The sequence below is a fragment of the Bactrocera oleae genome, chromosome 3, assembly GCF_042242935.1.
Source record: "Bactrocera oleae isolate idBacOlea1 chromosome 3, idBacOlea1, whole genome shotgun sequence".
Lineage (NCBI taxonomy): Eukaryota > Metazoa > Arthropoda > Insecta > Diptera > Tephritidae > Bactrocera > Bactrocera oleae.
In genome coordinates this window covers 79,186,356-79,247,303 of record NC_091537.1, presented here as the reverse complement: position 1 = coordinate 79,247,303, position 60,948 = coordinate 79,186,356, and the positions used below count along the sequence as shown (strand labels likewise).

The window sequence follows — 60,948 nt, the reverse complement described above, 5'->3', positions numbered from 1 at the left end:
AAATTCAAGTCAACCTTCAGAATGTGCTTCAATGTGTTTCCACTAATGCCGAAATGCTAACCACAGGAGTCTTATGGATTCTGGGCAAAAATAATAAATAAATAATAATAAATAAAGTAATTAAAGTAACGAATAACTGACAAAAATATAAGACCTGCTCAAAAAAGGGGATTTTCTTGCCAATTAAATTTCTGTAAGCCGCAAAACGTGTAACAGAGTGAATTTAGTACTTTAAAACCAGACATAAATAGATGTTTATATTTGACCTATTAGCATTTGTAAAAGAAGTATGAACAGTTGAGAATTGGAGCTGTCTTTAGAGGAACCAATTTAGACCAATAAAACAAGGTTTCCTTGAGAAATTATCTAAACCACACCCTGAAGTACCCAAAGCAATTCGTCAACGAGCATTATAGAAAGGCCTATAAATTTTTGGATTACCAACTTGCAGGAACAAACCAGAGAAAAAATATGTTTCTGAACATGAGAATTATTAGAATTAGGAAATGTATAAAAATGCTTTTATTGTTGATTTATAAAACAGACCTGTTTTAATAAACTGATGCCGCAGCAATGAAGATATTTGAGTATATATTTATATCTTAAAGGACTGTCCCAAATAGTTAGATAAATCTCAGTTTTGCATTAACAATCATACGATAACGATGTTAGCTTAAAATAACAATTAATAATCAGTTGAAATTAGCTGTTAGAGAAAGAGCGACGAGTCTAGTAGCATTTGTAAAAAGAAATATAAGGATTGGAGTGTGGGTGAATTTAAAGTCTCTTGTTCTAAATACTTTTGTTTCTGTATTAGTCGTTTGAGAGTACCGCCTAAAGTGTGCATTAGTATATTTCTTTAACAAACATTTAAGAATTTTACAGTTGTCTAAATATTTGTTTATTCTCTTACTAACTTCTCGCTAATAATATATAAAAGTGCAAACTATTTCAAGCGAAGAAACCCTCAAAATGAAATAGTCTATACAGCCAGATTTATTAAAAAAAATTAATATGGAAGCTTGCCTATCTAATTGCAACCATAAAAGGAAAATTGAAATATATCACTGCTGCTAGATAATAAATTTAACTCAATTAATAAAAATATATTAAGTAAATTACTTAAAATGGAAGTAATTTGAGAACTTAAAAAATTTTGTACAACAAAAACAAAAGCATAAATTTATATATATATATGTATGCAAACTTGTAAGGTAGAAAAGACTTAAGCGGCAAACCTGAAGTAATTGACCTGCCAGCCTGCCAATTGAAAGTCAATCTATGCAAGTTTACTAGTGTATCGTTTAGCATAATTTTTTGTTAGTATATACATATATATGTATGTATATATAACGGTTCGACACATAAATCTTTATCCATAACCCAGTTTACAGCCTCACCTTAAACTTTGATTTCTCAACCGAATATAAGACGACAAGGCAAAAAACTAAAAAAAATCGAAAGGTAAGTTCAACAACTGCAACAACAAAACTAAGCAAAGTAATTAATTAAACACTAATTTGGTTAAGTAATAAATTACACTAATAATACAAACAATAGATAAGCAAATTGAAGTGTATAACATTTGCATTCAAGCAACGATTCATTCATATGTATATTCATTCATCCATCTTGACTACATAGCAATTTTCTGCCGCTTACTGACTTCAAAGAAATTCAAATTTAATTTAAAATGTAAAAACTCTTTTTGCGCATAGCATTAAATTCGAACCAATATGTTCGTTGTAGGTACGAATGTCAAATACATATGTTTATAGATAGCATAATAAATGAGTAATGAAATTTTAAAGAAAAGATAACATAACATATGTTTTGCGAACTACAAAAGCACATGAATATGCAAATACATACTGAGTATTTGCTGAACTCTACAGCGCATACATTAATACATAGGTATATACTAGGCAGTAGTCGTATTTATGTAAGACATACATATCTACGAGCATATAGTTGAGAGTACAGCAAGTGATTGTTGCGCACAACAGGCGTCACATAACAAACACCCCAGGTGGGCAATTGTGTCATACTCAAACGTACTAGAGGTGGTGGCAGTAAACGGTAAATATATAGTAGTGGGTAATACATAAAAGGGAACACAAGTGGTGCGGTTAAATATGAGTAGTTAACACGTTTATGATTTATTACAATAAAAACAAAAACACCGACAATAATAACAACAAATAATGGCAATATTGTACTATTTGCGGTCAAAAGAGGTCAATGCTATAGAAATTGAAAGTTGGCGCAGCAATGCAATGTAATGAACTGAAAACAGTTAAAACATATTGAAATTAGAACTACATAAATCAATTAAAATTAAATTAAGCGGGAAATAAATGAAAGAAAATTTAATTTTATAAAGCAACACAAATTGAATTAAATAAAAATTATAAGTAAAGTTAAATTTAAAATTCGAATTCAAATTCAAATATAAATTAAAACTCAAAATAAAATTAAAATTAAACTTGAAATTAAGTTTAAACTTGAAATTAAAATTAAAGTAAAGTTAACATAAAATTAAACTTAAACTTAAAATTAAAATTAAAATAAAGTTAAAATGAAATTAAAAATTAGATTAGATTAAATTATTATTAATTTAATTATAAATTTAATTTTAATTGTAGTATTAATTAGTTTAAATTATAATTTTAATTTTAATTATTATTAATTTTAATTTTAATTAAAACAAGTTTTAAATAAAATTTTTAATTTTATTTAGATTTATTTTATTTTAAAATTAAAATTTATAATAAGTTTACATTTAAATTATAACTAAAATTAATTAAGACTAAAATAAAGTTAAAATCAAATAAAGTTAAATAAAATTAAAAATTAAATTAAAATTATTGATAATTATAAATATAATAATACTAATTAACATTAAAGTTTAAATAAAAATGTATTGTTATTAATTTTAATTTAATTTTTAATTAGATTTTAACTATATTTTAATTTTAATTTAAAATTTATAATAAGTTTACATTAAAATTATAACTAAAGTTAGTTAAGAATAAAATTAAAATTAAATTTATTATTCAAATTCAAATTTAAATAAAAACTAAAATTAATTAAAAATAATATTAAAATAATATTAAAATTGAAATTAAAATGAAAATGAAAATTAAAATTAAAATTAAAATTAAAATTAAAATTAAAATTAAAATTAAAATTAAAATTAAAATTAAAATTAAAATTAAAATTAAAATTAAAATTAAAATTAAAATTAAAATTAATATTAAAATTAAAATTAATATTAAAATTAAATTAAAATTATATTAAAATTATTCAAATTAACACTAAAAATAAAATTTAAATCAAATAGTAATTAATTAATTAAGAGATGTAAAGTTTGCTTTATAATATCAAAAGTTTAATAATCCAATACTTACATGTCTCTGATTTTAGATTAAAAACATATTAATATCTCGATGGTTTCCTAAGCCCTTATTCGGTTTTGTATTGAGATCACTCGTTTGTGGAAAATTTCTGCTTAATTAAATATTCCATAAATAAATAAAAATCAAGCGTATAACTGTTCACAATAGGATTGTGTTTAAGAATTAGTTTAACAGTTTAAAATTTGTTGATTTTTTCAAATTTATTTACTGGCTTATTATTATTCAGTTAGCTAATAGAAAAGAGGGGATTAACAGTTCAAAATCGTTTTATGGTTTAAAATTAATTTAAAGCTCAAAATTGGGGTTGGGAATGGGTTATGTGGTTCAAAACTAAATAAGTATTCATTAAACTAATAAAAAAAGGTATGATAAACTTTTAAAAATCGGTTAACGGATCAAAATTATTTTATGGTTTGTAATCGGTTAACTATCAAAATCTGTTTATCGGTTCAAAATCGGTGTACTATTACACATTTGTTTACAGGGTCAATATATTTCGATAACTTAGTAAACTAGTAGAAATGGGCGGTTTAAGGTTCAAAAATAATCAATTACTTAGTATTTAACAGTTCAGAATCTTTTTTTTTTGTTCAAAACTAATTAAATATTCATTAAACTAGTAAAAAAAACTACATAAGCTTTTAAAAATCGGTTAACTGTCAAAACTTGTTTATCGGTTCAAAATGGTAAATATTATTACAAATTAATCCGCCGCAAATCTCTTCAACTCATTACTTACTCTACTTTTCTTAAAGGTTTTCATTTCTATTTATTTGTGTTTTGCTTTCTTAATGAAGCTGTTTGATGTAATCATTGTACACTTAAAGTCTTGCAAAATATATATCACACACCCAATTAGCTTTAAATAGTACAATAACATTATATAACTACCAGTAACAGTCAGCAATTGACCATAATAGACTTTATAACAGTTGAAACAAAAAAACAATAATTAAGTTGCCACACCCGTCTGACACTCGAAATGAACTGGAGACCCCGCACATATACATCTAACATACATATATTCAACGATATATATGTATATGTATACGTTAACATATGTGGATCACCAAAAAGATGCCGAAATTTTAAACATTGACAGCTTGCTTCGATTTTAATGAGCCGCACATGTCTAGTTTCACGTAAAAAAATCAAATTAATTTCCATGTTTGAAATTTCAAAGCAATTGCATTGCCAGAAACCAAAATTGTGCGGGCGAAAGTGCTGTTTTGGTTTAAAAACCCAAGTGCAAAAAAAAAGTATTTTTGTAGAGAAATTGTTCAAGTACTAGGCATACAGTTTGTATATGCCACACCAAAAATAAAGGCAAAAGAAGATGCTTGTGTGGGTTTTACCGATTTTTATACTCTCGCAACCTGTTGCTACAGAGTATAATAGTTTTGTTCACCTAACGGTTGTTTGTATCACCTAAAACTAATCGAGTTAGATATAGGGTTATATATATATAAATGATCAGGATGAAGAGACGAGTTGAAATCCGGGTGACTGTCTGTCCGTCCGTCCGTCTGTCCGTCCGTCCGTGCAAGCTCTAACTTGAGTAAAAATTGAGATATCTTTATGAAACTTGGTAGACATGTTTCTTGGTACCGTGAGACGGTTGGTATTGCAGATGGGCGTAATCGGCCACTGCCACGCCCACAAAACGCCATTAATCAAAAACAAATAACTTGCCATAACTAAGCTCCGCAATAAGATACAAGACTGTTATTTGGTACACAGGATCACATTAGGGAGGGGCATCTGCAGTTAGAACTTTTTTTTAAAAAGTGGGCGTGGTCCCGCCTCTAATAGGTTTAATGTGCATATCTCCTAAACCGCTAATGCTATAACAACAAAATTCACTGGAAGCAAATGCTTTTAGCACTTCTATTGACGGTGTGAAAATAGTTGAAATCGGGTTGCAACTCCGCCCACTCCCCATATAACGGTACTGTTAAAAACTACTAAAAGCGCGATAAATCAAGCACTAAACACGCCAGAGACATTAAATTTTATCTCTGAGATGGTATAAATTGACTTTATAGGAACCGCGTTCCAAATTAGACAGTGGGCGTGGCACAGCCCACTTTTAGGTGAAAACCCATATCTTGAGATCTGCTCAACCGATTTCAACCAAATTCGGTGCATAACGTTCCTTTCGTGTTTCTATGTCATAGTGCGAAAATGGGCGAAATCGGACTACAACCACGCTTACTTCCCATGTAACACCATTTTCAATTCCATCTGATTCTTTCACTTTCCACTATGCAAATCAGGTAACAATGATTATATCGAGATAAAACTTTGCGTAAATAATGCAATTAAAGTATGCCACCTTGCGGCCAAAAATTGTCTAAATCGAACCAAAACTGTTCAAACCCCTAAGTACTAAATATGTGGACCCCAGTGCCTATAGTTGACCTTCTACCGAAAATATCAGTCAATCCACAAAGAAATCTCAAACGAGTATACCATTTGACTTTGCGAGAGTATAAAATGTTCGGTTACATCCGAACTTAGCCCTTCCTTACTTGTTTTACTTATTTTTTGACAAAAAAAATTTTGCTAACATTATTTTTTCAACCCGTTTTAAAGTTTTCTATGTAAGTGTTATTGTGGTTTTAGGAGTTGTGTGTGTGGTTTTACAGCTTAGACGTTTACGGTTGTGGTAAATAATTAATCATAAATATTTCAGCGAAGATCTTAAATTTCAACTTTTACACGCGCAAGGGAGTTGAGCCAAACGGTGGGTATACATGACACTTTTATAATTTCAATACTTAATTGTCGGCTTTTTATGATTGCCTTTAGTATTGTTTTTATGCTTAAATGTTACCTTTAGAACAGTTTTGACCAGTTTTTAATTGATTAAAGTTTTTTTTTTCATACATATGCCATCAAGCACTAAAATTTTATTATAACGCAGTTAAGTTTTCTGAGAATAAGAGCAAAACCTTATTTAAGTTTACGCGTGGTTTTCTTTATTTAGAATATTTAATTATCGCCAAAACTTCAACAAACATAAAAACAATTTTAAAAAATGCATTCTATTTAAGAAGTTAGACAAAATAAAAATATATTATTAAAGAAATGAATAAAAAAAAAGTTATTAAAAAATAAATATTAAAACAAAAAACTTAAAAATTAATTTAATTCATTAAAAAATAAAAACCGAGAAAGGAATAATTAAGTTTGGACGAAACACAAATCCTTAGCCCCCGCCAGAGGCAGCGGAAAAGTGAAAGAGTGGACTTCTACCTAGAAAGCAGCTGGAAGGAAGACGAAGACTGTACTATAGGCCGGAAACGAGTTGTCCACCGTGCAACCACCTGTAGAAACGTAAAACGGTCCGAAGCCCTGTGACCTATGTCGAATTATTAACATTTCAGAAAAACGGTTACATTTACGAAGAATAAAGCGCTCTTCCATGACAATGCACTGGCTCACAACTCACCTTGTCAACTTAATTTAGTCACTCACCGGGAAGAGAGTATCGATAAAAATAATTGAAATCGTCGAATCTGATCGTCATGAAGCTCGTCATACTGCTTCGATTGTCAGAAGCAAATGATTGCATAAAACCATTTATAACCATTAAAATAAGGTTGAATACAAAACGAAGCTCGATGTATGGTTCCTACACGAGTCAACGCAAAAAATACGCATTGATCGAATTTCCATCTGAATCGCAACAAAATAGTCACTTGCGATAACATTAAGCAAAAAAGGTGGTGGTAGAAACGTAGTGAGCTGGCGCAAACGATGACTAAGATGGAACTGACGGTCAGGAAAGTTTTCAATGTAATTGGTGAAATTAGTAGGGAATCAGCTATTATGCGCTGATCCTTTTCGACCAAACTACTAATACGGACTAATGCTCACAGATGGACAGTGACTCGCCAAAAGCTCCGGGAGTATGATTGAGAGGTTCTTATACATCCACCTTATATGCAAAACCTGCTACCAAGTGATTACTACCTTCTCATGTCTATGGTAAACGATTTTGTTAGTAAAAAAAATCCCCTCAAGTGAAGCTTATGAAAATCGACTGTCCCAGTTTTTTGCCAATAGAGACGAGGATGGAGAGAGAGTGACAAGTTATTCAACACAACGGTTCATATTTGACCAATTTCGGATCATTCTAACTATGGTAAATCTATCTTTATATCTTTAATTTAATTCAAAAATAATAGATGTATTTTAACTAGACTTTATATATGTACATATATGTAAGATAACATACAACTAACTCGATAACAAAAAATGCATTCGAGGGGCCGGATATTATTAGATACGTTATCTATTAGTTTGGAAGAATATTGCCCTATTTTAGTGATACGTATCGGCTAAGCCTTATTTGTCTGTCACCTATTGTAAAGTGAAATCAACTAATTGAAATCAAAATGACATTATATGAGAAGAAGGACTGGTAGTGAATCGATTTTGAAATATATACTACTCCTTATTTCTTTTTGATTATGAGTAAGACACAAAAAATGGGTTAGGAGCTCGAAATTATATTATATATTGCATTTAGCGCAATACATATACAGATATCTTTTATTGATTTGTACTTGACAGCAAATAAATTCCCGGCCGAACACCTAACAAAGATATACCATATTTCAGAACTATTGGTAAAATAGAAAAACAAACTTAAGGAATTATATTACTATTCGATTACAAAAAATTTATTTAAAATAGTAAAAATTATTGCTTGCCCATGAATGTCAATCAATTAATTGTCAATTAAAGCAACCAACCGTGCCCCCATGAGTTACTTACTTACATTTAGTGCCACACTCACGCTTGTGGCACTTGAAAAACTTTACGCTCCAACTTCAAAAACACGCCGCGCCATTGAATTTGTGTACGAATATATACTTGAAATGTCACTAAATCAATACCGTAAATGCAATATTTCAATATTTTGACAAAACGTTCAATACAACTTGCATTTTGGCATGCATGAAATCGCTTATAAATTAACCAAAGCACTGTGTAACAGTGGAAAAGTATAAAACCATTTAATAACTGGTATGATATTTCATGGATTATGTCAATGTAAGGGTATATGACAACACAGCCGTAATTAATATGTCCAAATGGCGCCTTAGAGAACTATTTATTTATATTTTTAAAATGCATGTATCATAATTGTATATTAAATAATGTTATTTTTACGACATAAATGCCCATGAAACGGAAATAGATATGCATATAATTAATTGCAGGCTATTTTTTATGAAATGAGCGACAATTCGAGGCACTTAATCAGGTTTTGGAAGTTATTTAGTAGTAAAATGTTGGAAATTCGTTATGGAGCACTAGGAAAAACATTTGCACGTAGTTTTTTGTTTATAAATTGACAATTAGAAGGAAATTTGTCAACTGTTACAAATTTAGCTTCCGTTAAACCGAAAATATTCAGTTAATATATGTGGGTGCATATAGTTTAGTTTTAATAGTGTTTGCCGCGTACGTAATAATCGTAATTATAAACCGCTATATAATTATCTGAAAATTTTATTGATAATGCGAAAAATTTAAGATCTAGTCAAAAGATGTTCATATGTTACTAATAGATGACTTTTGTAAACTGTACTTCGCGTTGTATAAGTGCCATCAAGCTACGAGGCCAATTGGCGTTAGAAAGTTAAAATTTCGTACCAAATTAACTCTCCAGATAGTTTTGTAAATATTAAACTCACTTTTGTTAGAGCAGGCGTCATTGTGAAAATACGTTATATTTCCTTAGACACACTTCTCCATTATATTTCAATCTTTTAAATTAGATCAAACTGGACACAATATGCTAAATTTTATTAAAATGGATTCAATAGTTTAGTAGTTTACACTGGACAAAGAATCTGCCACGTAATTTTTATGTATAGACTACTTGTACTATGTATTTTAGATTTAGCCATTAGTTTTTGAATTGATTTTTCGATTACATACCTGACATTCTTACTTATTTAGTAAATTACGTCATACCAGCATGATATGGAAAAATAAACATTATAAAACGTAAATATTTTTTTGCTAAATTAAATATTAATGACAACTATCAGCGCTAATTCCACCACTTTTCGCTATCGCCACCTTTAAAATAAATTTAGTGCAAAAAAAGTAGAACATTGTCAACACATTACGGAACTTTAATACTTTAATTGAGTTCATTTTGAGCATTTCAACAACTGTCACACCCGTCATTTAATACCGAATGAAACGAAATTGGTGACACTCAGCCTCCATACGGACGCACTGTCATGTGTACGAGCATGTGTGGCATAATTACCGACGCAGGCAACGTAACGCGGCACGGCCGAGCGACCAAATAATCACCAACACACGCCTGGAGATAAGCCAGCTGTGAATGGACTAGGCTGTTGTAGAGATTGAACAGCGGGCGGACAGCGAAAATAAATGAAGCTTTTGTACACACACATAGTATGTATGTATGTATGTATGTACAAAACTGAAGGAAGCTTAGTGGTGTTTTAATAAGTCAAATACCAAGTGGAGCCGCAAAGCATCTGGTGGCGAAACAGTGAATTAACGCGAGCGCTAATGTCAAACAGGAGTTGCGCGTATATCTAATGCTAATGTCTGCCTTTCTATGTACATATTTGGCAGCTAGTACGTACCTACAATCAGCGGCTGGCGCTTAGACGCCGCTGTCATGCTGCTTGTTCCTTCTCTTGTTGTTGTCATTGCTTTAGATTTGCTGCTTGCTTGCTAAGGTGCTTTACCTGTGTACTTTTATATGCTTGCTTTTTCTGCTCTTCGGTTTTCCTGCTATTATTTTGTTCTTATTCTCTTGCTTCGGTTGCTGCTTAATAGCGTCTTATATAATAACAATATCAAATTACGCCATCTGAAGACATAAGTATTTATGTACATACATCCATGTGAATAACTACATTGAACCAGCGTGTTATTAACAGCAGTGATTGCAACAATAACAACGACGGCAATACTGCTGTTTGTGGTTGGTGTGTTATCTGGTGAAGTCAAAATGCTGCTGACCTTCACGCTTTTGCCAAAGAACATTTATTACGGCGACGAATGTGTTCTAAAAAAAAATGTATAAAAACAAAATTATAAAAAAAATTATAAAGTAAAAGTTTATGAAATAACGGGTGATCCGAGTATAGGTACTTTTTTCAATAACCTTTTTTGGAAAGATCACGCATGAGTCGTGTCAAGCTGTCATATTATTTTTGTCCAGTAATGTTCGGCATTTCATCATGAAAAGACTTATGCCTGAACAATCGTTCAACTTTCACGTTCTGTAAAGAATGTGTTTTGCGCGCTTCGCTCAACTTAAGGGCAACATAATCGGCTTACTGAGCATACTAATCGCAACACCATTACCCATTTTGAGACCCAGCATTCATTATTGGATAATATTCGACCGAATAGACCACGTCCAACACGCAGTGAAGAAAATATAGCCGGCGTAGCTGAGAGTATACACGAAGAGTCGATTCGGCGTGCAGAGTCAATTCGGCGCCGTTCGCAGCAAGTCGGACTAACGTATGGAACGACTTGGCGTATTTTACGTCGAGATCTTAAATTTAAAGCGTACAAAATACAACTTGTGCAAGAACTGAAGCCACTCAACCTTCCCTAACGACATCGCTTTGTTCTATGGGCTCTTAAAAAATTTCAAGAAGATCCGATTCAATATTAGGCTTTTGGGGACAACTGTGTTCGCAAAAAATCTATAGTAAAAACAAGAAAAGCGTTAACTTTCACTGAAGCAGTGGGTTTCAACTAAAAGTGGGCGGGACCACGCCAATTGACCAGTTTTTACCCTATCGAATAAAATATGCAATGACAATCTCATGACACTAGACCTCAGAAAGGCCGAAAAACTTCGGAGTGCAGGTTGTCGTCATTCGACCCATGGTAGAACATATTTTGGGGCTGTGTGATAATATTAACCCACGACTTCGAGATCCTTTTGTACTAAAGAAGAACGAAGGATATCTACTAAACTATTTGCTCTTAGCAAAGTTCATTTTGTCGCAATCGTAGGAATTCTTACTGGACATTTTACAATAGGCATTCAAGCAGTAAGACTAAAAATCTTGTCGGACGCAAGTTGTCAAAGTGGTATGGAGGAAGGTGAGGTGTAAACATCCAAGCATTTTCCCCTCCATTGAGGTTGAAACATCTTGGTAATCTTACCTTCGGCGAACCATGAGACATAGCCGAAACTGACATTAGCCGCTTTAGCAAATTTGTGATATGCTCAAAGCGCTTTGTCTGTGATTTGTGCGGATCTTACGGTCAATTATATAGGAGTTTAAGGTACCACAACGGACCGGCATTCTAAGCTGTCCAAGTGAGATCCCAGTTAGGATCGAACTCTTAAACTAACCTAACCTAACCTAGTATTCTTGTGCAACTCTGATTCAAAAATTGTTGTAATCGGTATTTTCCTTAGCCTCCGTAGGATGAGTATTAGGATCTTGCTCCTTTGGCTTGACTTCAAACTGTATATTATCGGTTATATTATATATTGACCAAACTCTGGAAATTTTTGAACGGACTTGGCAGCACTCACTGATTCTAATTCCTTAGTTAAGCGGCTGTTGGACCTTGTGGTACGTTGAGAACACGTTAATTTTAAATGGTTAATTCAAGAAGAACTAGTTAGCCCTGACTTTGTCTCAGCTTTGCAGAAATTCTTGATTGTAAGAATTGTTTTTAGTAATTTTTTATTGTGTACGCTTTTCAATGTTAACTTTTGTTGTAGCTCAAGTTAGTTACTTATTGCGCATGGTAATTAAATTCAAGTAATTAAAAATAAGGAATGACAAGCATAATAATAATGGAAGTAGAAGAAGCAGAAGACGACACCAAGTCACACCATAAGATGTCAATAGTCATATAATGTTGCCAATTTTTTATTTATTTCTTGCAGAATTAAATAAAATAACAAAAAAACCGAAACATAATTTTGAAAAAATCCAAACAAAAGTACAAAGAAGGAACAACCGAAGCTTATCGGAAAGCAACATTCTAAGCGCACACAACGCAGGTGTTTTGCACAGTGTTCCTCAAGAATTTTGTATGCTCGTATATACTTGCAAAGTAAAATTTCATTTTCTTTTATTTATGTTTTTTTGTTGTATTCAAAAATATTTTTTGTTGTACTCGTACTGATACAATACAATCTAATACTCTTTTTTTGCGCTTATAAAATTATCCGTTCTCAGCCACAGCTGGCATATTTTTTCATTGCTTCGCGCTTGCGCTTAAAATCTGTCTGTTACGCATTTGCGCATGCGCTCACAACTGCCTTTATTTTTCCAACGCTTGTTGTTCTTATGCTGATGAGACAAGTGCGTAGTGGTGATGCGGCTGATCTGTTGTCGGTTATGCTGTGATTGCTTTCCGTGTTGTTGTAATTTTCAGTTGATTACTTTGTTACCGAGCAAAAGAAGGAAGTAAGTAACTACAACAAGAAATTTTAATGTTAAGTTTTTTTTGTGTGAGGTTTTTGTATGTAAGTCTGAACAAGATGCCATTGATCTTTTATAATTTAAGGAAATTATATCTTGAATTTAAAGGGCATACAATTTGTCAGACAACCAATTAGATGGGTGAGTCAGTATTCATTGTAGATGAAATTATTGAAAAAGAAATCAATGATGTAAGCTAAGGTTGTGGTATTAGGAGGAATTAGTTTTATGACCACTGGATTTGATGGGATTAGATATAGTGGGACTAATCATTCAATCCGCATCGAAATCAAATTCGATACGGAAAGAATTTACGATCGAAAATGTTCAAGTTTTAGTGTCGTGGTAACTGAAACGTTTTGAACTGTGGAGGAGGAAACTTAAAGCGCTTTTTTCTCGAAACTACTTTTTTTGGATGCGTTCGCCGAGTTCCAATCAGCCGATTTACTAGAAATATAGCATGAATATTCTAAAATATTTAAGTTTGCAATATTTTTCAAAAATTGGCCAATTTCGCCCTTTTTTTAAGAGTCCACCATTTTAATATCAAGAATCCATCATAGTTTTATTTTTCAAATGACCACAAGGGTAGAAATCTTGTCGGCGAGGACACGACCTTCTATACTTCAAGAACACATAACTCAATATAAAATTTTAGAATTATTTTTGTACTCTGCAAATATAAATAAACAAATGATAAAAATATGTAGTACAGTAAAAATATCAAATTATTTTTTTTTAACAATTGCTAAAAAACACACGAAATTCGGGCCTCTAGACAAAAATACCCCCTGAAGACAATAACATATAGATTTTATAAAACGGCTCTGGGGACTTTCTCCCCAACTATAATAGTATACAAAACGCTATTTTGCAGTTGTCACTCTAGTTTCTCAAGGTAAGTCGATGTCCTCATCTGCAATAAGTGGAGAGATTTGCCTACTAAAGCATAATCATCTGAAGATAACTGGAGGAAAGTGTCAATTGATATTCTGTGAATGGCGTTTAATATTTTCTTAAATAACTTCAACGATGGTTTCTTTTTAATTTATTTTAACACTTCCTTCCATTCGTCAATCTGAAACTCCGTTTTCACGAACAACTTAATCGGAACGGAAACGAGAATGATAGGGGCAAGATTGCGAAGAGCAACGTTTTAAACGACACAAATGGGTGATTCACATAGAACTTCTCAGACTTTTGCTTCGATAGAAAAGTTCGATATACGTTCACATCGAACGCAATAAAGCGAAGCAAAATGTTGGGCACCACTCATTTTATTACGCTTAGCCAAGCAACAATTGCCATTCTTACTAACGAGTAGAACGGAAAGCAAAGCCTTCATTCTGACATACCATTTCCTTTCATAACTTAGTTGTTAAAGTATAAATTGTCAAGAAATGTAAGAAAAGTTGTATGTACATAAATTGGTCAGAGATGTCAAACTTATAATAAATGTAAAAAAAATTGTTCCTTCTTTCGTTCATAACATAAACCAACGTCGTAAACGAAACGAAGTGTCAAACGCTGAATACAAAAACGACTCCACTCATCCTTCACTCCACGACACGATTGCACGACAGCGAAATTTTCTTGTCTGCAAATGCAAGGATCATAGAATACAAGATTATGGCAACCGCCATCTTGTGACCCAATTCTTTTGAATTGAAAAGAAGAAGCATAGAACAACATGTAAATTGTAAACAAAAACGTAAACACTTGTGTTAATTCGTGAAATATACTTAATTTATTAGTTCATAAGAAAAAAAAAACTTAATAAAATAAACAGAATAATGTAACAGGAAAATGTTTTAGTAATATTAATTTAAGTAAATACTTTTATCTGTTGGCAACATAATTGCCAATTAAGTGAGTGATTGCAATTGCGATACATCCGGCAGTAATTTCTTATATTATATACTGGCATATACATTTATTAATAATAGTTCTGATTTATTTAAATGAAATTATGGTGAAAAGATTCTGAAATTATAATTATTATGATTATGAAATTCATTTATCCTATAAAAAATTTACAATTTTTTAGCAACTTTTATATCCGAAGGAAAGCTAAAAAAACGTGTTTATTGGTTTATTTGCATAACAGTTATTGCAACTCGCCCTGCGCACTTCATTTTTCAAAATCAATAAATTTTATATTTATATATTTAAATGAATACAACCTCGCAATCACATTTCCTTTTAGCCATGCACTTAATTGTCAATCAAGTTGTCAATATTTAAATATATTTATTTGAAAATAACCCAAATATTTTCACGCAACATTATTCTATTAATTTTACTAAAAGTGTTCACAAAAAGTAGTAAATTATGTTTATTTCACGAATTAGCAAAATATTTAATTTTTTTTTGCTATTTACATGCTATCATGATGAAGTTGTCGTCATCGTAAAAGGGTTACCATGGTTTCCGTACTAAAACCTTTCACTGCAATGAAATTTAAATATTTTGTTTAAAGTAAAATTTTTTGTATGTTTCATATAATCAATTGTTATTACAAATGATATATTCTGCTTCTGTTGTTTATGCTTTACGTTCTTATGGGCACATTTATTTAAACAGCAGGCTTGAAATTGTCGCTGTTGGTAAATTAAAACTATATCTAAATTTTTTTATTGCAATGATAGGTGTTAGTACGGCAACAACGAAATTGTGTACATCAGCTGTTTGATATGTCGCTGCGGTCTTGAAAATGTTCAAGATGCTGGCTTCAAGACGCCATTTGCAGATAAGAAAATTTCGCTGTCGTGCATGTGTTTAATACAACAACGAACAGCTGCATTCTTAAAATAAAACTGCATTAGTTTGCTTGCGCTGTGCATTATTTTAATTTGGTAAGGTTTTCATGTTTAATTGTTAAATTAGATTTCGTTAACAATAAAAATGTTATATTTCAGGCTTGACTATGGATTTGGATGATATGTTAATTGAAGAAGTGCGTAATCGGCCGTTTCTATACGATCTAGCGCAGAAGGATTACAAAAATTTAAAGAAAAAGGATTATGCATGGAAGGAGATTGCAGCACGCACGAAGTTGGGCGGTAAGGTAAACTATAGATTAACTAAATCAAATTCTGATATTCAATTCATTAATAGAATTGAAATGCAAAAAAAGATGGAAGAGCCTCCGTGACACCTATAAACGGTGCAAAAGAATGAAGCAAGTCTCTACCGGCAATAGCGCTGAAACTGCAAAGAAAACATGGAAATATTTAGAAGCGATGTCTTTTTTGGATAATACTAAATATGCCAGACGGTAAGTAAATATACTATGTTATGATTATTTCATAATCTATTTTACAGTACTATTCGAAGTTCAAGCGAAGAAGTGGACTGTATAGACGAAAACGATATACTGGAAATAAAACAAGAGGATTCAGCAAATATATCGTTGTCGGCAAGCGAAAGTTCTCAGTGTAGATCTTCTCATGCATGGGGGCAAGAGGTTCAAAAAAAGGTAGTTGTTTGTTTTCTTTTGACAATTTTCATTATTAATTTACAATCTTTGTGCGCAGAAACAGTACAGTGACAAGTTTCAACAGTTTTTGAATTTGGCAGGCGCAAGCATTTCCGAAACTTGTGCGGCATTCGTGGAGCAAACACAAAAACAGAACACTACCGCACTTCACTTTTCCAGTTTAGCGGCGAAGATAACAGAGGCCGGTCTTCCTCCAAATGTCGTCAATCAAATAGAGGCCAAAGTATCGGCTTTAGTGTTTGGGGAAATTGACAAATTTTATTCAGGTCTTTTAAAATAGATGTACATAAATAATGCGATTGTATTAATGTGCGTAAGTAAATTAATTTTTAAGAGTAATAAGCATAGTTTTAGTTATATAAAATTAAATTCCTTATATTTAAGTAGTTAATCGTCAATGTGAACCTCAAGTACTTTTTAACTTTTTGAAATAAAGAAATGTTTTGTAATATAAAAGAAGCTTTGTGTTTTATTGAGAACTATAGTATTATATGAATATAATTATTATTATGAAGTATTACTTGAAATAAATTCTTTTAGTTTTTCACGTAATTGGAATGCGCTTGTAGATGAGCGATTAGCAGTTTTTGGTTGAAACGATTCAAGAGACTTTACTTCTCTCCAACGGCCGTGTATTTCTTGGTTGTCTACTGAGTGATCGGCAACTTCAAGGGTGAAGTAGTTCCTGTCATTTTGTAACATTAAAAAGTTATGAAGTACTACCGTAGCTAAAACTATTTTTTCTACATTCTTTGGGCAAGCATGTATTGTTGTATGCAGTACTCTCCATCGATTGGCCAAAATTCCGAATGCGTTTTCTATATGCAGTCGGGCTTTAGACAACGCTAAGTTAAATTTGTCTTTATCTGTTGTTAAATGGCGGCCAGGAAACGGTCGCATTAAATTTGTTTTTAGTGGAAACGCACTGCTGGCGACGTAATAATAAGGAAAGCTAGTCGATGTACCCGGTAAGTTTGTGTTACAGGGAACTTCTAGAGTGCCATTCAGTAATTTCCTTCCAAAGGCACTGCGGCCAAGTATTCCACCATCACTTTGGCATCTTAGAGCCCCGACGTCTACATATGTGAACACGTAATTAGCATCACACGCTGCCATTAATATCATGCTAAATGTTTTCTTGTAATTGTAGTACATAGATCCGTTGTCCTTTGGGTTTGTTATATGAATTTGCTTCCCATCTATAGCTCCCAAGCAGTTCGGCATGCCAGTTTTAACATAAAACTTGTTTGCAATGCCTCTAAGTTCGCGTGAGTTTGGTAGTGACAAATATACAGCATGTAATTCATCCCAAATAGCGTCACATGTTTCATATATTACTTTCCGAACTGTTGAAATTCCTAGTTTGAAAGCCATAGAAATCACATGGAAATTACATCCTTGTTCTAAGAACCTGAAATTGTTAAGCGCTGAAGTTTACCAGTGTAATAATTATTTCATATTCACTTACATTAATGTTACCGCCAAACGCGTCTCGGGCTCAACTGCCTTTCTATTAGAAAATCGTTCCATTCGATGTTTTAATAATAACAACAACAAATTAAAGCTAGAAATGTTCATCCAAGTTGTTTTAAAAAAATGCTTATCATTCTTTTCTTTAAGCTGCTTAATGCAAGTTTTAAAAAATCCTTGTTTTTGACTCCTTCGATTGCTTGGATGGATGCCATGGATCTCCTTGTACAGTTCATTAGCTATATTTGTAATACGCGCAATTTTAGCAATCGTCGTCGCAAAATTAATTACCTTTTCCTGATGGCTCATGTTTAATTTATTTTTTTAGATTAAAAATAACCAATTTCTACAAATAACAAAAGCAGAAACGTCAAACCACATATAAAATTAGCTGTGTGACATATCGCTGCCGTCTGCAAAATGTTTGTGAAGTTGGCTTCAAGACGCCATTTGCAAACAAGAAAACTTCGCTGTCGTGCAGTCGTCTATGTGTTTAAAGAGCGTTTTATCAATGTCTGGTTAGCAACTATCTGTGAGTAAAATTTTGGTTAACTCAACCAAGACTCCTTCTTTCATTTTGCTTACGTGATTCAATTAATTATTTTTATATAAGGAGGTATTACCATAAATGTTCCTAATACCAAAAACTCTAAAAATATATTTTATTTAATATGATAAATTAACAGAAGCTAGCTAATAAATATTATAAACAAAATAAGAGAACATAGACAATATATGCATGTATGGAAAGGTAAGAAAGTAGTTAGGGCATGAGTATTTTATATATGTAATTATTAGAAAAACAAATTACATATATGTACATATGTATATTAATCAAAAACAAGAAAAAACGTTTATTCCGTTGCACCGAAGCTATAATACCCTTCAGAAATACAGAGGCTTTCTACGAAGATTGTTTAGATTTGCCTTAAAAATAACTCATGCCAAATTTCGTGAAGATACCTCGTCAAATAAAAAAGTTTCCCATACAAGTACTTGATTCCGATTGTTCAGTTTGTATGGCAAGCATATAGCTGCCGTGGTCCGGCAAATGAGCAGCTTCTTAGTGAGAAAAAGACAGGTGCAAAATTTCAGATCGATAGCATAAAAACTGAGGGACTAGTTTATATATATACAGACAGACAGACGGGCATAGCATACATATTTTATAGGGTCTCCGACGTTTCCTTGTGGGTGTTGCAAAATTCGTGGTAAACCTAATAAATCCTGTTCAGGGTATAATGAACTTTAAATTTTATTGATTACTCTCAGTGTATGAAAAAAATTAATAACGATCAATTGCTATATATATTATAATTAAAACAAATTTACTATTTATTTAGATAATCTAATTTTTGGTTCGTAATAAATTGTTGGCGATCATTTTGTTTAATTCACTTATTTTTAATAATTTTGGATTTTGATTTTAACTTAAAATAATTTTGTTTTATTTCTATAAACCTAAAAATATGTATGTATGTATGTATTCTTACTTTTTTATTAAGAGATTGTGTAAAATATTTATTTTTTTATTTTAACAATTATTACTAAATATTCTACAAAATCACAGATGTGTACAGCTATTTGACATGTATTAAATAACTGAGATGCAAATATTGTTATTGTTTTAACTAAATAACGGCTTGCAATGTCAGGAAATATTATTTGCAATCCTTGCTGTACAACTACAAAAGTAGTTAAGATTTAACTGAACTATAAATTTCTTGTTTCGTTTTTACAAAATGCCAAGTGAAATCATAACCTTGCAGTTGGGACAGTGCGGAAACCAAAGTAGATTTAATAATAATTTAGAATTAAACGAATTTAATTTGAACAAATTAATATACTATTAAAATTATAGTCGGCTTTGAATTCTGGAAGCGCTTATGCCTAGAGCACGGTATTTCACCAAACGGTGTACTAGAGGATTACGCCACCGATGGCTTAGATCGCAAGGATGTCTTCTTTTATCAGGTGGCTTATGAAAAACAAATAATATATGCATATATTGATATTATTTAGTATCTTCCCTTAGGCTGATGATAACCATTATATACCGCGCGCGGTATTACTTGATCTGGAGCCACGGGTTATCAATACAATAATGACATCAACGCACGCCAAGGTGAGGAAATCTAGTTGCGACTTTTCTGTAATAGTTCTTATTTTTCGTTACATTTCACGTAGCTATATAATCCGGAGAATATATTTTTATCAAAGCATGGTGGCGGCGCAGGAAACAATTGGGCTTCGGGTTTTAGTCAAGGCGAGAAGTTACACGAAGAAGTTTTTGATATCATTGACCGCGAGGCAGATGGTAGTGATTCACTGGAAGGTTTTGTGCTCTGCCATTCAATAGCCGGCGGCACAGGTTCGGGTATGGGTTCATATATCATGGAACGATTGGCAGATCGTTTTCCCAAAAAATTACTACAAACATATAGTGTATTTCCAAACCAAGATGAAATAAGTGATGTTGTTGTACAACCATATAATTCGTTGCTTACTCTTAAGCGTCTGACTGTGTGTGCGGATTGTGTGGTCGTTTTGGATAACACAGCGTTGAATCGGATAGCTGCAGATCGCCTGCATATTGAGAATCCAACCTTCGCCCAAATTAATAATCTAGTATCGACCATAATGTCAGTCAGTACAACTACTTTGCGTTATCCTTCATATATGAATAATAATCTGATTGGATTGACAGCACCATTAATACCGACACCACAATTACATTTTCTAATGACAGGATATACACCTCTGACCACTGAAAACGATGTAAGCATTAAATATATTTAATTATACATGTTGACTGTTAGCTTCTCTATACTAATTTTAGCCAAATTCGAGTGTACGTAAAACGACGGTGCTGGATGTTATGCGCCGTCTGTTGCAGCCCAAAAATATGATGGTTTCTTCTGGACCGGATAAGACAAACCATCACTGCTACATTTCTATATTAAATATTATACAGGTAGTAATATTTTTTTAAGTGGTATAACCAAGTGTATTTTATTATATTTTTGCATCATACTTACAAGGGCGAAGTTGATCCAACACAAGTACACAAATCGCTGCAGCGTATACGCGAACGAAAACTAGCCCAATTCATACCTTGGGGTCCTGCTAGCATACAGGTTGCCTTGTCGCGTAGCTCACCATATGTACAGAGCAATCACAAAGTTTCCGGTTTAATGATGGCTAATCATACTGGCATTACATCGCTATTCAACCGCGCATTGGCGCAATATGATAAATTGCGTAAACGTGGAGCATTCTTAGATCAGTTTCGTCGGGAAGATATGTTTAAGGATGATCTATCCGAACTGGATCACTCCAAACTAGTATTAGACTGTCTTTCGCAGGAGTATGAAGCAGCGACACGTCCAAATTATTTGCAATGGAGTCCAAAGGATATTCAACAAGGCTTCTAAATTTGAGCGCATTTAATATTTTTTTATCGCAAAAATTTAATGTTTTGTGGTTAAGTATAAAGCTGAATAGAATAGAAAGAATTTCATTTCTTAATAAATAAAGTATTTGAAACGTGTTTTGCCATTAAATACTGTTAAGCAACATTTTCCGATATATATACTAAATTGCAATTTGATTTATAACATATGAAACATAGCTTTGAATGCAACCGTACCTAAATGTATTTTGTGGAATGTATTCTGTGATCAATTTTGACGTTTCCAATGTGGGTGTTGTTTTTCGTTGCATTGTTGTTCTCAACACAAATTTCTGATAAAGATTGTGAATCAGCGTCGGCATTATTAATTTATAACTAAATAAATTCAATTTAAAACAATTTATTGCTACCGAAATATACAAAACCAAATTAAACATAATGGCCGCCACACTAAAGCCTTATTTAACCGCTGTGCGTCATTCGCTGACCGCTGCTATGTGCTTACAAGATTTCCCTTCACAAGTCGTGGAGCGACACAATAAGCCCGAAGTTGAAGTATGTTCCAGCAAGGAATTAGTATTAACACCAGTAGTGATTTCACGTAACGAACGTGAACGTGTGCTAATTGAGCCCTCTATCAATTCGGTGCGTGTTAGCATTGCCGTGAAGCAAGCAGATGAAATCGAGAAAATCCTGTGCCATAAATTTACACGCTTTATGATGCGTCGTGCAGAGTCGTTCATAATTTTGCGTCGCAAACCAATCGATGGCTACGACATAAGTTTTCTCATTACCAATTTTCACACTGAGCAAATGTATAAGCACAAATTGGTGGATTTCGTTATCAGCTTTATGGAAGAAATTGACAAGGAAATCAGCGAAATGAAATTAGCTGTAAACGCGCGTGCACGTACCTGTGCAGAGGAGTTTTTAAAGCGTTTCTAAGGAGAGAAAATATGTCAGACGTTTTTGCTTGTGTTTAATATAAAGAACAAATTTGAAAATAATAGAAAATCACTTTGTATTCCAAATAACAGTATATATTGTATGGAGACAAATGAGGTGCACGCTAAGTAGGCCAGCAAATAAAGTATTCAGCATTTTTATTACCTAAATTGCATTTCTAAACTTTATAGTATATTATTTTCATATAAATATTTACATTCTGATTGATATTCAATTCATTAAATTTAAAAAAAATCAATACTTAATAACTATAAACTTTATAGCAAAACTAATATTTATAAAATAGAACTTTACATATGTATCTATATATACATACATAGCTACATAAAAATAATGCAATAATGTTTAAACTAAATCCGACGCATCATCACTAACATGATTCTGACCAATCCACCATAGCATTAGCGCATTTTCATAATCTATAGTTATATTTTCTTCATTTAAATCTGTATTCATAAGTTGTGCTGCAATTTCATCTTCAGTGATATCCACAAAGTGATGCTGTCCTGAAGTAGTCGCCAATATGGGTAAGGATGGATGAAAATTAGCACCATTACAGCAATCTCCATGTAACGGTAGCTATAATTGCACAAATAATTATAAAGTAAGAAATTATAATAAACATAAAATCTTACTTTTTCTTCAACATTGTTCTCCAAATCCCAAATGCGTAAAAATCCAGATGTGTCGCCGCTCACTAGCCAACGCTCTTCGTAAGGACACACGTCGAAGTAGATGCGTTGATTGGTTGCAACATTCCGTGTAAACTCTCTTACTGGACTGGAATAGTTGCGCATATCCCATTCTAATATTTTATTATCCTTACGTGCGCCACTAAACAGTGACCAACTATCACTGTTTGCCAACACAGCATAACGTAACCATGTTATGCCACCAGTATGTCCGCCAAGCGTAAATAGTGGACCCAATTTGGGTGCACGCAAATCAAAGTGGTTTATATATCCATTCCAAGAACCAGTCGTAACTGTCTTGTCATTGTCTGTAGTAAGAGCAAAACATGAGATGGCTTGTTTTACAGAAATCGAGCTTAGATCACGACCCGGTCTGGAAAATAAAGATATTTTTAAAAGCGTACACAGCCACACACAGTTTCTCACTTACACATTTGTATCAAATATTTTTAAGGATTTCTTGTAGCCACCGTACACTTTCTCGCCGTCATTAGAAAATGTTACAGCAATTGCCGATTCCACCTCATCTACACTATCGTACCCGCGATAAGTGCAACGTAGCTCCGCATTGAATGCATCCCACATATGTATAGGCTCATGTTGTCTTGACGCCAACCAACTGACAAAACAAAGTTCATTTAATAAAATTAAATAGAAATAAATTTAGGAAATATTTTACCAACAAGTTTCAGGTGCGTTACTATTCATAAATGGATACCAGGCACAATCATAAACCGTACCACCTTCCTTTACATGTACAGCAGTTTCTAGTTTACTTAACTCGCGCGTCGCTAACACGGTTTGTGTTGAAGATACTGTATACAGATCCCTCGGCAGTTCAATAACATGCATGCCTGCAAGTAATAAAATTATTATTTTCAAAATATTTTGCTATATGCATACAACTAATTTTATTGTTTACCATCTAAATGTACCGGTGTTAGTATACATGTACCATCTGGCGACCACAAACAACCTTTAGTGTAGTGTTGTTGTTCTGCTGACGAGCTCCACAAACGGCGGCCTAACTCCAACAATGCGTTCTGAAAGAGTTCATTAACCTCAGGCGCATTTTTATTTTCAGCCAATTCAGTCTTGTTATTTTCAGCTCTATCCTTTAATGTATCACTTTCTATAATATTCTCTTCGATTAAAACGGTATCAACGCAACTTTCATCTAATGATATATCGGTGAACTTGTCAGATAAGTCCCGTGTATTTTCTTGGAAAATTATTGTACTTTTAACTGCCGGCAACACCTCCTCCGTTGTCATGGTCATGTCTATATCGCTGCAGCTTATGTTTTCATTCAGGCTAAAAGAAGTTGTGGTATCAAGTACCACTGGCGCTAAACAATGTGCATATTAGATTTTGCCGAGTTTTTTTCATTTCGATTTATATATTTATTTGTGTAGCACTTACTTATATCAGCCTTGTATACAGCTCTCACTTCCATGTTTTTGCAGAAATTATTCAAATTACCTTTTATGTTTAGATTAATTAGTTCTATTTTATAAAAACAAATGTGGACTAATAAGTGAATATAAATTTACCGGCAAAATTAACGTAATTTAATACGATTTAGAAACAGCTGACGAATTGCTAGGGTTCGCAGAGTTGTATTGAAAATTTTCTTACATTGCCAACTATCTAAAATGTATAAAAGGAAGACCAATTAAAACAGCAAATCATAGAGAATGCATAAATTATATCCTACAAAACGGGGGTAACTAATTAACTTGTACACTTGTAAATTGTCTCCATTGTAACTAACACATACTTATCTAACTTTTTGTATTTAACCCGGACGTTACACGATCAAGAAATTGCTTTCAAGTTGCAATACACTCACACTTTTCTACTACCGCACTCTCACTCATTCAAGTCGAGTGGCAAGTTGCCGATCAAATTTGAACAGTTGATCACATATTTTTGCAGACAAATGACATGCAATTGTCGAGAATATGTCAACATTCGTCAAACGAAAACGAAAGAGAACTACTGATTTCTACTTTTGACAAATTTCGTTTGATACGAGCGGTAAGTACGGAAGGGCGGAACGTCGATTACTAACTGAAACATTAGAAAGGCATTCACATATTGACAGTGACGCTGTCAGAACTTGCTGCCATCAATTTGACGTTTGAAGAAAAGTTTGTAGAACGTCTAGGCATCGTAAATTATACCATGTTCTAGGTAAATTGTGTTTGCAGTTTATTTATCCAATTCATATTAAGTTTTCTTTAACCAAACTTTATTAAAACAACAAAAAAGTAAACGGAGACAACAAATAGTATAAATGTACTATTTTATACTCACATAAAGAAATATACATATACAAAACCTCATTGTGAGGAACCAAGTATTGAGTAAGTTTGTTTATGTTGAAGTTTTTATGAGAGATTTCATATAGTGTACTAGTGAATCTCCATAGTTTTTTTTTTGTTTTTGGATTTCATCGATTTAAATCTTGCAGAAATTGTATGTAAATATATGTGCAATATAATTAGTGTATTTGGGTTGCATTGATAGAATAGTGAATAACATACGTATGTGTCTGCATTGTTACAAATTAAAATTATTTGATTCTATTGGTGCATTTCAGTCCAAATCAAATGTTGCATTATGTATGCATATGTGTGATCGATGGATTAAATGAATAATGTTTTTGGCATTTTACAGCAAATAATATTTAATTTTTGAAATTTTAAACATAAGGAATGTTTGTAAATATATATTTAATTAATGAGTTGTGTTACTTTTAACATAATTAAGATATAAACTATTCCATCTTCCAAGTTGGATCACATTTTACTAAAATTCGTTTAGTAGTTTAGGAGTTTACCGCGGAGAAAACGTGACACGTGATTTCTATATACGTACTTATATAGATTATGTTTTTCAGCATTTAATTATATTTTTCCCTCAAACACAGTAATTGCATTTTTTTTAAATTTTTACAATACATAATACATTTCTTTTCATCTTTTTTTCTAGCTTACAACTTGGAACAACAGAAAACTATTTACATTTAAGTTAAGATTGACTTACTTTTAATATAATAGAAAGTTATACATACATTTTATATTTAATACATACATTTTAAACATGGGTAGAAAGTCATCCACCAAACCCTTGACGAAAGAGAAAAAGAAGTGTAAAGCTACGGTGGCGAAATTCCGTAAACAAAACGTTTATTCTCAAGAAATTGGAAATAGTAGCAAATTGTCAAATAGTAGCAATAGCATAGATTTCAGTACTTTGGACGATATCCGTGTAAAATATGAGAACGAACTCGAAGGTGATAGTGATTCTGGAGGTCATTATTCCTTCGAATGCACAGACTATGTAATGGAAGACAACAATACGGATCTACCTCAAAATATAAACTTAGAACTTAAGGCGTGGGCAATTAGGAATAATATAACCCATAATACTCTGACGGATTTACTGGGGATTTTACATAAAATAGGTGTAAATGGTTTACCCTTATCGGCGGAAACTCTCTTACGTACAAGTAGAGATAAGGGTGAAATAAATGACATATCTGATTTTACCTGTGCTTCACCCGCTCGCGCCTTGGTTACTGGGTATATGCCTCATACAAAGAAGCATAGTACCTGGAAATCTCCTAGCCGCATTATCAGTGACATGGATGATGATGAGTATTTTGAGTTTTCACCCAAAATTCCCATATCATCGGCAGAAGAACTGTTGACTGTGGAAACGAAGTTAAAATCGAAGGCCAGTTATGATGCAATGGTAATTATTTTGACTGCAAAAGTGAATCTACTTTTTCATGATTATATTAATATTTATTTCTTTTCACAAATAGGCGCGGCTACTGGTAAAGACAAAAAGCTTTAAAGGAAGTGTGGATGGTGTCCTTCGTTCATTGTTTACAGACGATTTAATGGTGCACTATAATTTAGAGGGACGAAAGGCGAAATTGGCGCTTTTGAAATTAAAGTGCATTGATGTAATATTTGGTGAGCTTTACCAAATTACATACATATACTATATTTATTACAGCATTACAATTATTATTTTCAGATGTTTTTCCAGAACGCCCAAAGGAACAAATACTTTTAGATATAAGACATTTTATAGCCTCAAGTCATAATAGAAAAAAACAACAAAAGCATAAATTAAAGATTAAGGTTCTTTAAGTAACGTACATATATACATAGGTTACATTGTAAATATTAAAATGTTAGCTAATATAATATTATATATAATTAGTTGTACGATGTATGTACATAAATATTGTAGGTTTATGTATACGTCAATATATAATATAATATAAGTAAAATAAGATGAGCACACATATTTTTTATTTTAAGTAAAGTAATAATACATATACAAATAACAATTAATAAATTTAGTTATATGAAAATATGGAAAACATTAATTAAAAAACAAGTAAGGTGGGGCTAAGTTTGGGTGTAAAGCGGCTTGTTAGAATAACGAACATCTTTGTAGTTCGAAAATTTTTGTATTAGGTATATGGGGACTAAGAGAATTATTGATCCGATTCAACTGATTTTTGGCATAGAGGTGTACTATCTCTTCGAATTTTTATAATATTATATATCACACAGACATCGATATTTTCGATAAAAAGCGCGCAATAGGAGCTCTTTACGACTTATTCGGTACCTGGGGCTTGAATATTTTTGTTCCGACTTGAAAAATTGTTGGTCTTAAATTGGCACACTTTAAAGGCACTATTCGTGTAAAGTTTCATCCAGTCAGGAAATTTTTACTCAAGTTATTGCTTGAACGGATGGACGAACGGGATAAAACGTACGAAATAGAAATAATGATAAACAAAAGAACAAAGCATACCATTGCAGGTTTACAAGTATCTTTAATTACAAATAAAATAGCTGGAGGTATGAAATCAACATTTTTCAAAAACTAAATACAAAATAGAAGCAGGCGCTCTTATCTCCTCATAACCATTCTTTTTTGAAGTACGCAGTTATTCGGCTTTCTCTCCTTCTTTCTTTTCAACCTCCCCTTGAGGTTCGTCTAACAGTATATCTCTACGGCATTTCCGCAAAGCTTTACGCATAATCAGTTCTTGCAATTCTTGCTCTTTACGACGTTCCTCCTCCTCCAGTTGCCTCCTATACTCATTTGCCTCGTACTCAGCTTTTGACGAAATCTCATGTACCAAACTTAAATTCTCCATTATACCTTTACGTACAAGGTAAGAAAAATTCATGGCAGCCGAATATTTAATTTCCATGCCACTACGTGTTGAGAGCTCTTGCCAGTGCATATATAGCCAATGTTCGTTCTTCAACCAATCTATACATTGCCATACTGGTACAAAATCATCACATTTGGCCAAGTAGAATTTTGCCACTTCCTGAATTTCCGGCTTCTCAGTGAATATATCATAGGTTTCCCGCAATAATTTACGTATATCTTCGATGGATTTCCAAACATCTTCCAAATCAATATTGATGAGTGGATTGCCAACGGTTGCATCTTCGAGTTTGAGGAAGTCCAAACAAGTTAGCCACAACTGGCGATATGGTGTAAAACCGGTGATAATGCTCTCGAGAAATTCCAATGAAAGGTCTTCTAGGTCGAAAAGTTTCTGGCGATACTGTAGTGTTTTGCCGAGTTTCTCCAATTCTTGAATTTGCTTCCAGGTTTTTTTGACCTACCATGAAAATTATGGAAAATAAATATATTAGGCAAAAATTAGTCCTATCGATAAACCTCATTTTAGACGTCCAAGTATGGTAATCAGTACGGTTTCTAATCCAGAGTGGAACGTAAAAGCTCTATTGAACTACTAGCTCTTAGCAAGATTCACATCGTCGAAATGACAGATGTCCTAACTCACTTTCTCTCCCACCGTCCAGCTTTCGCCAAACTAAGGCTGAAGCATCACGATTGTCATACTTTCTATGAACCTGGCGAATTGGCTAGAATTGATATTAGCCATCTTAATAAATTTGTGGCAATCTCTATAAATTTTGTCTATATGTGATGGCCCTTTTGATCTATACCTAGGAGTTCTGGGCATCACAACGGGCAGGCGTCTCTAACTTTCCATGTGAAATTATTCGTGATCTCACGTTTCTTAACCTAGTCTAGGCGTCAGTAAGTTTTTTCAGGTGGAGTTTGTCTCTAGAAGAAAGAGTAATTTAGGCGTTCCTTATCTTTCGGTCAACATAACTTTTCCAACTTAGCCACACAGCTAAATATGTCTGATGGTACGTGGTAAACCCTTAGATGGGCCATCTCGATGAAATCTCCAGAACATATTCCTTTATTTCAAGTGCTATAACTATTTAATTAAATGACATCACGGTCCCTTATACACTACAGTTAAAAGCCCGCTTCAGTAGCATCATGTCGACATACTCGAAAAGATACAAAACCAAACCCAAGTACAGTCGTGTGTAGCTTTTAAAAGTTCGGGAGCATTAAATAGACTAAAAATTCCACCAAATTGATCTGTCGTTCCATCGAGGGAAAATTCAGACTTCGGAATGAAACTTTCGGTCTTTCCGACACTCTTACTTACCTCCACCGCTGTCTCGGTGACCTTATTCGGATCGAATATCAGCGAAAAGGCTTGTATCTCTTCGTTCAGCGACTCCAAACGTTCCTCAAAACTGATGCACTCACTGGAATGTACGCGTCGAAACTCTTCGATATCATTCTTTTGCTCCTCACGTAAAGTACCCAAACGCTGCATAATGGTGTGCGGCCAAGCGTAAACCTCCCATTTCATAGCGAATTGTGTATCACTGAGATTATAGAAGAAACTGTCGAGCATTTCATATTCCAACCACATAATTTGTATATCTGCACGCAGCTGCTCGACGACATCGGGCACTGTAGCGGCAAAGTCGCGTATCTCATACAGATGTTCAATGCTTTGTGGACGATCGCTAATTTTCTGATATATGTCTAAGCATTGCTCCAAAATAGTCTCATTTATATCCCACATACGTTGTATATAGTACTCGAAAAGTTTGCGTACAATATCGGTGTGCTTCTTAATCATTAGCTGTTTCATGAGTTCGACATTAATCAGAAACGGACCGATCGTAATAAAAGCTGGTAAGATCTCACGTAGTTCCTCTTTCTGCCGTTTGTGCTCCAATATGTCGTATTTCACCTCCGACGAGGAACGTTTTATCGATTCGTATTCGCGCATGTATTCATTTACATTTAGTAAATAGAAATCGATGAAGCGGTCATAAAGACGCGCGTAAGAATTTAGTGGTAGGACGGCTTGATTATAACAACGACCCAATAGATCATTCCGTTGTATGAATAAATCTTCAATGAGCTCAACTGTCTCTATATACAGATTGGGTGCAAATTTGAGATTCAGCAAAGTTTCAGCCTCAATGCAGCGTACACCGCTCGTCTTCTCCAATGCCTTCTTGAAGATATCTGTTAGTAGCGGTGCAAAGTCTTCCGGTGTGGTAGAATAAACGACCTTCTTAGCCTCTGATATGCTGATGATTAGAAAGAAAATGGGTTTCTCACATGGAAATTCGGTTTCAATGTAATTATTGCGCCACTTAAAGTCCGGTTGTAGTTTCAGGAATTGTAAACATGGATCCGTTAAATAAACGCTGAAAGTATCGATCGATTTCTCCAACAGCACCTGTATGGATTCTTGCATGCGAAATTTTGTTTGCAATATAAAACGTGATATCTTGCACATCTGATAGACGCTCCATTTATCAAGACTGATGTCCAGCCAACCTTTACCGAGTGCGCGCAGCACCAATGTTATGCCAGACGATATCTTTTGTGGCCAAAAATTCTTCAAATATGTCGCGACATTATTGCTATTCGACTGTTGTGACTGTAGGAAATCATTTAGCGCCACGGGTTTCACAAAGCCGGTCAAGAAAATCGATAATGTTTCAATATACTGACACTGCACGGCGACATTACACATTGCCTCGATACCGGCACCAATATAGAATATGGTTGAGCGTAGTAAAAGGTAACGTAACTTTTTGATATTCACACGGAAATTCTTAACACTCCGCGCCTCGTTAATATTCGCCACCGATTTGAAGGCGCGTGGTAAGGAATTCTCAATGAGATTATCATCAAAGGTGGGAAACTCTTTCGGCATTAGTTTGACGAATTTTTCAAACTCATAACAAGCCATTAAATGCTCGAACACAAGATAAACTTCGATGCGTAATTGATATTGAAATTTATCATCAGCTCTACCGATCACCTTCTGTAGCAGATTATCGATACGTTCGTTGCGCATAAAGCGTTGATCTTCAATATCTTGCATTAGTACACAGTCCACGATCGATTCCATTTTGATCAGCCGCTCGGCATTGCAACGATCATTTAGCGCTTTTTTAATGCGTTGCACAAACATTTTTGGACTGTCCGCAAGAAACATAATTTGTATACTTGGTATTTCATATAACAGCTCATCGTCCAAATTCAACACAGTCCATTTAGATGTGTTCCTATCGTAAGCGCTAACGGCGACATATTGCCATCTGTAGTCGAATAGGCTCTGTTTGTAAGGCAGGAAAGCTTTAGCTGGCAGTGGATATACGCCATCTTCCACATTACCTAAACTTAACCACGCTTCCGGTGAGTTTGTGTCATAGTCGGAGTCATCGAAGAAACTCAAAGGTAGAAAGTGTTTAAATACATTATCGGAGAGGCTGTAGTACAGTATTTCAGTTGGCATTAGATCGGCATTCGATATGCCGGCCTCATCCAGCATTTGCAATAGGTCTAGTTTACTGTTTTGTCGTCGACGTCGATCGACTTCAACATCGCGCGGTAAATGCTTTGGTGGCACCGTACGTGTCATTTGCACTTTGGGTAAGATAGTTTGTAGTGGAAATTTGTGTTGTCGCCCATTTTTGCCGTTCAACACAAGCCACTTTTGCGCCGTCTCGATATGATAGTGACTGGACTCTAAGAATTCAGTTGTAATGATTACTTCTGGAAATTCTGTTGGTTGCTCAACGCCTATTGTCGGGCATTGAAGTCGTTTTTCTTCCGTTATCATTTCTTCGTCGATCCCAACATGCTTGAGTAAGTTCGTGGAATAGATGCGACGCATTTTCGGAGTTTTTTTCTATTATTTTTTCGTTTAAAAAAGATCTATTTATAGTTAAAGTTGTAAAAAAAATATAATTTTTCTTTTCGGCTATTGGTTTTGAAGAGCTCTTTGTAGTTGAAATTACAAACAAATTATAATTTTTTCTTTTCAGTAATTGGTTTGAAGTTTTTCCTCCTTTATATTGAGTTTGTACATTTTCTATTTGAGTGTTGTATCATGTTTTTTCTTGAAATTCTTACGTTGAAAATTATTGGGAAATTATCAAAGTAGTGTAAGTGGACGAGCACGTGGCTTCCATAAAAATATTCTATTGAAGATTCGGAAGTATTTATTGGAAAGCTGATTTCAAAAGTTCTCAGGGGCTTATGCTGAGCGTAGGCCTAAGAAGCGAGTTTGAAGTTTTGAGTCCGTTTACAGAGTGTGTAACTTGTCGGCTCGAAACCGCGGAGCTTGTCAATTAAGTCCATCAAAAGAAAGTAAAATAATCCGCGTTATTGATACATTTTATCAGATCCAATAGATTTTAAGCTTACAAGTAGTTTCAAGGAAATCACAATAACATTTTACTTTATTTGCTGATTACTTGGAGCCAATAAGGCGTCAGATTTTTGGGTTAAAGAGCATGAAAGTTGATGGTTAAGCTTCAAAATCTTTGAGACAAAACTTCTTCACAATTTGATCATGAATTCTGGGTCATAGAAGAGCTTTCGAAGCCACAAAAGGTTTTGAAATCAAAAGTTAGAAAATGTCATCAATGCGCTAAAACCACATGATATTGGTTGTAGTTCTGTTTTTGTAGTCGTCGAATCGAATAGCCGATAGCTGTTATGGACTACCTGTTAGCGTCATTAGTAAATTATATTATTTACATTATATCATTATATTTACCGTCTACCAACGTTACAATTTTTATTAACATAACATTTACCATTACTATTAGCACTATCATTTTCGGTTGTTTACTTTTACCATATAATTGTCATCAAATTCAACAATATAGCATATAGAATATATTTGTATTATCACTATTGTAATCATTACTTAGAGAGCTGATACTGGAATTCGGACATGACTTATGCTGGGAATGACACTCCAGATATTGGAGCAGCGGTTTATTAGAAATTTACCCACATTACCATTGTCATTACAATTACAATTACCATTAAAATTACGATTACTTTGGTAATTAGAGCATCATCCACATACGACATGCCATGCTATTTAAGTAGCGGTTTTATTGGACATCTCTTATCATTATAATTACAATTACCATTACTTCTGTTTGTAACAGTAATTAGAACGTTCATACCAAAAATTACATTACAGGTATATAAGCAGCGCTTAAATAAAAATGTTGGCATTTTTTTCATCAAGAGAAAAAATAAATCAAAAATATATTATAAATATTCATTACTACGCTTTATTTTAATTGAATTTCGAATGCTAATTACATACTAATTACGGTCTCATAGGCATTACTACAAACTAAGCACTACTTTTTCTAGTGGTTAATTTATAAATATTTAAGGGTTTACGTATGAAGTTACAAAATTCATTAATATAATAAACCATATGATCCTAGCATTATAACTCGAAATCCCGCAGTTATGTACGTCTTTAGAATAATCAAAGAATATAACGGATACCGTCAATGGCACCTCGATCTTTTCATCCATTTCGAATTCCAAATCATTACGTTCGCCAAACAGCAGTGTTGCCTGCTGAACCAATGACTGCTGTGCTATACCCGCTTCGGTAAATTGACCCACTAGGAACTCGTAAGCAATATTTAGTAACATATTTCGACAACTAAAACTTTGTGTCTGCGCATTGAATTCACCACTTATGGGCGCAAAATTTTGATTTTCTACTTTTAAAGGCGTCCATTTGTCGCTACGATTTTCTGGTCGTCCCAATTGAGAGATAAATAATTCCGGAAATTTTTCATCCCACAGAAAAACATCAGCAGCAAATAACTGTGCTGTGATTTGGGCTTGTAGTTGTACGCAAATTTCAGTGAAATTGCGTTCTTTTTGGGATATTTTCGTGAGGCTTTCATTATTAAAACGCAGCTTGCATTGCTTTAGCACATTTATGCCATAGTTTATAAGGTTTGCCGGCGCAGCATCGTGGTGGCAAAAGCGTTGGTGTGTGGTGAATAAAGAAAGTGTGTGATTTGCAGACGATTTTGTGGCATTTACATGGAAATAATTTAAAACTTGATTTGTTTGCGTTAATGCGGCACTTTGATTGTTTGCTATAAAGCGCGCTACAATTATAGGTTTGCCTTCTGTATAACCCAAAGGTCCAGCAGTAAGTTTGACTGTTTCTACATTGTAAGCAGTCTCATTTATTTCTTTGCTTACATCCTTAAATGTTATATTTTTGTAAATATATTGCAAGTGGTATGTTTGCCATAATTCTCTGCTGTTTAGCGTAGTATTTATAGCACTGAACGCTACCAAGCCACCCAAAAGTTGTGTGTAGTTATGTAACAGTTGAAATTTGATCTCTGCGGGGTAGAGGAATTTGAGACGATGTTCTACAGCAGTGCTGTTATTTAGTGGCATTATTTCACATAATTCACTTTCACAAATTTGTAATTTAAGGTCGCTTAAAATATTCATAATATACCCCGGTTCGTTGGCCTCGTTTATGGGTTTTAAGAGTAATTTGTTATTTTGCATAAAATTTAGTATATTTCTGGCGCTTAATTGTAGTTCTTCTAATGTGGCTAATAAACAGTCGACTTTGTATGTTTTTAAAAATTTGACAGATTCCATTATTTGACAGTGTGGCGGTTGAAAAGTATTTGGAAGATCTAACGAGAGATACGAAGATTATTTAATTAGTTTTTAGTGTAATTTGGAGCATTTATTCACTCACCAAATTGTTTTAGTGACATTGTTTTCATATTTAGGAATTGTAGAGGGTCTCCATATTTGTATAAGTTCATATTTTCTTCAGCATGTTGTTCGCTAACGGTATCCCAAATAGGTGTAGGCCATTTATAGTAGTGCTTTGTATTCAAATTAATTTCGGGTAACTGAAAAAACAAGTATAAGTATATAATATCTATACCAATATTAATACTAATATTAATAATTAATATCAATATCAATAGCAGTATCAATAGCATTATTAATATTAATACCAATGTAATATTAATATCAATATATCAATATCAATATAAATATCAATATCAATATCAATATCAATATCAATATCAATATCAATATCAATAACCATATTAATATCAATATCAATATATCAATATCAATATCAATATCAATATCAATATCAATATCAATATCAATATCAATATCAATATCAATATATCAATATCAATATATCAATATCAATATCAATATCAATATCAATATCAATATCAATATCAATATATCAATATCAATATATCAATATCAATATCAATATAAATATCAATATATCAATATCAATATCAATATCAATATCAATATCAATATCAATATCAATATCAATATCAATATATCAATATCAATATCAATATCAATATCAATATCAATATCAATATAAATATCAATATCAATATCAATATCAATATCAATATCAATATCAATATATCAATATCAATATCAATATCAATATCAATATAAATATCAATATCAATATCAATATCAATATCAATATCAATATTAATATCAATATCAATATCAATATCAATATCAATATCAATATCAATATCAATATTAATATCATTATCAATATCAATATCAATATCAATATCAATATCAATATCAATATCAATATCAATATCAATATTAATATCATTATCAATATCAATATCAATATCAATATCAATATCAATATCAATATCAATATCAATATCAATATTAATATCATTATCAATATCAATATCAATATCAATATATCAATATCAATATATCAATATCAATATCAATATCAATATCAATATCAATATCAATATCAATATCAATATCAATATCAATATCAATATCAATATCAATATCAATATTAATATCAATATCAATATCAATATCAATATCAATATCAATATCAATATCAATATTAATATCATTATCAATATCAATATCAATATCAATATCAATATCAATATCAATATCAATATCAATATCAATATCAATATTAATATCATTATCAATATCAATATCAATATCAATATATCAATATCAATATCAATATCAATATCAATATAAATATCAATATTAATATCAATATCAATATAAATATAAATATCAATCTCATTCGCATTCTCATTCTCAATCTCAAGCTCAGAGACGCACTAACTTTCTGTTGCTCCTTTCGCGTATTCGTGCGAAAGACGCACAGCCAACCATCGTTTACTTTGCACGATGGCAATCCATGTTGATATTGAAAGTCCTCTAAACGGTTTTTTAACTTTTTTTCCATTGGTGGATCATTGCAATCAAATACATTCAATGCTTCTTGCGTACAATCTCTGTCACAACAACAATTTATGTCGCAAGCATTCAGCAAAAGATCGCAGTTGCAATAATAGACGCCCTGACCTGAATGCGTTTTGATTGAGTGGTTATCATCATTCGAAACTTCGGATGTATTTTCTGCTATATTAGTGGCTGTCGTACTCGCTACTGTAGACGGCGTTGATGTAGTTGTTGTTGTAATTTTTGGTGATTTTGTAGTCCTTAAGCGTGGTGGAAATATGGAAATCGTAAAGTTAGGTTTTATTGTGGTTGTTGTTGTTATTACGGCCGTAGTTGTTGTAGGGCTAGTAAACTCGGTTTCTATTTCTGTAAAATCAGATGTTGCGGTGCTCTCTAATAAGTCAACTACCGTCGTGGGTTCTGTGGAACTTGGCGGCATTTGTGCGGTTGTTGTAGTTGTAGTAGTGGTGCTTGTTATATCTAAATTTATTCTCGAAATACCAATTTTCACTGCGCACACAATTTGCAGCAACAGCAAGAGCTGTGCTGTTGTGAGTATTTTCTTCATTTTTTATTTATTTTTAAATAATTATTTTCACTTAAATTCCACGCCAAATTTAGCGAAATTGCGAAAAATTAAATTAAGGTCGATGATAATTTTTCCAGATGAGCGTGTTTGTAGTTTATATCTATAAAAATGTAAATATGTTTAAACGATTTCTTCTAGATATGCAATTATATACTCAATTACCCACCTCTCCACACCTGTATAGATTAGATCCGCTTTACTTAGTCCCACTCCTCCACCACCAAATTTCTCACGCACACTATCGTACCAAGTGAGTGGTGCCACTTTCCAAGTCAACACTTCTAAGCGATGTGCACCCGGTCGGCTTGGTATATGCACGAAACCGTAACCAACTGGCCAACTTTTATGCAGCACATTCAATGCGTACACTTCTACATGCAATTTGGGCCAACCCTGTATGGAAACCGTGGCCAGATGTATATCCAAGGGATGTGCAAAATCGGAAGACTGTTCTAAGCGATTCGAACAGACAAGCGTTTGACCGGTTACTTCGCCTTGTACGAGTTTCCAGGCGCTACCTGAGGGGCATACAAAGCAGGGGAAGGTGTCTAAAAATATTTGAGCTTATAATTATTTTTATCTACGCACCGCTTTGTAGGCTCCACTTGCAGTAGAGGTGTGGTTCCGTGAAATCAACGGCTTTCAAAATTTGTCCGATGACATGCACTTCCGCCATCAAAAGGCTTTATACAAGTATGCTTCAAATATTGCCAGTATTAGCATAGCCTAGTATTTTTTTATATACTTTTGCATTAAGTTATATAAGTTATCTTATATTTTCATTCCTTCTTCTTTTCGCAAGTTCTTTATTTTAATATTTGTTATTTTATTTTTACAAAATTTCTCAATCTAATGTTGCAGCACGTGCTTTTTATATACAAAAAATCGTAATACTGTTGTTTTTTTATTTTTTCCACAATTTTGATTTGTTTGTCGTTACTGATCGTCTTGGTTACTACTAGAGGTTGCCACACGTATGAAGCACTTGACAAACTACCCTTAAAAATATTTAAATTTTGCATGCAGCACGTGTGGTGTGTAAGCTAGAGCGGTTGTTTGGTTGTAAAGTTGTCAATTTAATAGCCGTCTTCGATTCACCACCTGTCTGCTCGCTAAGTTTCAATTTTTTCTTTCTTGGCTAAAAATTTATATGTCAAGGTAATAGTTAGACCAACCACTGCGGTGCTTTAGTGTGGTGGACAGTCTAATGAAAATCTACCTACTGAAAGCCAATGATGGCTCTGGAATTTGTACTAGCATAAACCTGCCACATATAGACCTCTTCGCTGAAAACTGCGCGGCAAAATCGGCGGAACGACTACTAGCGGAAGAAGTATTTACATATAAAACCTTCGGGCATAGCTCGGTGGGTAATGACGGTTTGGCAGGTACTGACTACATGGGGTGAAAAAATAGTTAGTGAAGTCACAGAACTTGTTGATTTTCGCGTCAAGCGCTGGCATTTTAAAGGATAACTACTCCTCATAGACTATGTGATCACATTGCATGTGATTTTCCCTAAGAACCCAAAACTGTTCTATGCGTGGCTTTTTAGCCTACCAGACCTAAGTTTAATTGAATAAAAGATTGTACATGACCTACTCATAAAAGTAATATAAAATCTTCATAATCTAAATACCCGTATGAAATTCGCGTTTTTTTTGTGAAAATTAAATTTTGAATGGGAAAGTAAAAAAAAAAATCATTCAAAGTATTGACCAGTGCTTTTTACACATTTTCATCACCTTTCTGTCAATTTGTGAATACCATGGTAATACAAATGTTCGTCTTTTGAAGCAAACCAATTAGACATCCAATTTTCGACTTGAGCGTAGGAATCGAAGTGCTGCTCACTCAATTTCTCATCGTCGATAAAAACAAATGGTAATCAGAAGGGGCCAAGTCTGGTGAATACGGCGGGTGGGGTAGCAGCTTTTAGCCAAGCACTTTGATTTTATCCGAAACCGATTTTCTTTTGTGTAAGTGCATTGTCGTGTAACATAATTACTTTGCCGTGTCTTTTGGCCCATTCTGGTCGTTTTTTGATGAATGATGGTTCAAAATAACCATTTGTTGTCTGTACCGATTAGTATTAACACTTTCACCAGGTTCTAGAAGCTCATAATATACCATATCCTTCTGATCCCACCAAGCATTGCCTTGTTGCCAAATCGATCTGTTTTTGCAGTCGATGTTGATGGTTGTCTCGGATTAGCCCATGATTTTATCCGTTTAAGATTTTTAAAATAAACCCATTTTTCATCGCCAGTGGCAATTCGATGCAAAACTGATTTTCTTTTGTGTCTTTGAAGCAAAATTTCAAAAGTGTTTTTTCAATATTCCATTTGTCTTTCATTCAATTCATGTGACACTTATTTTCCACGCTTTTGGATCTTTCCCATAGCTTTCAAACGGTCTGATATTGTTTCTTTTGCAATATTTAAAATGGCTGCCATTTGCTTTTGACTGAAATTATCATCTTCATCCAATATTGCTTGCATTTCGGCGTCTTCAAATATTTTCGGTGGTCTTCCACGTTCTTCATTTCTCACATCAAAATCATTATCTCTCAGCCATTTAATCCATTTTTTTCATGATGCTTCTAATAGAGCATTATCACCATATGCCTCGACAAGCATTCGTTGCGACTCTGCAGCACTGTTCTTCAAATGAAAACAAAAAATTAATGCTTGCCGCAAATCATCGCTTTCCGGTACAAAATTTGAAATTTTCAACATAGTGAAAAATTATGATGATTAGGTTTGACAGCTGTCATGCCAACCAAACAGAAAAAAAATGAAGGCTCGTTCACAACAAATGTTCCCTACCAATACATTTGTAGCTTAACGCTCACTTCATACCGGTACACCTGGTATATCGACTTTATCATAAGTATATTAAATTTTTATTTTATTTTATTTATTCGTTTTTGTCTTTTTTATATTTTCTAACCTTCTCTTTTCTTTCTTTAACATTCCGTTTTTTCTTTGCTTTTAATAGATTTTCTTATAATTTTTCTTCTATTTCATTAATTTTCTCTCCTTCATATTCACTCCGTTTCTTTTCTAACTTATTTAAACTCTTGTTTTAGAAAAATACTACACAATTTATTTTTCAGATTAAAGAGGCATGCTGTTATCAGAAATATTATGTCAGGATTCTTTCTTTACTTTTGGGTCATATTAATTTAGGAAAAAATAAAATTTTCGAAAACATATGACACCTTGTATTAAATCACAGGAAATAGATTTTTTAATGTCATAAATACTTTATTTACTCTTTCTCAAAAAATTTTCAAAAACCTACAGAAAGTCCGAAAAAAATAATTCTAAAACATTTCAAAATTAAACGTTAAAAATTAAAATTTTTTTATAACACTAAAATATTTAATACAACTATCCATTAATTTTCAAACTGCTTTACGAATAACGCTATAACAGCGAAATCCAACGTATTTAACAAATCAAAGTGAGTCGTAACAATAAAAGAGTTCAAATTAAAGCGCACATACCATTTCATGCATGTTTTGTTCATGCGAAAGTCTCAGAAGAACGGGAAAACAATTGCTGTTGGAAAAATAAAAGAAGTACGACGACGTAGTAACGGCGATCCTCATCGGTTATGCCAACACCCCCGCAAAAAACGTTTGACGACATCAACAAGAATAAGCAAAACAACAAAACTGATGAAAAAATAAATGTTAACGATGCGTTACGACAGCAGGGCGGTGCTACGAAAGATGATGATCGGTCACAAGCCGATATTTCCGTGCATCGTGCTGGTTCAACAGCAACTTTAGCGACTGAAACAAAGTCCTACATAAATGGACGTCCGAAAACTATATTAGAAGATCACGGCATAGTACTTGGTAAGGTGATAGGTACGGGTAACTATGCAAAAGTAAAAATCGGGTTTTCGGAGGAGTACGGCAAACGTGTCGCCGTTAAAATTATATCGAAAGTGAAAGCGCCAGCCGAGTATACAACGAAATTTCTACCACGTGAAATTGAAGCTGTCAAAGGATTGCATCATGAGAACTTGATAACGTTCTATCAAAGTATCGAGACAAGTCACAGGTAAGTTACTTGACTTCTACAAACTTCTACAAAACGCGATAATCTTTAGAATGTTTTTAAACTAACTATATTAAACTTCCCTGAAACATTTGCGAGGTCAGTTGATTGATTTTACACGGCGAAACTCAAAATGTTCTTTTCGGAGTATAAATATATAATATAATATATTGACTTCTCGCATGACTAGATTCGGTAAAGACACTTTGGATTGGCTAGTGTTTTCTACCCCATATGTTTACTATATTTGATCCTACCACAAATTTGTTCAGGTGGCTAAACTGCCGATATGTTTTAACCTCCCTCTGCTAAAAGCTGAATAATGAAGAAGCAATTGCTTAAATGTTTCTATCTCACCTTCCTCCATACGACTTTGACAATTTTCGTCCGATAATACTTTTAGTCTTAACACATTGACGTCTATTGGATACTGTCCAGTAAGAATTCCTACGGATGCTTGAAGATAAAATTTGCTAAAAGCAAGTAGTTAAGTGGATCTCCTGTATTTTATTGTAGGACCGAAGTATATCGCAATTGCACAGGATCTAGTCATCGACCAACACCTGCTAAGCTCAAGAAAGAATCCAGCTCGTTTTTACTCCAATGTAAGTGGGACAAGGGCGTCGCTTTTGTGAGCTCATCAGCTTTGCAGTTTCCAGTAATTCAGCTATGGCCAGGTATTCAAACGAATGAATGAATCTCACCTTCCCGAAAGGCAGCACTTTGGATCAATACATTTGCTGTTACCTGTATTTCAGTAGTTTACAACTAAGATGGACGGAGAGCTCTTAACAGAAAACTACATCTCCAACCTTTACACCGAGCTTCGTCCTATCCATGACATCCTGTTCTCCAGGAACTTCGCAACGTCCACATCCATTTTGTCTGTTTGTAGCTTTATAAGTTTTACTTGTATAGCGAGCATAGCTTTTTGAACATAGGAGAAGGAGAGGTTAATGTCATATAGATAGTTTAGTTCTCAGTGAATCTAGAAATAGATACGGTTTACTAAGATTTTCTTATCCTAAGCCTACATATTATTGTTGCTGCCGCAATAAAAACATTTAAAACATTTCAAAATTACCAAATAGTTTCGAAGAATTCTTAGATAAGAAATTGCAGTTCATGATCGAATATAAATATGGGACTGTTTTGATTACAGCTTCAAAAGGTTTTTTGCTTATTCTAAGCGAGTAATTTAGTACACGAATCAGCTTGTGTATCGATCTCTTCTATATACTATTGTCTCTTTATAGAGTCTATTTAATCATGCAACTAGCAGAGAACGGCACACTCCTCGATTATGTACGCGAAAAAAAGTTTCTAGAAGAGCCGCATAGTCGCAATCTATTCCAACAATTAATCAGCGCCGTCGAATATATACATTCTAAAAATGTGGTGCATCGGTAAGCGACGAAAGAGTTTATCTTTAACACTTTTAATAAAATTTCTCACTCTCTTTAGTGACATAAAATGCGAAAATCTCCTACTAGACGAAACTTATACGTTGAAATTGATCGATTTCGGCTTTGCACGCAAAGATACGCGTACTACTGATCAGCAGGTGATACTTTCGAAAACCTTTTGTGGCAGTTATGCATATGCGAGTCCAGAAATCCTTAAAGGTAAACATTTAAATTTCTTCCGTTTTCACTCTCTGTCTATAATTGAATTGATCGATAATTTTTAACTACAACAGGTATTGCCTACGATCCTTTCATGTCCGATGTTTGGGCATGTGGTGTTGTCTGTTATGCAATGGTTTTCGGGCGACTACCCTACGATGGTTCCAATGTGCATATATTGCTTAAACGTATTAATGCAGCACTCGCTTTTCCGAAGAATCCTCCCGTCTCTGGTGATTGTAAGCAGTTAATTGGTCATATATTGGCGCCATTGAAAATACGTTATGCTATACCGCAGATTAAAGAGGATCCTTGGTTTAATAAAAACTAACGTGGGAATATACTTACAAGTGATAAGATTTTCGGAAAATAAATTAAAAATTCAAAATTAACTGTTGATATCCTAAGGAAAGCATTAACTATGAAAGTAAAGAAACGTCAAAAAAGATTAAATAAATTATAAATAAATTTTGAGATATACCATCTGATTAAATTTGACTCGGACTGACAAAAATAATAATTTGAACACAAATCTTTATTATCGCCTTCAAAATAGAATCCTGAGGCAATGCAATAATGCCAACGCTTAATCTAATTTTCCACACTTGTTATACGCCTCGGTCTTGCCATAATAATAAGACTCTGGCAATTTTGCCGGCTTAGAATTATGAATTTGAAAATTTCTATATGTTTCTTGGGACTTTAACCCAAAACAATCGAACGAATATTGCTTCCGACGGTAAATCTTTCCATATCGAGTGCTTTTTGCAAGCATTTTTTAAATACTTTAAGGACTTATAATATCGATAGAATACCGTCGCTTGAAATATTCTCTGCTTTAAAATGCTTTTCAAAAGTTCTTTTTTAAATCTTCGACCATTGACCTTTAGACAATATTCATACAAAGAAAGAAAGACGTCTTTGCTAATTAAAATTCAATATTTAAGTTTCAACTTGAGTAATTAGCATTTGCATGCGAGTAAACTTCCGCTACTCGCCTACAAATACAAATATTCCTAACATTTATCCACTTATGTATGTACTTGTAGTTTACATTACAAACAATCTCATATTCAAAACTTCAGGGCCGTTCTGATGCGTTTAGGGGCCCAAAAATAAGTATTAAAACATATGGGGCGCTCAATTTAAAGAAGTGTTTAAAGAACGTATGTATATCCTTAATTGTTCTTACTTTTTGTGGAATCAGTATTAGACATCCACTAATATGTATAAATTTATTTGATGATGACAATGTAATTTTTGTTAAATCAGAACATGTTTACCTTAACTATACCATACACTCGACATCCTTCGAAAAACAGATGCAAACAAAAAATTCTAGATCCTTGAGTTTCTTTTCGATACATTTTTTTTTCATTATATTATATTCATCAAGGCTCTAGTCCCTGATGAGTTTTGAGACAATGTTGCTCGGCTAATGTTTTATAAGATAAAATATTTTTAATGCTCAGTCCTGTCTACGAAACCAGAATGGAGGCAACGTACATACAAGTATAATATATGGACAAAAAGAGATGTCAAAATCCAGTTGCCACGTTGACTATGTGGTGTGGTGTGTATACAATGAATGCCATCATACATAGCTCTAAAAGTATTCAATGCGCTACCAGTCTCGAGAAAAAACAATGTTACCACATTCATATAATATTTAAAATAAAAATATTGTACTCCCAAATGTTAATTGTTCTACTAGATAATAGTTAATAAATGTTGGTTAGGTATATTTTAGTCACATACTAGCTTAATTATCGTACGGGATGTGTAATATTCTTCGAGATGATAATGGGCAGATAACGGTCAGGAATGTACCAATCTCTTGCTAGTACTATTGTTCTTCCAGATGCCCATTTTTCTTCGGGATGCCATATTGGGTAAAAATTTATCAATTTTATTGTGCATCCAGATGTTCATTGTTCTTCGCGTTGCCAGTTGTCAGATAGCTGTCAAAAATGTAACAGTCTCATATTAGTTCAATAGTCCTTCGAAATGTCAATGGTCAATGGTACTTCCAGGTGTAATTTGCTCTAAGAGATGCCAATTATCAAATGTTGGTCAGAAATATTCTAGTCTCGTACTAGTTCAATTGACCTTTCAGATGTCAATTGTTCTTCGAAATGTCGATTGTCATAAATCGGTCAGAAATTTACCTGTCTCTTACTAGTTCTATTGTTTTTCGAGTTGGCAATTGCTCTACAACATATGCCAGTCTCATACTAGTTCAATACTTATTCAAAATGTCATATGTTCTTCGAGAAGCTAATTGTCAGAAATCGGTTAGTACTATAGCAGTCAAATAAAAAAAAAATAAAGGTCGCTACCACTAGATTCGATTTAAAAATCACATAAATCACATAGTCGCTTTATAATAGGCACTAGTCTAAAGTTTTCCGGTCTGGTTCATACCCATATTCTAGTTGTAGATTAGAATTTTTCTAACTTGTGCAGTTTTAGACTAGTTACAGCTTCAAGTCTGAGTTTGGTATTTAGTTCCCCAATTCTATTTGTATACTAATATTTTCTAATAATACTCTAACTAGTTCAAGTTTAGACTAGTTCTAGCTTGTGAAATATAAACTTAACTTCTTATCTATAAAATATTGGACCATTTTCAATAAATTTAGCTTAATTTTCCCTTCACTGGATTAAAAATAAAATTATATTCACTTAAACTCAAAATTTAGTGGGCCCCGCATTGGGGGCCCTGCCCTGTTATTTATGGTTGTTTCACTAAGAAGTCGCTATTTACATTTGTGTGAATGTGTGTGTGTGTGCGTAAAATCGGTGCATAAATTGCTGTTCAACCGAGTGTGTGTTCGCATGTGAGTATTTATTTAATAATTTTCCAAATGATTAATTTTGAATACATAATTTGCACCAACAAAAACAAACACGTAAACAAATCACAGACAATTGCCTAACAACCTCACATATATTTACATACACTAATAAGATAATTTGATATGTAAATGTTGCAAACTTAAATATGATAATCGCCTCTGTAATTTAGTGTTTATAATTTTTAAGTAACTAATATTTATTACTGCCTTAATACAGTAGCGCTTCTTGACCAGTATAATGTCAAAGCTGAGCTTAGTCTTACTTATGTACTTAATTACTTATAAATATGTAAATCATATAAAATTATATACATTTTCGCTGACATTTTGAACTGTGAAATCGACTCCACTCACAATATATGCTTACATATATGTTATATACCCAACAACATCTATATATCCACATATATATATTTCTCCTCATAGGGTATATATCTAGTATTTAGTCGTCAAACTGTAGCTAAGCATTATATGTGCCTGAATATAAACACCAACACCAAATTAGCGACAATTGACATCTACAATATGTTCAACTCCCATAATGCCGTATGCAAATTTTAATGCAAACACCTTGATATTTCGCAATACATATACACCCACAGTACATTAAACGGGCGTAGGATTGTTTGTATGCGTACAGGTGTGTAAGGCAATGACATTTGTCCACTTGGCAATGTCGACTATTTGATTGCTCTGTTGAAGGCGTTGACTCTAGTGTTTGCGCTGAGAATGAAGATGCACTTTGGTTTAATCTAAAATTATTTACATTTAGTAGGCACATCATGTATTCATTTATTTATATGTATTTGTGTAGAAATACACATACATATATTTACAATTGTGTATGTATTTGTTAAATGTTAATAGAATTGATTATTTTATTAAGGAGCTAATACCTATGATTGCATACGATGTAATGAAAAGCAGGAAAACCATTAATGGCGGTAAGATGTGCAGTCTTACCGCATAAGTGCTGATTGGTCAGTGTCTGCTTAAAACTCCTACAACTATTGAAAGGTAAACCTTGCTAAGAGTGAAGAGTTCCCTAGAACTCTTACGATTTACTCTAGGCAGAAGGATCTTGCGACTGCACAGCTGCTGGTAGTTGATCAACGCTTACTGAACTGGTCCGCGGCCCAACAATTCAGTAGTGAACCACAGGAAGCCAACATAGTTCCTACTCATTCCCATTCCGCAGTTATTGAAACTGAAGTACCCGTTCTAGCAAGCTAATCAGCCTTACAGTAATCATAAAATAACTCGATGCTAGAGATAAAGATTCTAGACATACTTTCACTAGTCCTGAGCGTAAAGTCAGCGAACTCAAGGCTAACATACATAGCTGTTCTACTATCGGAGTGGATAGTCAACACTCTGTAGAAGCAGCAGATCTACAGTTACCTTTATAGCAAACTGGAGCTGATGGAAAGTTACCGACAGTTTACTCCAACAAACTTCCCGCAGGCTTTGATCCATCCGTAAACAAGATCAGCGCCCCTCCCTTCCAGCAAGTCCTCCCTCGAAAGTATGTGAGCAGAGAAGCGACAGCCAGCGCTAAGCTCGGGGACCTGTAATCTAATTTTTATTTTAAGGTATTCTAGAAACATCATTCATTTTATTTAGAAATATTAAGGCACACAAGCGGTACTCGCATTCCTCATAGCTGAGGTACAATACATGGCGTTTTGAGTAAAGTCTTTTATCAAAATTCAAAGTAAAGAATACCGGGATTTGCTGTTTGTATTTCAGAATACACTTCGATATCTTTAGCCAAAGCCACCATGGACGGCTATATTAAGACATGACAAACTCGAAAATATTTTGTGATTGCCTAATTTTTTCAGACTAAACTGGGAATTCAGGCAGAAATCGTATTCGATCAATTCTTCCACATTGCTCACATACATCTTATTTGCTTATTTTCTATCTTTAACAAAAAAAGATTGTATATGCCGATAGGGCGTTAACTTTTTACCACCTTCTACCTTCTGCATTTAAGCCAAAGTGGTAGAACGCCTGTAAATATGCAATCTATAATTATTTCAACGTTTTTATTGCATGTTTGTGTTAAACGTTTATACCATTCCCGGCTACATTGTTGTTGTAAATGTAAATGTTATAGTTTGCCAATATTTTTTAAACCGAACGCTTAAAATTAATATAATTAATAACATAGCATTAAGTGCCTATTTATGTTTGTTATTGTTATTGTTTATTTATGCTGCTGTTAAAGCACTGTTAGGGAATATCCGTATGCAAAATTACATGTCAATGTCTAGACATGAGGAACACAGCGTATAATTAACTGTGCATGACAGCGATGCCGACAATTAGTGTTTGACTTCTACAACAATTTCAGGCAAACCACATGCACATATACAAGTACACATTATACAAAAACATACACATAACTAAACATGTGTGTGTGTTTGTGTAGTTGCGCGCTTCAGCAACTTTAGTGTCCTGTTCGAATCGCGTTCACCAGTATTTATGTACTTTGAGCTGGAAAACGTTGTAGGGCTAAATTTAGTTGTAGTCCTACGCATTTTCCGCTTTGCGCTCATTGCAACGTCACGTCACGTAACGTAGGGAAATTTCGCTAACTGCAAATGTCAAATGCAAATGCAAGTTGCACAATGAAATGTGGCTAGTCGTGTGGAAGTGAGCTATGGTCATGTTGTTGACAGTTGAAGTCATGGTGGCCGTGGTAAAGCTAGCGACATACACTGAAACCTTAGTTCGGTGAGTTGATGCTCTTCATTAAGGACTTTTGTACAGTTCGCTGTTGCAGGTGTACGCACAGGGACCATTCATGAGACGAGTATAATTAAGATCTTTGAATTGAAGTGGATTAAATGAGCTTAGGCTGGCTACTTTGATAATATCTGAATAAAATGATAGCTCGATAGAAATTGTGGCATTACAAAACTTTAATTCTAAATAACTTGATTTTATGTTTGGCTGTACAAAAGCTATAAAATACTTACCCTGTGCAATTCTTATAGCATATAGGGTATAAAAAGATAAATAGCTTGGATTTGATCACTCAGTTTGTATTACAGCTACAGATTGGTTGAAAAGTTTCGGCGTTCGAAATGAAAAAATACTGTTTTTGGTACGAAATCTATTTTTTTATTCAATATAATCTCCCTTAACTTCAATATACTTATTCCAATGATCCTCCAATAATCTTATGCCATCTCTTTAATGACTTTCCGAAGGCTCTGCAAAATACCCGTATACGGCTGTAATAGCTTCTTCATTCGACGAAAGACGCTTTTCACGAAGAAATTGTTTCAGGTTTCTGAAGATTTAGTAGTCGCTGGGAGCCAAATCTGGTGAATGCGTTGGATGCTCAAGCAGTTCGTACTTTAATTCATTGAATTTTGTCATTGTTAAAACACCTTTGTGAGCAGGTGCATTGTCTCGATGAAAAAATGATTTTTTTGTGCTGCAAACCAGGTCTTTTTTCACGAATTTTTTCATCTAACTGATCCAAATGCTGCAATAATATACGGAGTTGATTGTTTAACCTTTCTGGAGATAATCAATCAACAAAATTGCTTTCGCATCCCAAAAAACTGATGCCATAACCTTCTTTGCTGATCGTTGTGACTTCACCTGCTTTGGAGCTTAACAACCAGCTTAAGTCCACTGTAAACGTTGTTTCAATTTAGGATCATGTGTGGTAGATCCAAGTCTCATCCATAGTTATAAAACGACGCAAGAAATCGGTTTTATTCTGCTTAAAACGCTCCAAATTATGTTGAGAAATTTATTTTCGATCCAATTTTTGTTGAATTGTGAACGTGTGCGGCACTAACTTTCCAAACTGCTTTACCATATGCAATTCTCCAGGTAAAATATGAAGTACTCGATCGTCCGAGATGCCTATGGCATTAGGAATTTCAAGCTTAGTCAAACTTGGATCTTCACAAACAATATTATGAACTTGCTTAATGATTTGGGTTGCGGTTTTTGGTCGCCCTTCACGTGGATCGTCTTCAAGTCTTCCTAGTACGACCACGTTTAAATTCACCAGCTCAAAACTCAACTTTCAAAACAAAGAATCTAAGCACTGCACGATATTCAATATACAATATATCAATATACTCTGACACGTCAACTTCAAATGGCTTGTAAACAAAAAATTAATTGACAGAATGACTTGTAACTTTGCATGTGTTCTCACGACAGATGTACCAACTAGAGAAAAAACATTTTTGAGCTAGGTGAGACCAACCAATTTTTCAACCAACCTGCATATCCTATGTTGATTCGGTATCGGCGGTTCCGACAAATGAACAGCATCTTGAGAAGAAAAAGATTGTGCAAAATTTCAGATCGATATCTCAAAAATTAAGGGACTAGTTCACGTATATACAGACGGATAGCCTGACGAATATAGTAAAATGGACTCAGCTCGCCACGTTCATCATTTTTATAGGTACATATATATTTCGTAGGGTTTCTGTAGTTTTTTTCTGGGTGTTAAAAGCTTCAGAGTAGAAATACATACATATATATCAAATTACTTTGTTCTATAACAAAAAGGCCGGGCACAATCGGCGTCAAACATGATACATGATCGAATCGAATATGGTAGATCCACAGGAATCAATGCTTAGATGCAAGAAAATTCTATTGGATCACTGAATTTGATTTGATTTATTAGAATTTGCACTCGAAGTCATTCATAGATGGTTATGTTCATTTTGATTGGCTCTGTTTGTTTAAAGAAGTTCTAACCAAGTATTTTAATTGACCGAAGATGGCTTCATGGACTTGAACTACTATTAGCTGGTAACGAAGAACCTAGAAGAATACCGAGGTCTTAATTCGACTTCGTCGTGATCACTGGACATCTGTCTTCTTCTTCTATCTTGGGCACAAATTAGGAAAAAACTGGCACATTCACTTTTCACAAGCTTCTCTTGAAGCGTTTTTTTACCATTAAGAGTTACAGATTACTAAAGCTAGTCAGTGGAGAAATAATAAATTTATCTTTACTACACCTTTTATACAAGTATGTATATTGTAATTCGACACAAAAATACAAAGAGCATATAGGTATACATACATAAATATGTTCTACAATAAAGTCTCAGAATAATTAATATTATTATTTGGCAGTAACGTACATACAGTTAATTATCTTATAACTGTAGATAAATACCATAGATTATGAGCTACACGCGCCTCGACTGCATAATGCCACTTAATACTCATACATAATTGCTGCAAAAGAAGTTGATTTAAATATGATATATGTGCGTCAGTGTTTATTTATATGCATGTATGCACAAACAGCATTAATCGCCGATTGATTGACTACAAATAATGAATTCAATAACAAAAGACAGCGGCAAGGCTTCATATTCAATCAGCCGAGATATGTGTATATTATTAAGTGCCTACATATACATGTATGTATGTATATAAATCAGCCATAACGGTAAAACACCTGCACAAAATCGCTGGATTACATATCAGCGTTGTTGTTGCTGAGTTTTTATGTACTTGCAATCAATAATAAATACAATATTTATGCTTTTCATTTAAGAAATTTTCATATCCTGTTAATTTATGTAACATTTCCGTTTTTATCTGTCAAAAAAAGACGATGCGTTGGAAGTATAAAATGCGAAAAGAAAGCAAATGATTACGCAGAAAAATGGTATTGTGAAGACACTTGATATGTGAAATGCATTCATTTATAATTTATGTAGCAGCTACTGGTTCGTGCAGGCAATTTCTGATTGTGCAAATGGCAGGAGATGGCAGCCGTGGGCTTATTCGTAAGCTGTGCACATATATTATATGAGTATATACATTAAGGTTGTTCGTAATATTTTAGTTTTCAAATTTAATTTTTTGTGTGAGTTCATTTTATTTAGTTTTTATTTAGAACTAATAACTTTGATACATATATAGCCTTAGTATTTTTAATTAGATTCATATTTCTCCTCGTGTTATACTAACATAATATTATTTTATACGACAAATGTAGGGTCTTATAAGCTTTAGGAGCACATCTATTGTAATATTCAAAAAAATAAATTGTTTCATGTTTTGAAAATGACATACTCAAGTTTTAAATCAATATCTCAAATATTTTTTAAACTACAGCTTTCTAAAACGTAGCCGCTCTGTTCAACAGCTCCATCAGCTTATCTAAAAACACGTTTTTCTCAAAACTGCATTTGCTTGAGTGCATGTTCTGTGCATAAATCTCCTCACAATGGCTTACCATTTTTTTTTGAATTTTGGCAGGCATAAAATGAACAAAATTATGGGAAAAATTCAACTATTTTAAAGTAACTCTAATTTTGCCAATATTTGATTTTATTTCAACCGTAGATCAGTGTACGTAAGTGTAAGTGTGCGCTTAAAAACCCTTTCCAATTGTTAATGAATTTTGAAAAATCTTTTTTATGACAGAAATATCGCTTGCAGATCTATTGTTGCCCCGAAAAAGGCTTGCCACTCTTAGCAAAAAATATAAAACAATTTTTGTAATGGCTTGAAAACTGGCAGATCCATCCTAATGTTTATATTGTATATAGAGTATATTCCTTGGAAATTATAACATTTATTACAAATACAAATACATAAATATATTCATATATTGTTACATATATTTAATTACAATGCCAAATACAGTAGTGTTTCAAGTGAAACTTACATAGCATTTAATAACGACAGCTACAATACGAACGATACCCTTTGTGGTTGGCTGTTGAATTTTTGGTCGGCCATTTTCGCCGGAAATTCGATGTCGCTCCTGTGTCGTTCAAGCGCAATTTTATTGTTTACACGACCACATATTTATATACATTTGTATGAATATTGGTATTAAATATACATATGCACATATATGCTTGTATGAATTAATATATACATGCGACATTTTTATTATCGTTATGTATAAGTAATGTGCAAATTTTTTTTTTTATTATAAACAAATTGCTTTATTATTTGAGATATCGTTTTTCTGTATTTTCTATTAATTTTTTGAGCATTTAGAGCAGTAAACGATGGTTTCGCCACGAATGTTTGCTTTTTGACCGTCAATAGTCCCAGGAATGCTGGCGTACTTTCCTTTCAAATAACGCTGCTGTAGAAATTAGCTCGAAACAAATCCGGTGTCCAGTCAAAATAAATTTTTTTTAAAATATATATAAAATCTGGGGTTTTTGTTACTAAAATTGAATAGTTTTTGTTGTTTTTTTATTGCATAAATATCGATTTGGTCTCGTATAATACTCTTCACAAATACAAATACAAATACACAAATATTCCTTACAAGAACGCTGATCATTTATTTATATACTTTATAGGGTCTCAGACATTTCTTTTTGGGTGTTACAAACATCGTGGCAAACTTAATATACCTTATTCATAGTATAAATAAGTCTCAATAATGGCTTTGATGTTTCATGAAACTATAATGGATTTTCTGTTTCTTCAATATGATATATTAATTATTAATGTCGATTTTTTGTTCCCTAAATATAATAATTTACTTATTAATGCCTACAGACTATATGAGGTGGGCCTATTTGGGTTAATATCACATAAAGCTCTCTTATTGCGAATCATTGTTTCGGTAAAAAGTGATTTATGGTTAGATTGTGTAGCAAATATCAAATGCATTCAACTCATACAAGACGGCGCATCCTATAATATTATGCTTCGTACTTATAAATCTTATATTGACAGATTAATTTTTATTAAAGGAATTATTAATATCAGTGAGAAACTATTGAATATCTGAAAATTTCTACCAAAACAAATTGCGCATATAGTTTTTTGGGAAGGCTCGCGATTTTTATACTTTTTGTAACTCCTTTTATCGAATTCTAGTAAAGTTTTTGAACTTTATAAAAATTCAAACTGACTCGTTTTTTCGAAATCAAAGAGAAACTTAGAACAAAGAGTTGTTTTGGGATACCATACTGTTTTATTGATCATCAAAAATTACATTTAAAATTATTTATATTGTAAGATATGTGTATTCATACTCTCCCTAACAAAAATTTCCTGCATTTGGTGGGTATGCCTTATTCGACGAGTATCTGTTACCTAAATACATTTTGATTATTATTTGTCAATTGCAGAACCTTTACTTTCAAGTACTTCTTCACATTCGTGTACCAAGTTTCGTCTCCGCTTCTTCTCTTTGATTACTCCACTGAAGACATGGTCGACCTTTAAGTATTTTACTATCGACTCTTGCATCGAACTTTTCTGCTGGAATAACATCATCCCTCCTCACAACATGACCAAGCCAGTGTAGAGAGCGCTGGTGATTTATTCGCTCGACAATGTCAATGTCGTATACGATAGTCTAACGAAACATGCGAAGGAACTTTCTATCCAACATACAATCATCAGCTTATTATTTTTTTACATAATGGATGATGAGCTATATACTTGTAGAAGCACGGGTATTATGAGCGACTATTAGAATGTTATTTTAAATTGCTGTTATTGGTGTTAATTCTTCGTTTAAACTAATTTATCCAAATTAGAACTTATGTTGCTAATATTAAACCTGATTTATAAAAACAATAGAAGATAAATTAATACAAGATTAGGTCAGGCCATTTGAATCTTAAACTCCACCTATAGACAGAAGCCTTGTTTGAAAATTCATTTGATACAAAAGCTATTGGTGAGCTTCTTTGATGGTTCATCAATTCCTTATCGCTTATTATAGTTCATAGACAGGGTAGTGTTAAAGAAAAATTTTTGCCAGAGCAAATGTATCCAAATTCATTCCAATGACGTAGTTCAAAAACTAAATAAATAGAACCACAATTTCATTACCTATCTTTGACTTTTGTAGAAATTTAACAGGGACTTAAAATCTTTTGAAAGCCGGAGACCTTTTGGAGACTTAATATACAAGTATACTCGCATCAATTTAATTTGGATGTATGAAATTCCACTTATTTAGCTAGTGCCAACTTTTTATAGCTCCACACTGACAATATGCGAAAAAACGTCAAAAAAATTTAAATCTATATGTATGTATGCGTAGTGAAACCAGCAACTCCACCCCAACGGGCGATAAACCAATTCATTAAATAATGGAAAATGAAAACAAAAAACACACAAAGTGTGTGTTGATCCTATAACTTTAACGTTAACGACGAATCATATCACTACATGCATACATGCCGATACCGCTATATAAAAATGCACATAAAAGTGATATAAAAATGGGCAACAGTGGCAGCGTAAAACGTTGCCACCAATTCAAAATGTCATCAGCGTGGCTAACACGCCTGCTGACCCCTTTTTACAGCGGTCGCGGGCAATCAAAATCGTCGCTTTAGCGTGAAGTGTTTTTATGACGATTTTCGTTTTTGTTTTTGATTTCGTTTTCGTTAAAGTAACTGCCCATTTTTACATTTTTTTTACTCTTACTAATAACACAAAAACAAACATGCGTGTCGCCTCAGCCTTAACTACAAATTTTGCCGGATGCGCGCCGAACTGACCAAACACAGTTCAGTCGATTGTGAATTCGCTCGTTAACGAGTTTCGTATCAGAAATTAAAAATGTATCCAACGTGTGCGAGGGTATGTGAAAAGAAGAAAGGATGCAAAATGTGGGTGAAAAAAAACACCACATCAAAGATATATGACAGATGGAGGCAGTATACACATACTCATGCTATGGTATGCAGAAGGATAGTGAAAGAAAAATGACTCATGTGAGGTGAATAATCACCATAGCGGTTGTCTGTGTGCACCAGCGGTCAGCAATGATGCAAACGCTCTGATGTTGGAAGCACGCATAAAGTACCATCCACTCGCCATGGATACATTAAGGTGTTTTATGGCACTTTTTGTGGCATGTAGGCATTTAACGTAAATGAAGTAGCCTCTCGCGGGAAATGCGCATTCACTGTTGCTTAAACAAGTGCGTACATATATATACATACTATGTGTAGATACTTACATTTATATGTCTGTAGTTCCATGAAATGCACGTAGCTGCACAAGGAATATTAAAAAGAATGTCAAGAGCCACTTGTATATGGACGTTGCATCTTCAAACAATTGGGTAGTTAAGTAAAAGTGCTTTAAAATTAAATTTTTTTTGTGATTGACAGCGATCCGTTGATAGCGAGAGTAGTCGTTAAAGGAAATTTCGCATAACGGTAAAGTATATTAAATGCGCTTTTTACAGTTAAAAAGTAATATATAAGCTGTCTTCGATTCGCCATTTTTTCTGCTCGCTATTTTTGCGCGCTGCTCACTTGTTAAAAAAAATTAAAAGCAGCAACAAAGTTATCGCGTTGAATTCGTAGTAGAGAGTATGTGGATCTCATTAAAGCTACTTCAATGCTACCAAGTTTTGTTTTAATTATTCTAGACCAAAAGACATGTTAGCACAGGGTTGCATCGCAAGCTCTGCCCATTTTTTTGAACATCTGGTAGAGTTTTTTCGATTCAATGGCGAAATCTAAAAAATATATAATCTTCCGATATTCTTCTATCATTGCAACTTTTTAAATTAAAAATGAGCAGCCCAACTTTAGAATTTAATTTACTTGAACGTCGTTAACTTCGGCTGCACCGAAGCTATAATACCCTTCATAGGCTCGAATTTACCTAACAAGTACTTGATGCGATAGTGATGCGATATAGCAAGCAGCTATATGCGATAGTGACTCGATCTGAACAATATGTAAATATCGGAAATTGAAGCGTTGCTATGGAAAATAATCTACGCGGAATTTCGTGAAAATATCTTGTCAAATCAAAAAGTTTCCCACACAATAACTTGATTTTGATTGCTCAATTTGTATGGCAGCTATATGCGATAGTGGTTCCTTTTCTTTTGAGTGTTATAAACTTCGTGGTTAACTTAATATATCCTGTTCAGGGTTTGAATATAATGACTATCTTGAGGCCTTGAACCATAACAATACGTAGAGGGTGTTGAGTACCTTTCTGCGACTTTATGAGTCAGAGATTTGAATTTAACCTTATCGAAGGTATAGGGATCGTGTGCCCCATTGGCTGAGCTAGTATTAATAAGCCTTTGTTGAATGACTTTGAGCAACACCCACAATCACCAAGAAGATAGAAAGGGACCTCGCGAACATTTTGATACCAAGCTAGTACTCAGACGAAACGATTCCTTATCTTGTGCGCTCTTCAAAGGGCAGAGCAGGTGTTCAACTCGCGGGCACGATATTTCACCATTGTGTTTATTTATGCCGACATAGTTCGGCAGAACAAGCAGAATGTATCCGAATCATTTGTAGTTGCCGAGAGTAAATCTACCAAAATGAATGAGGCAAAACCTTTCGTTCAAAGACTTCTAGCTTGTTTTTTCAGCTTTGTATAACCCCCAGATTTTGCTAGCTGATGTTAGCATAGGAGCAATCATTAAACGGTATATTGTCATTTTCACCGATCTATCGAGGGTGCGTCGCTTTGGGTGTTTGCTTAGTTTGCGAAATAGCAGTTGTTAGCGGCTATTATCCTTCGGTTTATTTCCGCAGATATATAGTTCATATTGTTAATGTTTATTCCTAAGTATATATACTCGTCAACCCCCTCAAAGTTATGCTCGCCAACGCTTAAGTTTCATCAAGTACTGTGGTGCACTGATTACGCCGTTGAGGATACTTTCGTTTTTTCTTCGTTTATTGTAAGACCAATGTCGCAACGATGTATAACCTCGGCGTAAGCCAAAATTTGAGTTGATTTAAAAAATATTTTACCTTTGATGTTTACACCAAAGTTTCTTATCACCTTTTCATGATTGAATAGTAGGCATAAAAGCCTATCCCATTATCATAGGCAACTTTTTCGAAATAAATTCACTTGATATAGTGTTTCCGATTTGTACCACATTTCTAATTCTAATTCTGCTTTAATGAGCCGTTCTGCTGCGTTCTCTCAAGAATTTGTTTTATTATAAATATCTGATCGATAATGGCTCTTTCTATTAATTATAATTATATTTTATAGCCTATATTTAGCAGGGTGATTGATCTATAATTGTTGCATTGAAATTTGTCCCATTTTTTTAACAATGGGTATATTATACCGGTTTCTCGTTGTTGTGGCATACTTTCTATTGTAGTTGCCACGCCTGTTGAACCACCTTAAACATATGGCGTAGGGTAACATGGTCCATGTGCTTATACAGCTCAGTGGGTATCTCGTCTGTTCCAGGGGCTTTGTGTTTCTTCACGCGCGTAATGGCCTCATTTAGCTGTCTGAACTCCAATGTTTCTAGTGTCGGTTCACTGGCTCCCTGTGGCACCTTCCTTTGCAGATTTTCATTTGAACCGCTTCCGTTAAGAAGTTGGTTGAAATGTTCTACTTGTCTGTCAAGGTTTGCTTGTGATTCAGTTAGCAGGTTACCCTGTGTGTCTTTGCAGTATATTATTTTGGGGTTAATGTTCGTTCGATCGCTGTTTATAATTTTGTAAAATTGACAAGAGTTTCCTGAAATATAATTTGCTTGTATAGTTTCGAAAAATATTTTGGTCTTCTCTCTTTTTCTCTGTTCTGTCATCTCTCTTTTTATGTCTGTGGTTGCGTTTCTCAAGCCTTCTTAATACCCTGTATAGTTTAGTAGATGCTTTGTTTTTCGATTTAGCATAGCCTTGTATGCATCATTCTTTTTCAAACTTGCCATTTCGCACTCATCATCGAACCATGTTTTTTCTTTCTTTAGCTACATCGTTTTCATTTTTCAGGATCTTACCGTTGTCATTGAAAATGTCGTGTAGTCTCTGTTTTTCCACCTGTTTTTTGTACACTGCATTCTTACCAAATTCAAATCTCCAATAATAATCTTTACGTCGTGTTTCGGGCACTTATCAAATACATCCTTCAAGGAGTCATTGAAGTTATCTATTTTTTTCGGAGTACGGAGCGAGTACGGAGTATACTCGCAAAATTCATAACTTATTGTTTAAGTTTACTGCAGACTACGAAACCTACTCCAAACTTATGGAACTTGTCGTTGCAACGATAGGTAAAATCATATTTTCTTTTGTGGATAATACCGCTTTCAGTCTTTCGCACTTCTTCGACAGCCACCACATCTGCTTTGTACTGTTCTACTGTTTCTGCTAATTGTTGTAAAGTCATGGTTTGGTACAAGGTTCGCACATTCCATGTATATAGCTTTAGGTCTTTGTCCTTAAAATGTTTGCCAGGTCGTCGTCGCTGGGAGTTATTTATCCGAGGCTTTGTTACAGCTTTCGTATCAGAGCTTTTCAGACTTGTGCCCAACCCTCTCTAGAAGGACCAGAATTAGCATATAATTAGGCATTTACTAGCAGTTTATATAATGTAATTATTTTTGTTACCCATATAGTAACCAGTAATCCTTTCATTACTGACAGTTAACATACTAAGATATCTTAAATTTATACACATCTTTGCAACTCCGAACCATCATTCACTTGACAATTTGTGCAGTGTAAGTTGTAAGCCTTTCTTTATTCACAACTCACTGCATACCTGCGGGCGTTTGCATAACATTTTCGTGGAAAATTAAGATGCGGAAATGTCGGCACAGTTGCCTAAATAATCATCATCTAAAATGCATAACAAAAATATTTGCGCCTATATGTATACTTACACACACAATACACAGGCACTCGTACCTGCGGGAATGGCAAGCTGTTGCTTAGCCTAGAAAATGAATAGTTGTGATATTTAGAATAAAGCGGCAAATGTTCGTGAGCGTGAGCATAGAAACAAGAAGAACAATGAAAAAAGTGCAACTATGCATAAGTTAGCGCCTTAAGGGCGGCAACACGCCGCTTTGCGCTACATCGTCTAAGCGCTATAGCGACGCCACTTAACTTGGCATTTGCTGACGAAAGTACTCAGTTTGTTGTGAAAGGACAAACTAAAAAGATTTTAATTAATTTTCGCTTTAAATTCACCGGCGGGCCATTTTTGCATTTTAATTACAAAATAATAGCATACATTTGAGCGCAACGAAGCGAGTTGAACAGTTTTTCGTGTCGTTTCATTCATTTTATTTGTAGCGCCTTGGTTGAGGTGAATATGTATTGTTGCACACATACAAAAGTTGCTACTAGTACAGCCAACTGTTTTGTAGTGCTGCGCTGATACGATTGCCGCTGGGCATATTTGCATTTCCGCTTCGACAAGCGCAACGCTCAAATTCGCTTGGCAGTGAACGCTGACGGCGCTTGGTTTCAACAATTTGCTTTTTTCGTTATTTTTTAAGTGCACTGTAAATTGTGTATTTTTCCAACTACTTTCCATTTATTCGCTTTTCTTCATGCATTGTGTTTTATTTATTAATCTGTTTTTTTTATTTTATTTCTTTTTTTTTTGTTCAGGGCACACAATAAATTGCCGCATGTCAGCGCCTAAATGCATGCCATGAAAAAGAGTTGCTTGTGCGCACAAAAAGCCAACTTACAAAAGTAACGGAAAAAAGTGCAACGCTTTTGAAAAGCTCTCCAGTTCACCGCTCGGTCTGAAGTCAAATATCGGAAATGCTGTCATGCTCCTGCGCTTCTGTCACCTTTGTGTATGATGTGGTGTTTTATTTTGCGAGCGTGTTGGTGCTTTGTAATTTGACCGGCAGGTATGCGAGCTTGACAAAAGCTGCCAAATATTTTTGGTTTTGCATTTTTATGCTTGTTAAAAAGTGGCAACAACACAAACAATAAAATAAACCACAACTCAGTTATGCGCTGTCATTCCCTGTCAGCGGCCACATGGCATAAGTCTGTCGGGCGCCACAGCAGTGGCTTCATGACCTGCAAATTTGTTGTTTATCTGCGATTTAGGTTTTTTATATATTAAATCGTCTGAAAAAATTCATTTTGTACAGCGGAGTTCATAATTGAATTTATTTAGCCGCAAGCTTTTTGAAGCTACCGTCAAAATTCATGTATTATATTGCATATTAGCAGGCGCTGAATGTGCTGGCAGGAATTTTTTACAATAAAAACTTGAAAAGATTTTTGTGGAGCGTGAATATTTTAAGTAAGTGATTTTAAGCATGTCCTAAGGATAGGTGGCAATGTGACCGAGATAAGGAGATTCATGTGAAGTTAAATATAAAGTTATTTTTACTTTGATCGATCCTATCGATGATGACATCTATGTATTCACCGATGCATCAAAAGGTGAAACAGGACAGGACCGGGCTTCTTTTGTAGTAATCCATGCAAAGAAGGCCAGCTTCAAACTAAATGACTGCAGTCGAAATCGTTATAATAACAAAAGACGCCAAGTGAGCTTCGGTTCTAACTGGTTAGTCCATTAATTTTTTAGTGGATAGCCAAGCGCAATAAAGGCTATCAGCAG

The 60,948-nt window shown here is 33.8% G+C and overlaps 10 protein-coding genes across 13 annotated transcripts; 5 read left to right on the top strand and 5 right to left on the bottom strand.

The window, feature by feature from the left end:
• The first annotated feature begins 15,515 nt into the window (after positions 1 to 15,515).
• LOC106621857 (uncharacterized) lies at positions 15,516 to 16,853 on the top strand. Of its 3 annotated transcripts, none has more exons than XM_014240867.3 (5): positions 15,516 to 15,750; positions 15,814 to 15,957; positions 16,013 to 16,172; positions 16,220 to 16,373; positions 16,438 to 16,853. In XM_014240867.3, the coding sequence occupies exons 2-5, from the start codon at positions 15,822 to 15,824 to the stop codon at positions 16,672 to 16,674; spliced, it is 687 nt and encodes a 228-aa protein (XP_014096342.1). In that variant the 5' UTR covers positions 15,516 to 15,750; positions 15,814 to 15,821; the 3' UTR covers positions 16,675 to 16,853. The 3 variants fall into 3 exon arrangements, with proteins under 3 accessions (XP_014096342.1, XP_036219463.1, XP_069963088.1); XM_036363570.2 differs by having other exon boundaries at positions 15,527 to 15,750; positions 16,232 to 16,373; positions 16,432 to 16,853; XM_070106987.1 differs by having other exon boundaries at positions 15,527 to 15,750; positions 16,432 to 16,853.
• On the bottom strand, positions 16,836 to 18,507 carry LOC106621856 (uncharacterized). Its single transcript, XM_014240865.3, has 2 exons — positions 17,863 to 18,507; positions 16,836 to 17,805 (listed from the first exon to the last, which is right to left on the bottom strand). The coding sequence occupies exons 1-2, from the start codon at positions 18,171 to 18,173 to the stop codon at positions 16,902 to 16,904; spliced, it is 1,215 nt and encodes a 404-aa protein (XP_014096340.1). The 5' UTR covers positions 18,174 to 18,507; the 3' UTR covers positions 16,836 to 16,901.
• Positions 18,508 to 19,499: 992 nt separating this feature from the next.
• On the top strand, positions 19,500 to 21,427 carry LOC106621855 (tubulin gamma-1 chain). The gene is made up of 6 exons (XM_014240863.3): positions 19,500 to 19,655; positions 19,726 to 19,838; positions 19,900 to 19,989; positions 20,052 to 20,642; positions 20,704 to 20,838; positions 20,906 to 21,427. The coding sequence occupies exons 1-6, from the start codon at positions 19,607 to 19,609 to the stop codon at positions 21,296 to 21,298; spliced, it is 1,371 nt and encodes a 456-aa protein (XP_014096338.2). The 5' UTR covers positions 19,500 to 19,606; the 3' UTR covers positions 21,299 to 21,427.
• Positions 21,428 to 21,559: 132 nt separating this feature from the next.
• Arpc4 (Actin-related protein 2/3 complex, subunit 4) lies at positions 21,560 to 22,391 on the top strand. Its single transcript, XM_014240869.3, has one exon. It carries the CDS (start codon positions 21,715 to 21,717, stop codon positions 22,219 to 22,221), a length of 507 nt encoding a protein of 168 aa, XP_014096344.1. The 5' UTR covers positions 21,560 to 21,714; the 3' UTR covers positions 22,222 to 22,391.
• WDR79 (WD repeat domain 79) lies at positions 21,661 to 24,592 on the bottom strand. 2 transcript variants are annotated; one of them, XM_036363560.2, is made up of 7 exons: positions 24,488 to 24,567; positions 24,357 to 24,416; positions 23,857 to 24,282; positions 23,614 to 23,788; positions 23,365 to 23,553; positions 22,878 to 23,307; positions 21,661 to 22,821 (listed from the first exon to the last, which is right to left on the bottom strand). In XM_036363560.2, exons 2-7 carry the CDS (start codon positions 24,388 to 24,390, stop codon positions 22,588 to 22,590), a joined length of 1,488 nt encoding a protein of 495 aa, XP_036219453.2. In that variant the 5' UTR covers positions 24,391 to 24,416; positions 24,488 to 24,567; the 3' UTR covers positions 21,661 to 22,587. The 2 variants fall into 2 exon arrangements, with proteins under 2 accessions (XP_036219453.2, XP_036219452.2); XM_036363559.2 differs by having other exon boundaries at positions 24,357 to 24,592.
• A 475-nt stretch (positions 24,593 to 25,067) lies between these two features.
• On the top strand, positions 25,068 to 27,330 carry LOC118679764 (uncharacterized). The gene is made up of 4 exons (XM_070106986.1): positions 25,068 to 25,303; positions 25,932 to 26,696; positions 26,770 to 26,923; positions 26,988 to 27,330. Exons 2-4 carry the CDS (start codon positions 26,043 to 26,045, stop codon positions 27,101 to 27,103), a joined length of 924 nt encoding a protein of 307 aa, XP_069963087.1. The 5' UTR covers positions 25,068 to 25,303; positions 25,932 to 26,042; the 3' UTR covers positions 27,104 to 27,330.
• A 454-nt stretch (positions 27,331 to 27,784) lies between these two features.
• sac (sterile affecting ciliogenesis) lies at positions 27,785 to 32,168 on the bottom strand. The gene is made up of 2 exons (XM_036370746.2): positions 29,485 to 32,168; positions 27,785 to 28,611 (listed from the first exon to the last, which is right to left on the bottom strand). The coding sequence occupies exons 1-2, from the start codon at positions 32,029 to 32,031 to the stop codon at positions 27,919 to 27,921; spliced, it is 3,240 nt and encodes a 1,079-aa protein (XP_036226639.2). The 5' UTR covers positions 32,032 to 32,168; the 3' UTR covers positions 27,785 to 27,918.
• Positions 32,169 to 33,432: 1,264 nt separating this feature from the next.
• tctn (tectonic) lies at positions 33,433 to 37,139 on the bottom strand. Its single transcript, XM_036370745.2, has 3 exons — positions 36,340 to 37,139; positions 34,918 to 35,077; positions 33,433 to 34,852 (listed from the first exon to the last, which is right to left on the bottom strand). The coding sequence occupies exons 1-3, from the start codon at positions 37,024 to 37,026 to the stop codon at positions 33,555 to 33,557; spliced, it is 2,145 nt and encodes a 714-aa protein (XP_036226638.2). The 5' UTR covers positions 37,027 to 37,139; the 3' UTR covers positions 33,433 to 33,554.
• On the bottom strand, positions 37,054 to 38,612 carry B9d2 (B9 domain-containing protein 2). The gene is made up of 3 exons (XM_014240858.3): positions 37,636 to 38,612; positions 37,214 to 37,565; positions 37,054 to 37,147 (listed from the first exon to the last, which is right to left on the bottom strand). The coding sequence occupies exons 1-3, from the start codon at positions 37,721 to 37,723 to the stop codon at positions 37,054 to 37,056; spliced, it is 534 nt and encodes a 177-aa protein (XP_014096333.1). The 5' UTR covers positions 37,724 to 38,612.
• Positions 38,613 to 40,334: 1,722 nt separating this feature from the next.
• LOC106621852 (testis-specific serine/threonine-protein kinase 3) lies at positions 40,335 to 43,219 on the top strand. Its single transcript, XM_014240859.3, has 4 exons — positions 40,335 to 41,123; positions 42,377 to 42,526; positions 42,585 to 42,745; positions 42,820 to 43,219. The coding sequence occupies exons 1-4, from the start codon at positions 40,669 to 40,671 to the stop codon at positions 43,074 to 43,076; spliced, it is 1,023 nt and encodes a 340-aa protein (XP_014096334.1). The 5' UTR covers positions 40,335 to 40,668; the 3' UTR covers positions 43,077 to 43,219.
• Positions 43,220 to 60,948: the final 17,729 nt, after the last annotated feature.

Coding starts and splice junctions, on each gene's coding strand:
- LOC106621857 (XM_070106987.1), top strand. CDS start 15,822: ATGGATTTGGATGATATGTTAATTGAAGAAGTGCGTAATCGGCCGTTT. Junction 15,958..16,012: donor AGCACGCACGAAGTTGGGCG/GTAAGGTAAACT, acceptor ATTCATTAATAG/AATTGAAATGCAAAAAAAGA. Junction 16,173..16,219: donor AATACTAAATATGCCAGACG/GTAAGTAAATAT, acceptor TCTATTTTACAG/TACTATTCGAAGTTCAAGCG.
- LOC106621856 (XM_014240865.3), bottom strand. CDS start 18,173: ATGAGCCATCAGGAAAAGGTAATTAATTTTGCGACGACGATTGCTAAA. Junction 17,806..17,862: donor CGTTTGGCGGTAACATTAAT/GTAAGTGAATAT, acceptor TAACAATTTCAG/GTTCTTAGAACAAGGATGTA.
- LOC106621855 (XM_014240863.3), top strand. CDS start 19,607: ATGCCAAGTGAAATCATAACCTTGCAGTTGGGACAGTGCGGAAACCAA. Junction 19,656..19,725: donor GGGACAGTGCGGAAACCAAA/GTAGATTTAATA, acceptor TTAAAATTATAG/TCGGCTTTGAATTCTGGAAG. Junction 20,643..20,703: donor CTCTGACCACTGAAAACGAT/GTAAGCATTAAA, acceptor TACTAATTTTAG/CCAAATTCGAGTGTACGTAA.
- Arpc4 (XM_014240869.3), top strand. CDS start 21,715: ATGGCCGCCACACTAAAGCCTTATTTAACCGCTGTGCGTCATTCGCTG.
- WDR79 (XM_036363559.2), bottom strand. CDS start 24,390: ATGGAAGTGAGAGCTGTATACAAGGCTGATATAA. Junction 23,789..23,856: donor AACACCGGTACATTTAGATG/GTAAACAATAAA, acceptor TATTACTTGCAG/GCATGCATGTTATTGAACTG. Junction 23,308..23,364: donor AAAATATTTGATACAAATGT/GTAAGTGAGAAA, acceptor TTTATTTTCCAG/ACCGGGTCGTGATCTAAGCT.
- LOC118679764 (XM_070106986.1), top strand. CDS start 26,043: ATGGGTAGAAAGTCATCCACCAAACCCTTGACGAAAGAGAAAAAGAAG. Junction 26,697..26,769: donor AGGCCAGTTATGATGCAATG/GTAATTATTTTG, acceptor TTTCACAAATAG/GCGCGGCTACTGGTAAAGAC. Junction 26,924..26,987: donor GTGCATTGATGTAATATTTG/GTGAGCTTTACC, acceptor TATTATTTTCAG/ATGTTTTTCCAGAACGCCCA.
- sac (XM_036370746.2), bottom strand. CDS start 32,031: ATGCGTCGCATCTATTCCACGAACTTACTCAAGCATGTTGGGATCGAC. Junction 28,612..29,484: donor TCACCGAGACAGCGGTGGAG/GTAAGTAAGAGT, acceptor TTTTCATGGTAG/GTCAAAAAAACCTGGAAGCA.
- tctn (XM_036370745.2), bottom strand. CDS start 37,026: ATGAAGAAAATACTCACAACAGCACAGCTCTTGCTGTTGCTGCAAATT. Junction 35,078..36,339: donor CGCGAAAGGAGCAACAGAAA/GTTAGTGCGTCT, acceptor TTGTTTTTTCAG/TTACCCGAAATTAATTTGAA. Junction 34,853..34,917: donor AATGTCACTAAAACAATTTG/GTGAGTGAATAA, acceptor ATCTCTCGTTAG/ATCTTCCAAATACTTTTCAA.
- B9d2 (XM_014240858.3), bottom strand. CDS start 37,723: ATGGCGGAAGTGCATGTCATCGGACAAATTTTGAAAGCCGTTGATTTC. Junction 37,566..37,635: donor CAAGTGGAGCCTACAAAGCG/GTGCGTAGATAA, acceptor TATGCCCCTCAG/GTAGCGCCTGGAAACTCGTA. Junction 37,148..37,213: donor ATCTATACAGGTGTGGAGAG/GTGGGTAATTGA, acceptor ACATTTTTATAG/ATATAAACTACAAACACGCT.
- LOC106621852 (XM_014240859.3), top strand. CDS start 40,669: ATGCCAACACCCCCGCAAAAAACGTTTGACGACATCAACAAGAATAAG. Junction 42,527..42,584: donor TCTAAAAATGTGGTGCATCG/GTAAGCGACGAA, acceptor CACTCTCTTTAG/TGACATAAAATGCGAAAATC. Junction 42,746..42,819: donor GAGTCCAGAAATCCTTAAAG/GTAAACATTTAA, acceptor TAACTACAACAG/GTATTGCCTACGATCCTTTC.